Genomic DNA, 63,340 nt, shown 5'->3' with positions numbered 1-63,340 from the left:
CACTTTGCCAGTTTTTGCTAGTGACTGAAGTGGCTCAATGACTGCATCAATCTTTGATATTCTATAAGGAATTATTCTCTTTCAGAAACTATTTACAGTAAGTAAATAACCTCACCCTTGTGCTTTATACTTACATCTTTAGCCCATAACAGGACATGTATAGCCTATAGTAGGATATAATTGTTCCAGTTATACCTATCAAATGTATTTACAGAAGGTAAATATCCTTGTGCTTTATACTTCCATACAGTACCAGTCAAAAGTTTGGACACACCTACTCATGCCAGGGTTTTTTTCGTTATTTTTACTATTTTCTACATTGTAGAATAATAGTGAAGACAGTAACCAAAAAACTGTTAAACAAATCAATCTATTTCATATGTGAGATTCTTCAAAGGTGCCACTTTACCTTGACAGCTTTGCACACTCTTGGCATTCTCTCAACCAGCTTCACGAGATAGTCACCTGGAATGCATTTCAATTAACAGGTGTGTCGCCCTAAGTTAATTTGTGGAATTTCTTTCCTTAATGCATTTGAGCCAATCGGTTGTGTTGTGACAAGGTGGGGGGGGGGGGTAAAACAGAAGATAGCCCTATTTGTTAAAAGTCCATATTATGGCAAGTGGAGCTCAAATAAGCAAAGAGAAACGACAGTCCATCATTACTTGAAGGTCATCATTACATGAAGGTCAGTCAATTCAGAAAATGTCAAGAACTTTGAAAGTTTCTTCAAGTGCAGTCGCAAAAACCATCGAGCGCTATGTTGAAACTGGCTCTCGTAAGGACCGCGACAGGAATGGAAGACCCAGAGTCTGCTGGGTCTCTGCTGCAGAGGATAAGTTCATTAGAGTTACCAGCCTCAGAAATTGCAGCCCAAATAAATGCTTCACAGAGTTAAAGTAACCGACACATCTCAACTGTTCAGAAGAGACTCTGTGAATCAGGCCTTTGTGGTTAAATTGCTGAAAAGAAACCACTACTATAGGGCACCAATAAGAAGAGACTTGCTTGGGCCAAGAAACATGAGCAATGGACATTAGACCAGTGGAAATTTGTCCTTTGGTCTGAGGTCCAAATTAGAGATTTTTGGTTCCAACCGCTGTGTCTTTGTGAGACGCGGTGTGGGTGAACGGATGATATCCGCATGTGTATTTCCCACCGTGAAGCATGGAGGAGGAGATGTTATGGTGTGTGCGTGCTTTGCTGGTGACACTGTGATTTATTTAAAATTCAATGCACACTTAACCAGCATGGCTACCACAGGATGGCATATCGCTGCAGAATGCTATCTGTTTTGAGCTTAGTGGGACTATCATTTGTTTTTCAACAGGACAATGACCCAACACACCTCCAGGCTGTGTAAGGGCTATTTTACCAAGAAAGAGAGTGATGGAGTGCTGCACCAGAAGACCTCGCCATCACAATCACCCGAACTCAACCCAATTGATATGGTTTGGGATGAGTCGGACCTCAGAGTGAAGGAAAAGCAGCCATCAAATGCTCAGGAAAATAATTCCAGGTGAAGCTGGTTGAGAGAATGCCAAGAGTGTGCAAAGCTGTCATCAAGGCAAATGGTGGCTATTTGAAGAATATCACTTTTTTGGTTCCTGAATGATTCCATATGTGTTATTTCATGGTCTTGATGTCTTCACTATTATTCAGCAATGTAAAAAATTGTAAAAATACATTAAAACCCTAGAATGAGTAGGTGTTTCTAAAATGTTTGACCTGTAGTTTAGGTCTTTGTCGTATCTGAGCCTAAACCACAGCCCAAGCAGCCCTGGACTTGCCCACTGGATTTCCTTTTCCAGTGGCTGTGGTTGTATCCTTCCTTCACTGGCTATCTGTGGCGCAGCATTTGGTCACTTCTTGCTGAAATTGAAATGCTATGTGTTGAAGTACTTGCAATTGAGTTGAGCACCTGCAGCATCCATCACAATATATCAGATGGCATATCCACCTTTAAAGACTTTCAGGGCAATTACTTTAGACTGAGATGTGAAGTTCCAAGCAGAAATGTTGATTGACAAGAATAAAATGCTCCCTCCAGTGACGACTCTAGTAGGCTTATACACATGGACTACTGTATATTCTTAAAATTGACAACATTACCGTCAATTATGCATGTGGTTATAAGAATGAAGATAAACAATAATAATGATTTTGAATAATTGGATAACTTGACATACTCAACTCTGTCACAGTCTCACAACCCTGTTATGATCAAACAAGTACCAAGGTTGAGTGGAAAACTCAAAATGGCCAAAGCTCCTCATTTGGTGAAGAACGGGAGACCACATGGCATGCATGAAATTAAGAAATTAGAATACTATTACTTATCTTTATTTCATGTAACAGAGTTGAGTTGTTGAGCTCGACGACCCCAATCTAACAATAAATATTGATGAAATATAGATATCAAATAATTTGATCACTTTCCTGTCTTTGCACCAACAACACCTCTGCCACGCTGATCCTCAACATGTGGGCCCCACAAGGGTGGGTGATCAGCTCCCTCCTGTACTACCTGTTCACCCATGATTGCGTGGCCATGCACGTCTCCAACTCAATTATCAAGTTTGCAGACGACACAACAGTGGTAGACCTGATTACCAACAACGACGAGACAGCCTACAGGGAGGAGGTGAGGGCCCTGGCGGAGTGGTGCCAGGAAAATAACCTCAACGTCAACAAAACAAAGGAGCTGATTTTGGACTTCAGGAGACAGCAGAGAGAGCATGACAGGGCCACAGTGGTAAGGGTGAAAAGCTTCAAATTCCTCGCAGTGCACACCACTGACAACCTGAAATGGTCCTTTCACACAGACAGTGTGGTGAAGAAGGCACTAACAACGCTCAGGACGCTGAAGAAATTTGGCTTGCCCACTAAGACCCTCAAGAACTTCTACAGATGCAACATTCAGTGCATCCTGTCAGGCTGTATCATCGCCTGGTATGGCAATTGCACCGTCCGCAACTGTAAAGCTCTCCAAATGATGGTGCGTTCAGCCCAGCGCATCTCTGGGGCCACACTGCCTGCCCCCCAGGACATCTAGAGCACCTGGTGTCACAGGAAGGCCAAGAAGATCATCAAGGACCTCTCACCTGAGCCATGGCCTGTTCACCCCGCTACCATCTAGAAGGCTGAGACAGTATAGGTGTATCAAAGCTGGGACCAAGAGACTGAAAAACAGCTTCCACCTCCATTACACACTCAGATTGTTAAATAGTCACCACTAGCCGGCCTCCGCCCAGTACCCTGCCCTGATCCTTAGTCACTGTTACTAGCCGGCTATCACCTGCTACTCTACCCTACTTCTTAGAGACTGTTGCCCTAGGTACATAGTCATTGAACACTGGTCACTTTAATAATGTTTACATACTGTTTTACACACTTCATATGTGTATTCTAGTCAAGGCTCATCCTATATAACTACTGCTGTACACACCTTATCTATCCATATACTGTCAATACACACCATTATATAAATACAGTATATAAACTCAGCAAAAAAACAACAAAACAACTTTTTCAAAGATAATTGGTAAAAATACAAATAACTTAACAGATGTTCATTGTAAAGGGTTTAAACACTGTTTCCAATGCTTGTTCAATGAACCATAAACAATTAATGAACATGCACTTGTGGAACGGTCGTTGAGACACTAACAGCTTACAGACGGTAGGCAATTAAGGTCACAGTTATGAAAACTTAGGATACTAAAGAGGCCTTTCTACTGACTCTGAAAAACACCAAAAGAAAGATGTCCAGGGTCCCTGCTCATCTGTTTGAACGTGCCTTAGGCATAATGCAAGGAGACATGAGGACTGCAGATGTGGCCAGGGCAATAAATTGCCATGTCTGTACTGTGAGACGCCTAAGGGAGACAGGACGAACAGCTGATTGTTGTCACAGTGGCAGACCATGTGTAACAACACCTGCACAGGATCGGTACATCCGAACCTGACATCTGCGGGACAGATACAGGATGGCAACAACAACTGCCCGAGTTACACTAGGAACTCACAATCCCTCCATCAGTGCTCAGCCTGTCCGCAATAAGCTGAGAGAGGCTGGACTGAGGGCTTGTAGGCCTCTAGTGGTGTGGGGGCTGTGCTTTGGCAAAGTGGGTGGGGTTATATCCTTCCTGTTTGGCCCTGTCCGGGGGTGTCTTCGGATGGGGCCACAGTGTCTCCTGACCCCTCCTGTCTCAGCCTCCAGTATTTATGCTGCAGTAGTTTATGTGTCGGGGGGCTAGGGTCAGTTTGTTATATCTGGAGTACTTCTCCTGTCCTATTCGGTGTCCTGTGTGAATCTAAGTGTGCGTTCTCTAATTCTCTCCTTCTCTCTTTCTTTCTCTCTCTCGGAGGACCTGAGCCCTAGGACCATGCCCCAGGACTACCTGACATGATGACTCCTTGCTGTCCCCAGTCCACCTGACTGTGCTGCTGCTCCAGTTTCAACTGTTCTGCCTTATTATTATTCGACTATGCTGGTCATTTATGAACATTTGAACATCTTGGCCATGTTCTGTTATAATCTCCACCCGGCACAGCCAGAAGAGGACTGGCCACCCCACAAGGCCTGGTTCCTCTCTAGGTTTCTTCCTAGGTTTTGGCCTTTCTAGGGAGTTTTTCCTAGCCACCGTGCTTCTACACCTGCATTGCTTGCTGTTTGGGGTTTTAGGCTGGGTTTCTGTACAGCACTTTGAGATATCAGCTGATGTACGAAGGGCTATATAAATACATTTGATTTGATTTGATTTGTAAGGCAGGTCCTCACCAGATATCACCGGCAACCACATTGTCTGTGGGCACAAACCCATGGTCGCTGGACCAGACAGGCATGGCAAAAAGTGCTCTTCACTGACGATTTGCGGTTTTGTCTCACCAGGGGTGATGGTCGGATTCACGTTTATCGTCAAAGGAATGAGTGTTACACCGAGGCCTGTACTCTGGAGCGGGATCGATTTGGAGGTGGAGGGTCCGCCACAGTCTGGGGCAGTGTGTCACAGCATCATCGGACTGAGCTTGTTGTCATTGCAGGCAATCAATGCTGTGCGTTACAGGGAAGACATCCTCCTTCCTCATGTGGTACCCTTCCTGCAGGCTCATCCTGACATGACCCTCCAGCATAACAATGCCACCAGCCATACTGCTTGTTCTGTGCGTGATTTCCTTCAAGACAGGAATGTCAGTGTTCTGCCATGGCCAGCGAAGAGCTCAATCCCATTGAGCATGTCTGGGACCTGTTGGATTGGAGGGTGAGGGCTAGGGCCATTCCCCCCCAGAAATGTCTGAGAACTTGCAGGTGCCTTGGTGGAAGAGTGGGGTAACATCTCACAGCAAGAACTGGCAAATCTGGTGCAATCCATTGTAACGGATGTCGTCTGGAGATAGAGAGGAGGACCAAGGTGCAGCGTGGTAAGTGTTCATGTCTTTCTAATAAATAAACTGAACACTGGAACAAAACAATTACATGATGTGAACAAAGCGAAACAGTACCGTGTGGCCCAAACACTCACACTGAAACAAACACCCACAAACCAAAAGTGAAACCCAGGCTACCTAAGTATGATTCTCAATCAGGGACAACAATTGACAGCTTCCTCTGATTGAGAACCATACTAGGCCGAACTCAAAAACCAACATAGAAAAACAAACATAGACTGCCCACCCCAACTCACGCCCTGACCATACTAAGACAAATACCAAAAACAAAGGAACTAAGGTCAGAACGTGACATCTATGAGGTGGAGATGTACATAATAATTTCGCTGCACCCACAATAACATCTGCAAAATATGCGTACACAACAATACTATTTTATTGTATTCTTGTTCTTCCAACACAGCACACACTCAGTGGTGTAAATGTGGCCATCGCTTCCACACACAGTATCAAACTCTCTGGAGCACTTGCTGCCTTCGTACACCTCGTACTGGGGCTATTTTAGGGAGGGGAAGAGCAGTCATCACTTTAATAGTGCTTTTTACACACACACCCTCATATATATATTGTAAAGACATTGTTTCCATAGAGTAACTATTTCCTAATGTATCTCACCCAGGCTGTGGGGGTCTCACTTAGTGGTGAAAACTGTACAATTGAAGAAGAAAGAAAAGGGTTTTCACTTTTTCCCTTCAGTATGGATAAAAGGTTGGCTGATTGTTCAGATGAATGTTGCTGAACAACTGTGAACAGATGCGTTTTTGTTATTGATCTTTTAAACAAGAGATCACATTCTACTTCTTTAAAGACCTTATAGTTTTCCAGATGTGCTCGTGACAAGAGAGAATATCACCTGAAAAATCACTTCTTATTGTTCCTGGTTGAACCTCCTCAATGTTTTATCTTGTACCTCAATGATGATACAGACAGTGAAGTACATGCCTGTAATCGCAATGTCAAGGTATCTATCTTGGCAATCATTTTTTCTTGGGGTTACTGGCATGGGGTCTCAGACTATGTTATCCCTATTATCACCAGTGTCCTGTGACATATATCCCTACACAATGAACTCTCCCACAGTCAGCTTAATAAAAGCCTTAGGAAGTCTAGACAGAAATGCATGGGTAGACAAAATAATATCACCTCGTATTCTTTTGTTGTTGCTCTGACTTGTCATTTGTGTGGGCTCTTAAACTGGGTATCCTATTCTAAATGTAGGTATCCTTAACATAATTGATCTGTGATCACTTGCTTATAGACTACAGTTCATTATTACATTCAGATTGTCACATGCTTCATAAACAACAGTAATGCAGAGAGAAAGAAAATAGAGATATAAAAGAAAAGAAATAACACGCAATAATAAATACACAATGAGTCACGATATCTTGGCCATGTACACCGGTACCTGTACCGAGTCAATTTGCAGGGGTACGAGGTAATTGAGGTAGATACACTACAGAAAGTATGTGGACACCTGCTCGTCGAACTTCATTCCAAAATCATGGGCATTAATATGGAGTTGGTCCCCACTTTGCGGCTATAACAGCCTCTATTCTTCTGGGAAGGCTTTCCACTAGATGTTGGAACAAGAGCATTAGTAAGGTCAGGCAATGACGTTAGACGATTAGGCCTGGATGGCAGTCGGCATTCCAATTAATCCCAAAAGTGTTCAATGGGGTTGAGGTCAGGGTTCTGTGCAGGACAGTCAAGTTCTTCCACACCGATCTCAACAAACCATTTCTGTATGGACCTTGTATTGTGCACATGGGCATTGTTATGCTGAAACAGGGAGGGGCCTTCCCCAAACTGTTGCAACAAAGTCGGAAGTACAGAATCGTCTACAATATCACTCACTGTATGCTGTAACGTTACCATTTCCCTTCACTAGACCTAAAGGGCCTAGCCCAAACCATGAAAAACAGCCCCAGATTATTATTCCTCCTCCACCAAACTTTGCAGTTGGCAGTGTGCATTCAGGCAGGTAGTGTTTTCCTCGCATCTGCCAAATCCAGATCTGTCTGTCAGACTGCCAGATGGTGAAGGGTGATTCATCACTCCAGAGAACACGTTTACACTACTCCAGAGTCCAATGGTGGCAAGCTTTACACCACTCCAGCCAACGCTTGGCATTGCACATGATGATCTTAGGCTTCTGTTTAGCTGCTCGGCCATGGAAACCCATTTCTTGAAGCTTCCGACTAACAGTTATTGTGCTGACGCTGCTTCCATGGGCAGTTTGGAACTCGGTAGTGACTGTTCCGAACGAGGACAGCTGATTTTTACATGCTACGCACACCAGCACTTGGAAGTCTCGTTCCGTGAGCTTGTGTGGCCTACCACTTTGCGACTGAGCCATTTTTGCACCCAGAGGTTTCCACTTCACAATAACAGCACTTACATATCACCGGGGAAACTCTAGCAGGGCAGAAATGTTATGAACTGACTTGTTGGAAAGGTGACATCCTATGATGGTGCCATCTTGAAAGTCACTGCCAAAGTCTATTGCCAATGCTTGTCTGTGGAGATTGCATGGCTGTGTGCTCAATTTTATACACCTATGAGCAACGGGTGTGGCTGAAATAGCCAAATCCTCTAATTTGAAGGGATGTCCATATACTTTTGTATATATAGTATATGTACATAAAACTAGGAATAAAGTGACTAGGCAACAGGATAGATGATAAACAGTAGCAGCAGTGAATGTGATGGGTCAAAAAAACGTGCAAAAACTATCAATACAGATAGTTTGGGAAGCTATTAGGTTAAGTATTTAAATAACTAGTTAGCAGTCTTATGGCTTGGAGGTAAAAGCTGTTCAGGGTCCTGTTGGTTCCAGACTTGCATCGGTCCTGCTTGCTGTGCGTTAGCAGAGAGAACAGTCTATGACGGATGGCTGACAACGCCTGGTATAGAGGTCCTGGATGGCAGGCAGCTCGACCCCAGCAATGTACTGGGCCATACGCACAACCCTCTGTAGCGCTTTGCGGTCAGATGTCAAGGAGTTGCCATACCAAGCAGTGATGCAGCCAGTCAAGATGCTCTCAATCGTGCAGCTGTAGGAACTTTGAGGATCTGAGGGCCCATGCCAAATCTTTCCAGACTCCTCAAGGGGAAGAGGTGTTGTCGTGCCCTCCTCACGACTGTGTTGGTGTGTGTGGACCATGATAGATCCTTAGTGATGTGGACACCAAAGAACTTGAAGCTCTCGACCTGCTCTGCTACACCCCTGTCGATGTGAATGGGGGCGTGCTCGGCCCTCCGTTTCCTGTAGTCAATGATCAACTCCTTTGTCTTGCTGACGTTGAGGGAGAGGTTGTTGTCCTGGCACCCCCTTGCAGGTCTCGCACCTCCTCCCTGGAGGCTGTCTCATTGTCGTCTGTGATCCAGCCTACCACAGTCCTAGGGTCCTTAGCTTAGAGGTGAGCTTGGAGTGCACTATGGTGTTGAACGCTGAGATGTAGTCAGTGAACAGCATTCTCACGTAGGTCCTTCTCTTATCCAGGTTGGAGAGGGCCATGTGGAGTGCAATAGAGATTAATCTGAGGACCTATCGGGGCGCTATGTGAATTGGTGTGGGTCCAGGGTGTCTGGGATGATGGTGGTTGATGTAAGCCATGACCAGCCTTTCAAAGCATTTCATGGAAACAGATGTGAGTTTTACGGGGTGATAGTCATTATTACAGGTTACCATGGCGTTCTTGGGCACAGAAGTATGGTGATCTGCTTGAAACATGTAAGTACTGTATTACAGACTGGTTCAGGGAAAAGTTGAACATTTCAGCGAAGACGCGTACCAGCCGGTCAGCGCATGCTCTGAGTATGCATCCTGGTAATCCGTCTGGCCCTGCTGCCTTGTGAACGTTAACCTTTTTATAGATCTTACTCACATCAGCTATGGAGACTGTGATCACACAGTCTTCCGGCACAGCTGGTGCTCTCATGCATGGCATAGAAGGCATTTTGCTCATCCTCCAGGCTCGTGTCACTGGGCAGCTCATGGCTGAGTTTCCCCCACAATCGCCCAAGAGCTTGTAACCAATTGAACTAGCACAACGCTATTAACATTTGAAGAGTTGCCTGATAATCCCCAAAACCTCATTGATCTAAGTACAGAATAAGTGAAATATTCAATGTAAAAAACATGTTACAACAGCTTGTAAGTGCTGTTGCTAGTTGGTTATGATAATGGCACTCACCAGAGAGAGAGAGAAGCATGGTAGAGCAGAGCAGTATTGTCAGCTTCATGGTCTCTGTGAAGATATGGCTTGGAGCTTGTGAGTCTGCAGATTTGTGTTTCCCTTGTCATCTAGTCTTGAGGCTGTCTTTTTTAATTGGGGCTTTTGGGACCTGTCGGTCAAATACCACTTCTCCCACCTCTCCATCTCTCCATCTCTCCTCCCAACTGGTTTGTTTATAATTGCCACAGAGTTTTGCCGCAGAGCAGTGAGTTGGCCAGTAGAGGCCAATGTTGATGTTTTCCAATCTATTCGGTTGCTTCCTCACTAAAAAGTACTGCAGTTTGTGTTCTTGTGTATGTGTTCTGTTTTCATTTGCTCAATGCTTATTTAATCTCTGCTACAAAACTAACATGGAATATACATCTTCCCTTTTTCAATTCACGTTGTCAAAATAGGATATACATATTTCTGAATAATAAGTATTTTTCTATTGTGTCTGTATATGCAAACCCCAGTTTCACTACAAACTACCAAAGTGAACGACAGTTCAGCAGTAGATAATGAGAGACTTGAATGACTGGAAAAAGTTGGACTTGCTTCCTGAAGAGGTAATTTGTGCTTTGAGAGAGTAACAATGCAGCATGTCAGTTATCCTTTGTCAATGTCATTTGTAGTCCCTAAATTAAAATTTGCATCCACAAATGACTCCATTAGATAGAAAACCAAGTCTCAGAAGACTTTGTACATTTTCAATTGAATAAGATGGTAGTGTATATTTTAGAATGAACAGACGAATCCGAGTAGGCTTAGTATGTACTGTAGATTATTCATTTCTAAGGCATCTTTACAACAGGTCACATGCAGCAGGCTTTCTTCCTCTGATTTGTTTTATTATCAGACGACTTTGGGGGCAGGCTTGTTCAATGAATGTTGGTATGTTATCAAAGAGTTAAGAGGGAGGATTTCTTGGGTCAAATTTGCATTTATTTTTCTTTCACAAAACATATTTATAGGCTGCGACTCAGTGAGGTAATAGATGGCACCAGTGAACCACTGTAACATCAGTGACACTTATTACAACTACGTCGTTAGCCTATGTCAAAACAACTGTTATCAAAATTGCAACACGGATATGATGATATACTCTCCGATTTGATATGGGGGCCTAGATTAAAAGGTAGATAGAGAGTGCTGCTTTTGATCTGAAAACATCAGTGGAAACTACTTGCTAGCTTGCACACTAGTTACAATACATACATTGAACTTGAATATTTTCCCTATTTCATGCAACGATAGTTATAATACGGTAAATGTTTTTTTATTGACTCATGTCCACTTGCTGGGCAAACCTCGATTTCACAAGTGCAAATTCACTGTGCCAGTTTGTTTTGCATGCCCGATTGCATGGCCCGAGGACCAATGGAATGGTCTAAAATGTGTAAACTACGGCCACTTGGGGCACCGGCCATGCAACACTTACTTGCCCATTGAGAAGGCAGAGACCAATTTATTTATTTATTTTATTTTATTTCACCTTTATTCAACCAGGTAGGCAAGTTGAGAACAAGTTCTCATTTACAATTGCGACCTGGCCAAGATAAAGCAAAGCAGTTCGACAGATACAACGACACAGAGTTACACATGGAGTAAAACAAACATACAAATAATACAGTATAAACAAGTCTATATACGATGTGAGCAAATGAGGTGAGAAGGGAGGTAAAGGCAAAAAAAGGCCATGGTGGCAAAGTAAATACAATATAGCAAATAAAACACTGGAATGGTAGATTTGCAATGGAAGAATGTGCAAAGTAGAAATAAAAATAATGGGGTGCAAAGGAGCAAAATAAATTAATAAATTAATTAAATACAGTAGGGAAAGAGGTAGTTGTTTAGGCTAAATTATAGGTGGGCTATGTACAGGTGCAGTAATCTGTGAGCTGCTCTGACAGTTGGTGCTTAAAGCTAGTGAGGGAGATAAGTGTTTCCAGTTTCAGAGATTTTTGTAGTTCGTTCCAGTCATTGGCAGCAGAGAACTGGAAGGAGAGGCGGCCAAAGAAATAATTGGTTTTGGGGGTGACTGGAGAGATATACCTGCTGGAGCGTGTGCTACAGGTGGGAGATGCTATGGTGACCAGCGAGCTGAGATAAGGGGGGACTTTACCTAGCAGGGTCTTGTAGATGACATGGAGCCAGTGGGTTTGGCGACGAGTATGAAGCGAGGGCCAGCCAACGAGAGCGTACAGGTCGCAATGGTGGGTAGTATATGGGGCTTTGGTGACAAAACGAATTGCACTGTGATAGACTGCATCCAATTTGTTGAGTAGGGTATTGGAGGCTATTTTGTAAATGACATCGCCAAAGTCGAGGATTGGTAGGATGGTCAGTTTTACAAGGGTATGTTTGGCAGCATGAGTGAAGGATGCTTTGTTGCGTAATAGGAAGCCAATTCTAGATTTATCTTTGGATTGGAGATGTTTGATATGGGTCTGGAAGGAGAGTTTACAGTCTAACCAGACACCTAAGTATTTGTAGTTGTCCACGTATTCTAAGTCAGAGCCGCCCAGAGTAGTGATGTTGGACAGGCGGGTAGGTGCAGGTAGAGATCGGTTGAAGAGCATGCATTTAGTTTTACTTGTATTTAAGAGCAATTGGAGGCCACGGAAGGAGAGTTGTATGGCATTGAAGCTTGCCTGGAGGGTTGTTAACACAGTGTCCAAAGAAGGGCCAGAAGTATATAGAATGGTGTCGTCTGCGTAGAGGTGGATCAGAGACTCACCAGCAGCAAGAGCGACCTCATTGATGTATACAGAGAAGAGAGTCGAACCAAGAATTGAACCCTGTGGCACCCCCATAGAGACTGCCAGAGGTCCGGACAGCAGACCCTCCGATTTGACACACTGAACTCTATCAGAGAAGTAGTTGGTGAACCAGGCGAGGCAATCATTTGAGAAACCAAGGCTGTCGAGTCTGCCGATGAGGATGTGGTGATTGACAGAGTCGAAAGCCTTGGCCAGATCAATGAATACGGCTGCACAGTAATGTTTCTTATCGATGGCAGTTAAGATATCGTTTAGGACCTTGAGCGTGGCTGAGGTGCACCCATGACCAGCTCTGAAACCAGATTGCATAGCAGAGAAGGTATGGTGAGATTCGAAATGGTCGATGGACCAAAAGAAATAATAATAATAATAATATATGCTTCAGTAAGGTAGGTTTCTTACACAGGAGGTTGGTGGCACTTTAATTGGGGAGAACGGGCTTGTACTAATGGCTGGAGCGGAATGGTATCAAATACACCATGTGTTTGATGCTATTTAATTTGCTCCGTTCCAGACATTATTATGAGCCGTCCTCCCCTCAGCAGCCTCCACTGGTTTCTTAGCATGGTTGTCAACTGTACAGCAGACACGGGACGTAAGTTATAGAAAATAGTGTGAGAAGTACTTGGGACTGTGAGGTTTTACTGCAGAAGAGCTGCAGGGGGTGTTGAGTGGTAGTGTTCTGTCCTCCCAGACCGGTTGGCCTGGAGTAACATTTTTATTTTTATTTTACCAGGCAAGTCAGTTAAGAACAAATTCTTATTTTCAATGACGGCCTAGGAACAGTGCCTGTTCAGGGGCAGAACGACTGATTTGTGCCTTGTCAGCTCGGGGGTTTGAACTCGCAACCTTCCGGTTACTAGTCCAACGCTCTAACCACTAGGCTACCCTGCCGCCCCGAATGGGATGTTCAGTGGAATGGGGTGGTGTTTTGTTTTTTACTGAGGGCTAATAGTTGGCAGGGTACTTTTCTTTTTTCCCAGTTTTGTTTTTACCGGAATGTTATGTACATAGGTAAGGTGAGCCGTGACTGGCCTCACAGTCCAGTACAGTACAGTAGGTGGCGGTGTAAGCACCTAAAGCTGAATGCGATCCGCCAATCCAATCCCCCAAATGAAGAAGAACTAACCGTTTACGTCAACGTTCGTCTCTGCTTCTGCGCTCGCTCCCAGAAGCTAGCTAGCTAATCACCTCGAGACGGACGGTGGAATCAAAAGTAGTGACAAGAAGATGGCGGAGTGATTGGGTTGCGCTTTGAAGGAAAGCAGCGACCCTTGATTGTCCTGAAATATTATACGAAGAAAGGAGAATCACATCCAAATTGTAGGTAGCTTCGGAAATTTGACAAACAAGAAGAATATTGCCCCTCTTGCGGAGGTGGTTCAAACAGATCGAACGGAATTTCGCAGTTCCACTGGTGTCCGATAGCTTAGTGGGCTAACGTTAGCTAGCTTTCCCGAGGCACTGGGCGACGGACATACTAGGCACGTTAGGGGTGTTTTCAGAAGAATCGTGTTCCCTTTTTCGTGATGTGTTGGTTTTATTTTTTCCAATATTTTTTACTAGCTAGCTAGCGAATAACGCCTGAAAAGAAACACTGTTCTAGCTAGCTGGCTAACGTTACATTGTTTCAAGTACATCGCCCACGAGCAGCCAGGACTTCTGTGTATGTTCTGATAACGAGCTGGCCGAGAAGGGAAACCGACGGCGCAGTCCCAGAAAATCCTATTTTAAACTGATCAGGAGTTGCTCGTGATTTTGAGGATATGGCAAGCAGCAGCGGCTCTAAAGCCGAATTTATTGTCGGTGGGAAATACAAGCTTGTCAGAAAAATTGGATCTGGGTCATTTGGTGACATATACCTGGCGATCAACATCACAAATGGAGAGGTAAAAAAACATTCAAATATAAATTTGACCAAGTGGGTAACTGTTAATGTTAACTAGCTAACCGTTTAGCTCTGTCAATCAACAGCCTAGCTGACTAACCGAGATTTAACAGGGGTATATTCGTACGGGAAAGGTTTACCGTTTAAGAACCAACCGAAACGGGGAGTAATTAATGTGTATTTGTCCATTAGAAAATCTAGTTTTCGTTGCAAAAGTTTTCCGTTTGGGATAAACGGATTCTGTTGCTAAACGTTTTGCAACAGAATTGGCCGCATGAATACACCCCATTAGATTGTTTAGCTAGCTTCAACTTGCCTTGTTGAAATGTTGTTCAACGATGCTGAATGATAGCTACGTTAGCCTAGCTAGCCAACTGTCATCTAAGATAGTAGATATTGGTTACAGCAAACCGTGTAAATAACGTTATTTTAGCATAGTAAATTAGGATGGCATTAATACATCTTTATTTAGTTAGCCAATTAGGCTACTGCAAAGTAACTTGGATAGATTGTACTAAGCTACATAACTGATAATTTTGTATTGCAGGAGGTAGCTGTAAAATTGGAATCTCAGAAAGCCAGACACCCACAGTTGTTATATGAAAGCAAACTGTACAAAATCTTACAAGGAGGAGTTGGAATCCCACACATAAGGTAATATACACGTAAATGTATTTTGAACACAGTTTAATATTTGAGATGTATGTGAAAATGAGTCATATTTGTCTAACATTTGTACAAAGTTACATCTTGCCTGCAAACACATTTCTAGTTTACTTTACCAAATGCCAGCTGGAGCTACAAGCTAGCTCGTATAACTAACGTTAGCTGGCAATGCTTTCCTTGGTCTTTGCTTATGGAAACGTTGCACATTTACTTTTTACCGTTAAGATTATTCGAACGCAACATCCGCCATGAACCATGTAGGGTTGTTCACTGTTTCAGCTTTTAAGAAATGATCATGCAATCAAAAATTCGTGGTTGGAAATGGCCGCTCCTCTTTTGTTTGTTCCAACATGTCTTCCTACCCTGTTAGAAAATGGCGGCTCAGCGCTTGCGAAAACAACTATCTGGGCCTAGTGGTTTTGTCTCCTCAAGGTGACTTCATAACGTCAAACACCTTTTAAGTATTTTATTTTAGGTTTTGTCGTTTACAAGGCCATTGAAGAGTGAGACTTTGGTAATGACTTGGTTCACAGACACTGAATTTAGAATCGAGGCTGGCTGTAAACTGGATGTGCACTTTTAAAACAGTAGAACTGAGTTGGGAACCATATTTGATAATAAATATGTTGAAAGGATTAGTAACGTTACTATAAGTGTTATGTATTTTGTTTAGATGTCATTTATTATGTGAATTTAGGGTGTTGTGACAAAATACACCACTTGTTCGCATTTGACTTGGAAAATTACATAAGGATACTATTACTAATGTGTGAATTCATTAAGTAGTCAAAGCTTCTGAACAAATAAACAATCGCGTTTTAAGTTTCGTGCCTATTTGTTTTGATATGTGAGTAATGGCAGTCAATGATATTTAATACTGAATAGCTAATGCTCTGATTTAAGCTGGACTGTCACAGTGGTGCTGGTCATTAGGCTTGGCTGCTTCAATGATTTAATGGAAGAAAGATGGGACTACTGGCCCTGCCATGATCCTTCTGGATCAATTTTCTCCCACGTGAACTCACACCATGCCATAGTGATGTAGGGGCTTCTAACTATTTATGCACTACTGAAACATGTGCGGTAGACATTTTGCCACACAATTGTATCTGCTAACCTCTCCAGTTTCCTGCCCTGGGTATTAACCTTGTAATGAGTAAGGGAACACTGCCCTAAATGAGCAAGACAGCTTTGGTGATTAAGCAATAAGGTAAAGAGAATTTCTGAATAGGACATGCTAACGCCCTTAGATACTAGCGCAATAAGTACGCAGGCTAGTTTCACAGCTTACTTCCTTGGTTATGTAGTTTAATCAAAGCCTTTGTGGGCAGGTTAGGTTTGCTTTGTGGTGGTGTACCCTGTGGACTGCCTGGATAAATAAGAAAGGGGGTTGTATAAGAGGGTGCTTCACGCTTCCTCTGTACAGTCATAGCCGGTTGTTTGTTTTCAGGTACATCATCAGCATGTGGCTGGTGCACCTGTCTAGTTCTGCGCTTGGGGCCATTCCTGTTATGGAACTCGCCTGAGGGTTCTGCAAACATTCTGGAGAACTGGCACCACTTAATTGACCTCAGGTTTTATGTGGTGGTGAGCCAAGTTATTGACATGAAAACAATTCCATTCTATTACTGCCTAGTGAGTTTGTGCAAACAACTTTCACTTTAGTAAAAAAATAAAAGACCAACAGATAAAGTCCACTGGAAATGTATCCAAATGCCATCTGTGTGTTAGTATACTGTAACGTCTCTTCTAACAACTGACTGTCCTGACCGAACAGTTGGCTCTGCAAACTGTCACCAATTTCGAAAGGGGAGACTCCAACCAGCTCCGGGGGGGGGGGGGGGGGGGACACCTACTCATTCCAGGGTCTTTATTTTTGACTATTTTCTACATTGTAGAAATGATAGTGAAGACATCAAAACTATGAAATAATACAAGGATACATGTAACCAAAAAAGTGTTCAACAAATAAAAATATATTTGAGATTCTTGAGTAGCCACCCTTTGTCTTGATGACAGCTTTGCACACTCATTGCATTCTCTCAACCAGCTTCATGAGGAATGCTTTTCCAACGGTGTTGGAGTTCCCACATATGCGGAGAACTTGTTAGCTGCTTTTCCTTCACTCTGCAGTCCAACTCATCCCAAACCATCTCAAATGGGTTGTGGTTGGGTGACTGGAGTCCAGGTCATCTGATGCAGCACTCCTTCACTCTCCTTCTTGGTCAAATAGCCATTACACAGCCTGGAGGGAGGTGTGTTGGGTCATTGTCCTGTTGAAAAACAAATTATAGTCCCACTAAGCGCAAACCAGATAGGATGGTGTATTGCTGCAGAATGCTGTGGTAGCCATGCTGGTTAAGTGTGGACCTTGGCATGGTGGCTTACTGGTAACCTGGACTCTAGAGCTGCACTCTGTGAGTTAGCTACATACCTTATAGACCCGTTTTGTTTGGTAACTCCAGTCATGGAGCCCTTGACTGTTGGCAGGTAAGGAGGGGGATTTTGAATTTGCATGAATGAAAGCAGTGGTGATCAGCTGGTCCCTCTAGCAGAGACTGGGAGTTACACAGGCATTTAAAGAATACTTGTTACATTTTATTAATCTTGCATTAATGTGCAGGGCAGTATAGAATTTGCGGCCAAGTGAGTATTGTCACATGCTGTAAAGTGCGATTTTGAATTGAGCTGTGTTAGAATTTTTGAAACGGTTGTTACTGTAGGACCAAGCAGGGAGATTACAAGAGCTCAACTTTTTCAAAGCCAGAAGAACCTGCTGAACAAGCCCCACCTACCCCACACTGCCTGTTGCAATTGTATGGCTGTGTTATAATCAACAGAAAGGGAAGTCTTGTGCTTGTGCATTCTCTCTTGGGTCCATTGAGATTGAAACCTTGCTCTTTTATTAATTCCACCTTCAAAAAATACAGGGCCCATCTATTCGTTAAGGACATGTCTCTTGTTTCTTTCCTTAATTGAGTCCCTTTTTGTAGTTACATGTTGGATTGGGTCTCTTAAGCTTTGGTATCTACTGATATTATGCCCGTATTTCTCCTGTTTTTGTTTTTGAGCAGCATGCTGTTGGCCTCCCTAAAAGAGGAAATTGGTCTGAGGCCTGTAGTTTCCTGTAATGTGTTTGCCTGAGCAGTTTTTATGAACAGTATTCAACTAGAGGATTGCTTATTGTGCCTGGACTCTAATTGACTGTAGTTTAATGTGTAGCCTAGATGGCATACACATTGTCTGTACTATTTTATATGGTTTGAGTAAAGAGTTGTCTGCCAGGGTTCTTTGTATAGTCTATTTTTTTCTCTGACTTTCTCCATGTTGCTCAAATGTAGCAGCACACCATCAACATGTCAAGGTACATGGTTTATCAGAATATTGAGTTTTTCCTGTTTTGTGTTCTGAAGATTGGCATGTTTTAAATTGTTCTGTATTTGAATTGGCTATGACCTGGAATATTCCAACATGGAATTGTTGATCTACCCACCTCTAGAGCTTTACATAGGCCTACCACATTTTATCACCATACTTTTTGGCAGCCACATGTTGGCTGTTACTCATGTGCTTGGGAGGCTGTGTCCAGGGGGGTGTATAAGGGTTTTGAAGTGCAGAGTTTGGAACTGTTTGCTTTATTCAAGGTACATTTGCTCTGCTGCCATCATGGTGGTCTTTTGAAATCGTGCTGTTGACCAACACACTTACAACACTCTCACACTTGCTCGACATTAACGCTTGTCCTCTTGGCTGGAACAAGTGAAAGAAACAAGAAATATAGATTTGGATTGTCCAAATGAAGTACAAAAAAATTACATCAACCTATTATTACTCTAAGAATTGTATCAGAGAGGCCAATATTAGATTAATATTTAAATACATTTTTCATGTACATAAATAATGCCTACATGTCAAAGTGTAGATATGCATATTGGCTACAGCCTCATGTCCAAACCAATGCTGGCATAGGGGAGGCACAAGAAAATGTGGCCAAAATTCAGACCAAATATAGGCTATAAACGCCAATCGTGTTTGACAACCAATAATGAAGGATGATTAACATGAACGTCTAAATGCTTGATTCTGTCGACATACTCGAGGCACGGGTTGTTCAGATGGTCACAAGACCGGCGAGTGAAGGACTGTCGGTGCCTGTTGCGCATAGCACATCACCCACTTTGAATCTGAGCGGAGGCGGTCACCATTTTGAAACTATTTAACCATTAACTTAATTGTTTAAAACTTGGACCATTTGTCATTTTATGAAGACTGTATTACTTTGTTTCTAAGTAGCCAAGGTAAGACCATAGATATGTTGAGGGAATTATTATTTAAACATTTAGGCCTTAGGTTTTGGAACATTCCCGCATAGCCTACAGCCATATGCACATTGAGCTTATAATGTGAAAATATATATATTTTAGCAACATTTTAAGCTAAACAGTCTGTTACATCAACTTCAATGGTAATTAAAAAATATATATAATAATTATGTGCAGTGGTTGTATGAATTTTGCATCTGTTGTCCCAGAACTGTCCAATGATCTGTTTTTGAACTATTTTATGAAGACATAAAATGGATTTCGATGTTGCAATATTCAATAGGCTACCAAGGGTGGCCAACTATCCTCCAGGAGAGCCTTAAAGGGCATTGTTGTATTTAAAGACATGCTTGTGTATATATATATATATATATATATAAGCCAATAAATAGGCAGAGTTTAGCCTACGTTTTTGTCTGATGCTCTATGGTAAAGATAGTAGGCCTAATGCATTTTATTTTCTAAAGTGGTGTCTGGAAATCCTACAATGTCAAAGTTGTTAGTCCATTTTTAATTGTTGGACAAGTGAAAAATCAACCCTACTTGTCCTAAGGACAAGTGGCTAAAAAGATTATTGTCAAGCCCTGCCTCAGCTAATTCCAAAAGATCTGTCAGAGCAGAAAAATGGCAGTGTGGACTCTTGCAGGGCCCTAATCGGTTTTATTTTTTAGCTTGACTGTTAGTTATTCCTTAAATTCCGCTTGCTTAGGTTTCCGTGTACCCCGTTCAGGTTTTCGCTCTCAATCTAAGTTTATTTTTATAGCATCTAAGTTGTTTTTCTAAGTCTGCAAAAATGCTTAAACCACACCAGGAGACAACTTGAGGACTGGGAAGAACGTGATTTTGATTTTTGGGTGTAGTTACCCTTTTTAATTCCAGTGCTCACCAGTAAGAGGTTGTTTAGCTGTGTTTTTGTAGTGCACGTGATGGTAGTTTGCTGAACAATGTACCCACTGATTGATGTAATGAAGATTTTTTTTCTTCCAGATAATAGGGATGTAACGATTCACTGATTGGCATCAGTTCCCGGTTCAAATTTGTAAGATGGATGTAGCACGCATCGGTCCGAAAATAGTTCAAAAATTTACGAATCACCGATTCACTTCCCCCCCCTTCAGGTTTTTACTTTCTACCTTCCCAAATTTAATTTTCCTTGTGTTTTGTGACAACTGATGCGTCCTCTCCTTAAGTGTCGAACTAGGCATGTAACTGTGAGTCATTGATCAAGTAATTTTGCATGCTGAACAACCCAGGCAATATCAGTAGCCTAGTAAAACAGTGAGCGGCTTCGTGCGCTGTTCAAACGAGTGGTAGGCCGCATGTCACCTTCAGCATTCAAATGTTTAATGGCTTAAGCAATATTATTATTGGAATCGCAACTGTCATTTGCTTGGTCATTGTAATCAAATGCGCTGTTAACTTTTAGGCTACATTAGATTTTATTTTAAATGTTCTGTTTCACCATCAGCAATAGTTTTGTTAGTTTTGCTTTAAACAATCAGTGTATAAGGTCAATTTTTGAAATACTGGGTAAAGTTGATAATTTCGGGCACAGCAATTGCTTTTTCTACCTGCACTGCACGGGTCAAAGCAGGAGGAAAATAACTTCCAAACAGTCTAAACCATTCGAGAATGAGATGGGTGAAATCTAAAGTTGTTATATATATATACTCATTCATTCATTCATTCATTCATTCATTCATTCATTCATTCATTCATTCATTGGCTATGTAATTGCGAATTTAAGATAAATATTCATACATTACTAGCTCAAACACTTTGTAGGATTTGTCCTTGAAATTGTGGCTGACCAAGATTTTCAGCCCCTGCTGCTCATCCTGGATTGGAGCCATGTTGCAACCCGATCGGCAGGATTGAACAGAGCAAGTGAGTTTGCAAATATGCAAACATAACATTGTCTCATATGGCAATGCAGTGTCAAATAAATTCTTACCTTTTCTAGAGGCTCCTTGAAATGCCTCATCAGGTCTGCGACACGATTGCCAAAGGTAAGAAGGCTGGCCTGGTCTTCTGGCCATGTGTCAGGGTTTAACACTCTGAAAGACTCAACTGGGGTCTGGACACCCTCGTCCTTAAGCAAACCACCAAACCTGGCTTTGAGATCATCCACGCTGATGTTGATGGCCGCCTCTGTGCTGCTTCAGCTGGGGATTGGTGAGGTCTGTGAAGCCTTTTAGATTCCCCTTCAGTGTTATTCCCTTTAACAGAAATAACACACACAGAGACACGTACACATACCAACACCATGAAATGTATGTCTCTCTCCCATATATATTTTTGAAGACCCCTCCACTGCATTTCCCTCCTTAACCTCAACTCTGTTTATTTGGGCAACAAATACATTGATTCTCACATTGAGAATCTCTCAATCATCAATTTTAATAATTGATTTCTCTTACAACCTAACAAGCTCTCATCCTAACACACCTGGAATCTCCTCTCATCACCCTGCTGCTGAGCAAGCGTGATCTGGATCTTCTCCAGCATGCCTCCTGCCTTTGCCCTAAGCTTTAGTGCTTCCAGTCTGGTCACTGTCTTCCTCAACTCAGATGTGGCTTGGGGGAGGTTCAGGTCATTCCCTTACAGGGTGAGGATTGCTCCTCAAACAAGACAAGGTCCTTGTCTTGTCCATGCCACAGGAACACTTTGTGGGCATGGGGGATCCAGGGAGTTCCCTTGTTGCTAGACAGTGTGTAAATATCCACACTGAGCTCTTGCCCGAGAACATAGAGTTCCCTGTTTGGAATTACAGCTGAATCTGATAGAAGACTTATCACTTCAGAAGATTGTACACGACAGAAACCATTGGCTCTTTCTTCTGAATGGTCAGTATTGCCAGCTCTAGCCTGTGAAAGTCAGAACAATCTTCCAAACAATTCACCGTCTTCCCCCCCTGTCTCTTGTGTCAACAGAAAACAATAATTCTGTGGTATTTACCTTTCCAACACTTAGCGCGCGCACACACAGTATTTAGCATTCTCTGCTAGCAAATAAAACAAAATCATAGTTACAAACCTAATACATTCTGTTGCATACAGTGGATTGGGATTATATGCTCTCTGCAAGTGGGAAATCACTCCCCCACAGTGGCCCATGCTCATGGAGGCACCATCTGCCCTGAAGGAGATGCACTTCTTTATCCATGACCCTCCATCCTCTGGGAAAACAGCACCAAATGTGGCCTTGAATCATCAAAACACCTTGAATGACAACACACACACACAAATATTATACAAAAGTAATTCTGACAAACTAAATTCTATCTCATTATGATTAATGATTAAACTTTATACAAGATTAAAGGCTATAAAAGAAACAACTTAGGAATTGCAAGGGAGTGCTCAAGGGTCTGTTGTCCGACTAGGAGTTTGACTGGCGTGCCATCCTCCAACAAGTGCACGTAGACAATCTCGCATTTGGTGTTGGATATATCAGTGTCTCCATTTATTAGAACGGCAAGATACTTTGTGGCTTTCAGCTTCGCTGACAGGCTCTCTTATTATGTCAGCAATTTGACTGATCATCTCCGCACATCATTGGCGTATGTGGGATTAATGTCAACTCCATTTTTGTGGTGTAGTCTGATTAGCAGCCCAAATTTGACGAAAGGTCCTTCTTTCGCAAATGAAGTATGCAATGTTTCTTTATTTTTCAGCTGCCTCTTCTCCTCAGACAGCAGCACTTGACTCCAAGGCTGTTGACGTGACAGCGGGGGTCACGGCAGCGTCGCTAACGTTGTGAAGAAGTTTCATTAGTTGAACCTTGTGAATCCCCCTCGCAGCATTCCTCTTTCTCCTTGTCTCTTTTTCGCTTAAGTAAAATTGAATGGGCCTCATTTTTAGTGATGTCTGCACGTTAACTTATAGACTTTCTCTCACTTTGACTGGACTGCGTCATCACAGAACAATACTGTGATTGGCGCATGCCGCTTAGAAATGTGAGACTTGTAGTTTTTAAACAATTAGCAGCGGGGTAGAAATGGATTACGGTAGGTAATCTTTACTTGTAATTTTTTTTCCAGATTCACACATCTATTTTTATGGGCAAATGCGAATGAAATACTTGCGCTGTAGAATCCTGCTGATGGCGCAAAAGCCATGACAGGGAGACCTAGTTCAGTGGTAATGTGCGTGCAAGCAGTTGCTCCCGACGCCACTTGGGTACACTGTAGCATCCACCGAGAGGCTCTTGCTTCCAAGGGAATGCCTGACAGCTTTAACTTCTTGGATATAGGGGGCGCTATTTTAATTTTGGGATGAAAAACCTTCCCGTTTTAAACAAGATATTTTGTCACGAAAAGATGCTCGACTATGCATATAATTGACAGCTTTGGAAAGAAAACACTCTGACGTTTCCAAAACTGTCTGTGAGTGCCACAGAACTGATGTTACAGAAAAAAAACAGAAAAATCCAATCAGGAAGTGCTGCATTTTTTGAAACCGCCTCATGCCAATGACTCCTTATATGGCTGTGAATGGGCCACGAATGAGCTTAGGCTTTCTGTCGCTTCCCCAAGGTGTCGACAGCATTGTGACGTATTTGTAGGCATATCGTTGGAAGATTAACCATAAGAGACTACATCTACCAGGTGGTCGCTTGGTGTCCTCTGTTGCAATTATTGCGTAATCTCCAGCTGCAGTATTTTTCCGTTTGCTTCTGATGAGAAGCCAACTGCCACCACTGATAGATTATCGAATAGATATGTGAAAAACACCTTGAGGATTGATTCTAAACAACGTTTGCCATGTTTCTGTCGATATTATGGAGCTAATTTGGAAAAAGTTTGGCGTTGTAAGTGACTGCATTTTCCGGTCTTTTTCTTAGCCAAACGTGATGAACAAAACGGAGCTATTTCGTCTACACAAATAATATTTTTGGAAAAAATGAACATTTGCTATCTAACTAAGATTCTCGTCATTGAAAACATCCGAAGTTCTTCAAAGGTAAATTATTTTATTTGAATGCTTTTCTTGTTTTTGTGAAAATGTTGCCTGCTGAATGCTAGGCTTAATGCTATGCTAGGCTATCAATACTCTTACACAAATGCTTGTGTAGCTTTGGTTGAAAAGCATATTTTGAAAATCTGAGATGACAGTGTTGTTAACAAAAGGCTAAGCTTGTGTTTGAATATATTAATTTCATTTCATTTGCGATTTTCATGAATAGGAAACGTTGCGTTATGGTAATGAGCTTGAGGCTATGATTACGCTCCCGGATACGGGATTGCTCGTCGCTAGAGGTTAAAGACGTTTTGGGCACTCAGTGAAAATTGGTAACTTTGTTAAAGCAGGGCCCCTGACCTCTTGTGTATTTTTGCACTATGCAATGATGTGGGCGGTGACCTTGTAACGCTTTTACAACCTACAGAAGTGCGCTGATTAAGGGGCAAAGTATTGACACGTTTAAAAAAATAAAAAAATTAATTGAGACGAGCTTAAAGTTTTCTTTACTCACCATTTTCACCTGTCTGACCGCTTTCATGGTGACAAGTTTCTCACACGACTGGCCTATCTGGGTGATGTTTTTTCTCACCTGAATGATCTGAATCTAAGATTACAGGGACTTTCCCACTATATTCAATGTGCGGGACAAAATTGAGGTTATGATTAAGAAGTTGGAGCTCTTTTCTGTCTGCATTAACAAGGACAACACACAGGTCTTTCCATTGTATGATAATAATAAAAAAAAATCATTTTTGCAAATGAACTCAAGCTTACTGACGATGTCAAATGTGATATAGCGAAGCACCGGAGTGAGTTGTGCGCAATTACGCATTTACTTTCCCGGAACGGATGATCATGCCCTCCCTCCAGTCCACTTACCGATATCTGAACAAGAGAGCCTCATCGAAATTGCAACAAGCGGTTCTGTGAAAATTGAATTTAATCAGAAGCCACTGCCAGATTTCTGGATTGGGCTACGCTCAGAGTATCCTGCCTTGGCAAATCACGCTGTTAACCTCTGGGATATGTGGGACGCTAGCGTCCCACTTGGCCAAAAGCCAGAGAAAATGCAGAGCGCCAAATTCAAATAAGTTCCTATAAAAATCTAACTTTCATGAAATCACACATGTAAGATAGATACCAAATGAAAGCTACACGCGTTGTGAATCCAGCCAACATGTCAGATTTCGAAAAGGCTTTTCGGCGAAAGAAAACAATGCTATTATCTGAGCATAGTAAACAAAAGAGAACATTTCAACCCTGCAGGCGCGACACAAAACGCAGAAAAATATATATAAATCATGCCTTTGACTAGCTTTTGTTGGCACTCAAATATGTCCCATAAACCTCACAAATGGTCCTTTTTGTTTGATTAATTCCGTCCATATATATCCAAAATGTTCATTTATTTGGCACGTTTGATCCAGAAAAACACTGGTTCCAACTTGACCAACGTCACTACAAAATATCAAGTTACCTGTAAACTTTGCCAAAACATTTCAAACTACTTTTGTAATACAACTTTAGGCATTTTTTAAACGCAAATAATCTATAAAATTGAAGACTGGATGATCTGTGTTCAATACAGGAAGACAAACTCAAGCATGCTTTCTGGTCTTGCGCCTCTATCAAACAGTACACATTACACTTTTTCAAGATTGCCGTACTTCATTACACAATGGAATAACCTCAACCAATTTCTAAAGACTGGTGGCATCCAGTGGAAGCGGTAGGAACTGCAAGCAAGTCCCTTAGACATCTGGATTCCCAATGAAAACTCAATGAAAACAGGGTGACCTAAAAAATTAAAACTTAAAAAAATCTGGTTTCGCCTGCTACATAAGTTCTGTTATACATAGACATGATTCAAACAGTTTTAGAAACTCCAGTGTTTTCTATCCAAATCTTCTAATAATATGCATATCTTCTGGGGATGAGTAGCAGGCAGTTGAATTTGGGCATGCTTTTCATCCAAAATTCCAAATGCTGCCCCCTATCCTAGAGAAGTTAAGACACTGATGCCCTTTGCAACCGCGTACCTATGTGAGAGTGGATTCTCAGCCCTCACTATCATGAAAACGAAATACAGGCACAGACTGTGTGGAAAATTATTTAAGACTGAGACTCTCTCCAATACAACCCAACATTTCAGTTATATGCATCCTTTCAATCACACCCTTCTCATTAACCTGTGGTGAGTTATTCACAATTTTCAATGAACAAATACGGTTTTATATGTTAGATGGTTGAATAAAGAGCAAAAGTATTGATTTATTATTTGTGCTCTGGTCCTATAAGAGCTCTTTGTCACTTCCCTCGAGCTGTTTTGTGACACTTACTCTTATGTTTAACTGTGTAGTGTGTGTGTTGCAGGCTTACGATCGCAACAAAAAAGCAAACATTTGAGTGCACTGACCCTGGTGCTAGAGGGGGTACGCAGCTGAAGGTTGAATGTTTGAAGAGAAAAAAACAAGTTTGGGAACCACTGGTTAGAATGTCAATGTAGGCTGTACCGTAAAGATTTCCCTTCACTGGAACTAAGGGGCCTAGCTCGAACCATGAAAAACAGCCACAGACCATTATTCCTCCAACACCAAACTTTGTGCTTTGCACTATGCAGGAAGTGTTCTCCTGGCATCCGCCAAACCCAGATTTGTCTATTGGGCTGCCAGATGGTGACGCGTGATTCATCACTCCAGAGAACACGTTTCCACTGCTTCACAGTCCAATGGCGGCAAGTTTTATGCCACTCCAGCCGATGTTTGGCATTGTGTATGGTGATCTTAGGCTTGTGTGCGGCTGCTCTGCCATGGCAACTCATTTCGTGAAACTTCCAACCAACTTCTAGTGCTGGCGTTGCTTTCAGAGGCAGTTTGGAACGCTGTAGTGAGTGTTGCTACCAAGGACAGACGATTTCTACGTGCTTTACGTGGTCCTGTTCTGTGACCTTGTGTGGCTTAACACTGTTCGGCTGAGCCGTTGTTGCTCCTAGACGTTTCCACTTCACAATAACAGCACTTACAGTTGAGCAGGGCAGAAATTTGACAAACTGACTAGTTGGAAAGGTGGCATCCTATGATGGTGCCATGTTGAAAGACACTGAGCTCTTCAGTAAGGCCATTGGAATGCCAAATTTGTCTTTTGAGATTGCATGACTGTGCTTGATATTTATACACCTGTGTGCAACTGGTGTAGCTGAAATAACCCAATCCACTAATTTGAAGAGGTGTCCACATACTTTTGTGCATATAGTCGTTCCCCTACAATACCTCTGTTTGGATTCTTGGACAAGATGGTTGCCTGGCGGCTGCTGGTCTGGCAGTGTACTGGAGAGGTGTTGGGAATCCCCCTGACCTCTAATGGCAGAGCTGTGAGGATTACATTTGATTACTCTTTAACTTCTTGACGCACCCATACCTTTAGCGGGATCATTTTCATCAACACCCGCTGAACTGCAGCGTGCCAAATTCAAATTAAATTACTAAAAATATTTAATTTTCATGAAATCACAAGTGCAATATAGCAAAACACAGCTTAGCTTGTTGTTAATCCACCTGGTGTCAGATTTCAATACAGCTTTTCGGTGAAAGCATAACAAGCGTTTATGTAAGAACATCTCTCTTAGTAGACAAAATATTACAAACACTAGCAGCCAAGTAGATTGGTCACGAAAGTCAAAAGCAATAGATTCAATCGCTTACCTTTGATCTTCGGATGTTTGCACACACGAGACTCCCAGTTACACAAATGTTCCTTTTGTTCCATAAAGATTATTTTTATATCCAAAATACCTCCATTTGTTTGGCGCGTTATGTTCAGAAATCCACAGGCTCGAGCGGTCACGACATCACAGACAAATTCCAAATAGTTATCCGTAATGTCCACAAACATGTCAAGTGTTTTTTCTAATGAATCCTCAAGTTGTTTTTAAAATATATAATCGATAGTATATCAACCGGGACTGTCGCTTTTTCAATAGGAGAGGGAGAGACAATGGCTGCCCCCACTCTGTTGCGCTAGCAAAACTCTGCGAACACCCAGCTATCCACTGACGCGAAGTTCTTTCTCGCTCATTTTTCAAAATAAAAGCCTGAAACTATGTCTGAAGACTAACACCTTGAGGAAGCCATAGGAAAATGAATCTGGTTGATATCCCTTTAAATGGAGGCAAGGCATCCAATGGAACAGAGAGCTCTCAGTAAAAACGCCACTTCCTGGTTTGATTTTCCTCAGGTTTTCGCCTGCAATATCAGTTCTGTTATACTCACAATGTTTTGACAGTTTTGGAAACTAGAGTGTTTTCTATCCTAATCTGACAATTATATGCATATTCTAGTTTTTGGGCCTGAGAAATAGGCAGTTTCAAATGGGTATTTTTTTTTTTTTTTTTTTGCCAAAAACGAAAATCCTGCCCCCTACATTCAAGAAGTTAACTAGCACCAGGCCCTGCATGAGAAATGAAACCACCCTGTTAATGATAAATTAAGCCTCCCTCTGTAATTCACAAGAGTTTAAAATCAAATCAAATTTATTTGTCACATACACATGGTTAGCAGATGTTAATGCGAGTGTAGCGAAATGCTTGTTCAGGGGTTGTGATGGGGTTATGATGAACCCTATGCTCTTTAACCAGAAAATGCTGGTCATCTGTGAATAAAGCCATGCTTTTGGTTAGGCCTAATTGCTAAACTCCACTCTCCACAAAATGTTTGGCTATGGTATTGACCTATGACCACACACATTGCATTACCTTTTATGTTGCGTAGGCCTATTAAACTACTATGTACAGTTTACGTAACTGGGGCGGCAGGGTATCCTAGTGGTTAGAGCGTTGGACTAGTAACCGGAAGGTGGCAAGTTCAAATCCCCGAGCTGACAAGGTACAAATCTGTCGTTCTGCCCCTGAACAGGCAATTAACCCACTGTTCCTAGGCCGTCATTGAAAATAAGAATTTGTTCTTTAACTGACTTGCCTAGTTAAATAAAGGTAAAACATTTTTTTTTAAACTTTTGTTATGGGTTAGCATGAATATTGACATGTGGCTGGTGCTGTCTTGCAGGTGGTATGGCCAAGAAAAGGACTACAATGTCCTAGTGATGGACCTGCTGGGACCCAGTCTGGAAGACCTCTTCAACTTCTGCTCGCGCCGGTTCACCATGAAAACTGTACTAATGCTCGCAGACCAAGTAAGGCTTGGTTTCATCATTGCTCCTTATCTTTCACTGTGGCCCCTTTGTCTGTTTGCTTTTTACATTTTTTTAATAAGATTAACCCAAAACACATTTTTTGGCTGCAAAAGGGAGAATGACTAAAAATCTTATGTAAACCCAAAGTTTCAAGACAACATTTGAGAGGTTGCTGTTTTTTGCTCCACAGATGATCAGCAGAATCGAGTATGTGCACACAAAGAACTTCATTCACAGAGATATCAAGCCAGACAACTTTTTAATGGGTATTGGCCGTCACTGTAACAAGGTAAGCTTACAGCAGTTTCCCCGTCCTGAGATGCATTATGTTGACAATCTCTGACCTAGTTAGTGCCTTTGTTTTATACAACTGTGTGAAGTGATACAAGTAGCCCAAATGATCTTGTTTTTGTACGCTTTGGTGGTGCCAAGTATTCTTTTGTAGAAAATATAATCCTCAGTGAGGCAAATCATGTGATTTATTTTCTTTGAATAGGCTACGTGTCCTTGGTAATGGACATTTTAAGGCTAATTGTTTGTGGTTGGTTTAGTCCAGATGTTAAGGATGGAATGGTTTTGGTAGACACATTAAGGTGCTTTTACGACCAGGTAATACAAGCCCTCAGGTTTCTTATAGTTGTGGATCTCTTTCAGATCATAGACGGGTGTTAGTAAGACAAAAAAAAGGCATGATGTGTAATCTCAATTATTCTTTTCCCCCTTGCAGAAAATAATTAAGGCGTTTTTGTGATTCTTTTTTCATATACCAACTGTATTCAAGTTGCCTGATTTGTATTTTGTTTTTAAATAACTTACTATTTTGAGCCCTTGCAGACAGGCAACATTTGGCAAAGTTAAAGCAGGAATGCGTGTGTTTCACCACATACCTGTCCACGTGAACTGTGGAGGTTGTTAGTGTTATGTGATATAAACTTATCAGTCAGCGACAGGCTAGTCTAATCAAAACGAAGCAGTACCTTTTGGGTACTCGAGCGTTGAAGCCTGTATTACCATTTCTGGCAGTGCTGTCTGGAATAAGTGTTTACCATTGTGTGTCTGTGTGAATGCCAGCCTCAAGCTTCTTTTTTTTATTTTTTTTTATTTTTTTTACATACACATGAAATTGTCACTTTATTTTTATTTTTAAAATTTTTTTTTTTACTAAACTCCACCAACATTTATATAGGTGCACATACAATCCTTTTGGACTGCAAGCTCTGACACCCAAGCCCGAGAAGTCTTGCGTAGGATGTGCACTGAACTCAATGGATGGGAAGACATGGCAGAGCAGTAGCTTTTGCGAACCCCACTCTATCCTCTTGATGTTTAAATCAACTGCCTTTCTCTTCACCTGAACTCACTCTGCATTCTGCTTCCAACCTGCTCTTCTACAATGGTGCTTATTGTACCCAAAAGCCTTTAATTCAGTTAGTGTGTTTATGAAGTAGTCTTCATTTGGACATAGCGCCATTGATCTAAATCTAACATTTGACTAACAGTAGAGTGAAGAGCAATAGTTTATCTTTAACCCCACCCCCCCTCCCACACACTCTTTAATAGATTGCAAGTGTACACCTCACCAACAATAGTTTTTTCCCTATGGTTTGGAGAGTGATACTCAGCTTGGCATCATTGTAAACTAATTGCTTGTTTTGTTGCTTTGTCTTAGGCTGCTCTATTGGAATCTAAGAGCCACTATCACAAAGGCTGTCCTGTCATGCGTCTCTCGCAGCTATGCTAAATCTACCCCATGCAGATGAATTCATGCTCCTTTCTGACTGCACGCCTTTCCTCTGTTTTGCGCTGTAGAGCTGCTCATTGCCAGATTGGGCTTTTCCAAAGTATTCTACCCTCTTCCTTACTGAAGGTTTCCACCGTTTCCAAGCCATCAGAATAAACTTTTTAAACAATTATTTGAGTCATTGCTTCCTGTGAGATCTCAAGGAGGTAGTGGGGTTGGGTGGCTGCGTTTTTTTTCTTTTTTTCTCAAAGCTTTTTCACACATTGTTAAATGAGTGCCCATTTTAGGGAATGGCCTTAATTATTTCCCTCCTCTTTTAACCCTAGTTGTGCCAGTAAGTCAACTGCATATTGTGTTCTGTACCCAGACAGACTGTTACTCCAAATTTGTTTAATGATTATTGTAAAAAGCACTGGTGTGGCACTGCTAGCGTTAAATGCTGCAATATCAAAAAGCCACTGCAAAGTCAAAATCGTGAAACAGGTTTGGAAATAAGTGTTTGCTTTTTTTAGCAAGATAAAATAACTTAGGGATTTGGCAGTTATATTGTCTTCAGTTCTGCCTCTGAATGAAATTGGTGTGGCAGTGTGGACTGTATATTCTGCAGGAACCCCCCCCCCATCCCCCCCCATCTGCTTAGCCTAAATACTGGCTTGCAACTAAGCCCAGGCTGACTCCTCTAGGAAGTCCTCCCATAGTCTGACTCCTCTCTGATTTTAGCTCATATGCTTGCTGGTGGACAAAGGATGGCCTTGGGCTTTCTCTCCCCCTCCCATTTTCCTACCTCTCCTCCCGTTCTTTTTCTGAGCCTTGGTGTTGCCTGTCTGCGCTGGCCTTGTGGGGTTGTCAGCTATCCTGTTTGATGCACTGCACCCTCTATTGTTTGTTCAGTGTTTAGAATCTCCAGTGGGGAAGAGGAAAAGAAGCTTGGCTGTTAGTTCTTCTCAGGACCCATCTTTCTCAGGATTAAACCAGGTCTGAAACCACAACCGCCTCTTAATACTCCCCCAAATTCTGACTTTTTTTTTTTTTTTTTTACTTTTTAAACTTTACCTTTTTTTTTTACACCATTTAGAAGCAGTACTACTACTTTTTATTTATTTGATTTGGTCAATATTTTATGACCACTGTATTGGCATTAAACCAGACACACATGCTAAACAGATCTAGAGATTAATTATGGCTGCATCCCTTGTTCTCAAGGGATGCAATTTCCGCCTGAAGACATACCCTAATCTAACTGCCTGTAGCTCAGCCCCAGAGGCAAGAATATGCATATTCTTGGTATTATTTGAATGGAAACATTCTGAAGTTTGTGGAAATGTTAATTGAATGTAGGAGAATATAACGCAGTAGATCTGGTGGAAGAAAAGAGAAAGAAAGAGCATATGTTTTCTGTTTTTTATTGTTGTAGCATCATCTTTCACATGTACTAGAATAGGATACTGGAGATAATTTTGATGGATAACACAAGAGGGAAACTAGGTGTGCAAAGTTTCAGACGGATAACTTCAGGAATGGGTGAGCTACATGACATTTAGCATGAAGTCACCCAGGTGTCCCACACAAGTTGCCTAAATGTAACCAAGTGGCCGAATTGGTGAAATGACCTATAACTATATACAGCAGTGCAAATAACTATATACAACATATCAAAAGGCAATTCTAACACACAAAAAAATATATAAAATTCTTAGAAAAAATAAATAAATAAAAACAGTAGACCCTTTGGAAGTCCTCTACACAATATTTTGCTGCCTGTGCCATGTCCCACAGCAGTCTCTTTCTGATGTAAAGCAGAGGCAAACTGAACAAGTGGTGCAGGTCATGCGACACAGAACACAACGACGCCTCCATGCTGTGCCCTTTTGGCCCTGAGGCACAGTCATGCCTGCAGTAATGAACTGTGGCATATGAACTGAACTGTGGCACCACTGGAGGCAGGAGTAGAGGGGGCAGAGGTAGAGCGGGCAGCTTGGCACCGGGGGCTCCCAGTCGGAGTCGCTATCACTGTGAAAGAAAACATAAAAGGCTCATACAAATATATTTTTTTATCATCACATAAAATAAACAGATATGTATTGTATAGAGCAGAGGGAACAGTCACTAAGGTGAAGTGCTGTTCCATTCAACTGCCCTCCCCCGAAAAGCACCCAATGGCTATTTCATATGGAAAGGGTGAGGAGTAGCAGACACAGTGGCCATGTGTGTGTGTTTGCTGTTCTACTCCATTCCATTTGAATAAAAAAAATTGAAAATATATACATCTGACATGGAATATACACTGCTCAAAAAAATAAAGGGAACACTAAAATAACACATCCTAGATCTGAATGAATAAAATATTCTTATTAAATACTTTTTTCTTTACATAGTTGAAGGTGCTGACAACAAAATCACAAAAACTATCAATGGAAATCAAATTTATCAACCCAAGGAGGTCTGGATTTGGAGTCACACTCAAAATTAAAGTGGAAAACCACACTACAGGCTGATCCAACTTTGATGTAATATCCTTAAAACAAGTCAAAATGAGGCTCAGTAGTGTGTGTGGCCTCCACTTGCCTGTATGACCTCCCTACAACGCCTGGGCATGCTCCTGATGAGGTGGCGGATGGTCTCCTGAGGGATCTCCTCCCAGACCTGGACTAAAGCATCCGCCAACTCATGGACAGTCTGTGGTGCAACGTGGCGTTGTTGGATGGAGCGAGGCATGATGTCCCAGATGTGCTCAATTGGATTCAGGTCTGGGGAACGGTCGGGCCAGTCCATAGCATCAATGCCTTCCTCTTGCAGGAACTGCTGACACACTCCAGTACATGAGGTCTAGCATTGTCTTGCATTAGGAGGAACCCAGGGCCAACCGCACCAGCATATGGTCTCACAAGGGGTCTGAGGATCTCATCTCGGTACCTAATGGCAGTCAGGCGGCCTCTGGTGAGCACATGGAGGACTGTGCGGCCCCCCAAAGAAATGCCACCCCACACCATGACTGACCCACCGCCAAACCGGTCATGCTGGAGGATGTTGCAGGCAGCAGAATGTTCTCCACGGCGTCTCCAGACTCTGTCACGTCTGTCACGTGCTCAGTGTGAACCTGCTTTCATCTGTGAAGAGCACAGGGCGCTAGTTGCGAATTTGCCAATCTTGGTGTTCTCTGGCAAATGCCAAACGTACTGCACGGTGTTGGTCTGTAAAGCACAACCCCCACCTGTGGATGTCGGGCCTTCATACCACCCTCATAATTTGCAAATAAATTCATTAAAAATCCTACAATATGATTTTCTGATTTTTTTTTTTTCTTATTTTGTCTGTCATAGTTGAAGTGTACCTATGATGAAAATTACAGGCCTCCCTCGCTCATCTTTTTAAGATGGAGAACTTGCACAATTAGTGGCTGACTAAATACTTTTTTTGCCCCACTGTATATATACATACACACACACACACACCCAAACAAACACACATTTCATTGCAAATTGCAAATGATTTTTTTTGGCAAAAAAAATATAAATATATATTTATTTCATGAAACGGCATTAGCACTTACCCGTCCAGAAGTACGTCCTGTCCTTGATGAAACAGCTCCTCAGCTCCTGTTTGAATCATAACACTCAAAGATTCCTCAAACAAAAAATCTTATCTGTTTCCGGATCAATCTCTTCTATAATCTGGTGCAAATCTGTAGACTTGGACTTCGCTTTTCCTGATTTATTCGCCATGATGTCTTCAATGAAATCGTTGAAAATACTACTTTCCAAAATACTGCTGTGCGTAACAACTGCAACTCCTCTGATAGTCAAGGCGAGAATGGAGTTCGTTACGCGTGCCTTTACAAACAAGGAATGGTGGTCCAACCCATAACATACTGGTGTTTACCTCAGCTCATTGGCTATCTACCCAGCTAGATTTCAAGAAGATCAGTGGTCATTGGGCAGAAATACAGTCAATCAACGAAGCTTCGCTAAAATAATTGGTGCGCAATGAAGTCATTGCTCGTTGTCTTCAAATCAGTTCACTTCGGTCAATACTCCCCGCAAACATACTCCCCGCTGTGTTGCAAACATCCAGAGGAATGCACTGAAATCAACCATGACTAGATAAACAATTGTCTACTGTGTGTAATTACGTCGAATGCGCCGTAAAAAATTGATAGAGATGGAATTCACGGCACAAACGGTTTACAAAATGTTTTGATTTAGGCTATGGATTTTATCAAAGAAAACGGCACTTCATTTGATCACTGGGACCCTCAGGAAGAGAAATAAGAGCAACATATCAGAATGTAAATCATAATTTTACCTTCAGATGTGACTGTGTTAACTGTCATGGCGGAAAATATTTTTGTTGATCGCTCTTCTCAAACAAAAGCATGGTATTTGTTCTCTGTAACAGCTATTTTAAATCGGAAAATGTAGTTTGATTACCAAGATTCTAATCTTTTGAAGGATGTAAGACACTTGCATTTTCAAGAATGTTTAATGTTACGACGTCATATTTTTAGTTGTCACTCTGAAATTTCCCCTGATGTTGATCCCTGTACGGGGATCTCAGCCATAAGAGGTTTTAACACCAAATCCAGATTGTAGGGATCTGAGAGTAGGTGGATAAAGGACATGGTGACTAGTAGCGGAGATGCTGTTGAATTTTCTAGATTTTCTATATTTTTTGGGGGGAAGGGACACGCTCTCTCATTTGAAGTGGTCATGGCGCTAATTAATATTTTGGATGCTTTTCCATTTCCTTGGAGCTGTTTCACTGAGTTTTTAGTGCCTGCTATACACACGATTATTTTATCTTTTTCGTTTCCCAAATTATCATCACCTTCTGGGTTTTAGAATACTCAACCAAGGAAAATATCAGTCACTAACCCTTATGACTAGTGTGTCCATTTCAAGTGACCGTGCTGGCCAAAACCAGCTAAAATTGAGGTGAGATCACGGCAATTTTTCAAGTTCCTAAAGATTTTCTGTCTGCTCAGTACAACTGTAGCTACTTGGTTTATATGACTTGCACCTTGGCATTACAGAGAAGGGATAACTGGGCCATGTGGCTGTGAAAATTGTGCTGTGGTGATTGCCAGTTGCTCTGGAACAGAGGGCTATGTGGCAGCATTCGAGCTGGTCTGAACCAGCTGCCTGTTAAGAGACTGCTGCTGACTTCACAGGCTGCCTAGCCTGGCCAACTGTTGGCCAGAAGCCAGAGGCACAATGAGCAGAAAAAAAGGAGTGTTTGGAAATACAGGCCCTGAAAAGCCTGAATGAGGACCTGCGCGGCAGATGGGTGGGGTTAGGTTGTGTGCTCGCAGACCTACAGTTCAATATCAAGTTGGAAGAGAACTAGACTGTGCTTGAAGGCTAATTACTAGTATGGCTTTGCATAACCAGAACCCTCAGTCAGAAAATGATGATGCATACTTTGACTTAGCTTTAAAAGTATCTAGATTTGTGCTACTTTGTTTCACAGTTTGGTTTGTTAGGATGGGCCTGTTGAGTCAATATGGCTGTGCTTAAGATTCATGTTTCAGTATGTTGACAACAATTGGACCAGTAGGAACCAAAATCCAAGGAAGCGCAATGACTCGGCATGTTAGAGCTGATACCAACATGTATGTATTTTGAAGGTCATTGGCCTGTGAGATGAGCTCCTAAGTATTTTTTTGCAAGGTAACTGTTTAAACGATGTAGGTTTAATGGAAGCTCCCATGCTTTTGTTCTATGAAAGCTGGAATATGCCACTCGCCTTGCTACATTGTGTATTTATCGACTCTCAAATGTTCCATTCTGCCTGCAATAAACTTCCTATTGAACAAAAGGTACCTCAGCACGGAAGAAAAAGGCTCACGTTAATGAATAACGTGGTAAAGTGATTGTTAGTTTGCAGCAAGTGGACTCTTGTGTGTGGAGCTGCCTTTTCTCCCGACCAGACTTCAGATGGAAGCGTCCAAATAACATTTTACGGTTGGCGTAGCTATTTGTCTTGACAACAGGAAATGTTTGAATCCCTGGCTGAGCCAAGCAAGCAGAGGCATGGCTGAGTGGATCCGTTTCAATACGACTGCAGCCGTCAGTCAGTGCTGCCTCAGTGAAACACTTCTGTTGGGCGAGGCATTTTCTCAGGGACTGCAACCTGCAGTTGTGCGTGGGCAGTAGAGTGGAGTAGTATGGCAGGCAGTCCACAAATTTAGATGTCATTCCGATCCAAGACAGACTTTGAAGGCCGACACTTTCAACAACCCTGTTAGTAGGCAGGGAGAAACGTTCTTGAGTTTCCTGCAGAAATTCCATTTGCCTCAGACTTTGACCCCTGGGTGTTTTCCTGATCCTGCCGTCATATGGCCAGCATTGTTTTCATAGATAACAATGAGGGGCCTTGAGAATGGCTGCTTTTCTAGTCAAATGGTACACCAGGCAAAGCAGGAAATTGGAAGAATAGACCCATGGTCTCTCACAGCTCCAGCCTCCAATTTTGTCAACTGCTCCTCTGAATCAGGATAACTTTAAAATGTGTTGTATTTTTTATTTTTCTCTTCCCCCCCCCCTTTTTACAGTTGTTCCTCATTGACTTTGGTCTGGCCAAAAAATACCGGGACAACCGGACACGACAGCACATACCCTACAGAGAAGACAAAAACCTCACAGGCACAGCTCGCTATGCCAGCATCAACGCACATCTGGGAATCGAGCAGAGGTAAGAACAGTTCAGCACACAGTAATATATTTCAGCCTTCGCTGGATATTCTCTAATCTTCCTCGTTTGTACACTTATAGGCCACAGTGGCTAGGTTCCTAGGACTTATTATGTTGGTTAATGGGTCTCTTTCCCCACTTATATCGGTATCCACCCATTGTTTTTTTTTTTGTGGTGTGAAGGCGCTTTTGTTTGTTCCTGCTGAGACTGCAGAGTGGCTCTCGAAGGACTTGTTCTCATGATGGTCAACCTAGTCCCATTGGTCACTAGAATCTAGCTGCCACCAACAGCTGCACTTCCCAGTTTTGACCAATGGGGCCATGTAATTTAGCCAGATCAATCTTGTTCCCCTTATCCACATTGCTCTGGATTGAGCTGTAATGTAAGCAATTAAGTCAACTGGAGATGTTTTCCCCCTACTTTATCTTTTGACATACCATTATGGCATTGCCGCAACCTAAGCTTGCAGTAATTTTCATAAAATCTTGATTCATTGCGAACATTGCCTTTTGTGATAATAGAATTTAACATGGTTAGAAATCCTATAGTTCCCTTGTTTAAACAAGCTTTTTATGTTTTCATGTTGTCATTTTAAGCATTCACTTGGGATATGAAAAAACACAAAGCATGTGGCTGCTTCACTGAGCCGTGCCCCTAAAACAAAATTTGTGTTAAAGCACTTTAACAGGATAGACACCCCACCCTCTTGGCATCTCGTAATTCAACTTGACCAGTAAAATGGTGTCAGTGGTCTGGAAGTTGGTACAGATCAGCTGTTACAAAAGGCATTGAGATGAATGTGAAATGTGTTGCGCTTAAACCAACCGAGATGTATTAGCTCTGTACATGTACTGAATGCCAAATGTCTTTCTTTCCAGTCGCCGAGATGACATGGAGTCGCTAGGATACGTCCTGATGTATTTCAACAGAACCAGCCTGCCCTGGCAGGGACTAAAGGTAGGCCAGGCAGGTACTCTAGGGCCCCCTGTCCACTAAATAGGTGGTTAATATTTAATTCACTCGCCACAGCTTTTCCTCCTCCTGCTACTAGGCTTTTTTCTTTTGCATTTTTTCCCCCACCTGTCTCATAACATCAATTTCAGCCGCTTTACCATTTTCATGACTTCACATTGGATTCATTTTTTACTCAAGCTGAATGGTTTAAGTAGTTTTGTCCTCTGACAACTTCAGGGAATCAATTTAACATTGTGTGATGTGCCTCGTGCATTGCAGGGTAGCTTGTTAGTGAGTCTTACTAGTAGATTATCCCTAACTTCCCATTCAAGTTGTAGTGTTCCTTGAGGTCAGCTACTTCCCAGAGCTACCTTATTTTTAAATGCATATATCCTGCAGAGAAATGGGGTGCCTCGAATGTACAGTTTTATGCTCTTTACCTAGACTTGCGTTTACAACCTAATGCACCTTTGCCCTTTCTGACATGGCAAAAATCAGTGTGAGTGAGGCTCTTAATTTACAACGAGCAGGGTTAAATGGGGTACAAAAGGCCTGTCCTTTGTCTAATTTACATGTAACAGCAGCCTGCAGTACTAGTGCTTGAAACTCAAGTCCTCGGCAAGGTGTTAGGTCCAGTGCCTTCAGAAAGTATTCATACCGCTTGACTTTTTACACATTTTGGTACAGCTTTATTTTTTATTTAACATTTATTAAATTAGGCAAGTCAGTTAAGAACAGTATTCTTTACAATGACGGCCTACCTGGGCCAAACCCGGACGATGCTGGGCCAATTGTGTGCCACCTTATGGGACTCCCAATCACGGCTGACTCCCAATCATGTGACGCAGCCTGGATTCGAACCAGGGACTGCAGTGACGCCTTTTGCGCTGAGATGCAGTGCCTTAGACCGCTGCGCCATTCGGGAGCCTCAATCTAAAATTAAAATGCTTTTTTTTGTCACTGGCCTACATACAATACCCCATGTTTTTAGAAATTTGAACAAATTACACTGAACAAAAATATAAACGCAATATGTAAGGTGTTGGTCCATGTTTCATGGGCTGAAATTAAAAGATCCCAAATGTTCTGTATGCACAAAAATATTATTTTCTGCACAAATGTGTTTGTTTCCCTGTTAGTGAGCAGTTCTCTTTTGCCAAGATATGCCACACTTGTCAGGTGGATGGATTATCAAGAAGCTGATAAACAGCATGATCATTACACATGTGCACCTTGTGCTGGGGACAATTAAAGGCCACTCTGAAGTGTGCAGTTTTGATACACAACACAGTGCCACAGATGTCTGAAGTTGAGGGAGCATGAAATTGGCATGCTAACTGCAGGAATGTCCACCAGAGTTGTTGCCAGAGAATTTGATCTACATTTCTCTACCATAAGCCACCTCCATTGCTTAGGGAATTTGTCAGTACTTCCAAACAGCCTCACAATCACAGACCATGTGTAACCATGCCAGCCCAGGACCTCCATCTTACTTCTTCACCTGCGGGAGCATCTTAGACCAGCCACTCGGACAGCTGAGTAAACTGAGGAGTATTTCTGTCAGCAATAAAGCCAATTTTGGGGGGGGGGGGGTACCCAAGTGGGTGCCCCTGCCCAGTCATGTCCATAGATTAGGGCCCAATTTATTTCAATTGACTGATTTCCTTATGAACCCCAGCTCAGTAAAATTGTTGTTTTGTATTTTTGTTCAGTATAACGAAAAGCTGAAATGTCTTGGGTCAATAAGTACCCCTTTTGTTATGGTTAGCCTAAATAAGTTAAGGAGGCAAAATGTGTTTCACAAGTTACATGGAATCTGTGTGCAATAAGTGTTTAGCATGATTTGTGAATGACTACCTAATCTCTGTACCCCACACATACAATCATCTGTAAGGTCTCTCTGTCAAGCAGTGAATTTCAAACACAGATTCAACCACCAAGACCAGGGATGTTTTCCAATGCCTCGGAAGAAGGGCACCTATTGGTAGATGAAAACAAAGTGTTATGTTTTGGGTAAATCCAATACAACACATTGAGTGACACACTCCATATTTCCAAGTATAGTGGTGTTGCATCATGTTTTGGGTATGCTTGTAATAAGGACTGTGGATAAGAAAAGGAATGGAGCGATGCACAGGCAAAATCCTAGAGGAGTACCTGGATTAGTTTGCTTTCCATCACAGAGAGATAAATGTTTTTCTGCAGGACAAAACCTAAAGCACAAGGTCAAATCTACACTGGAGTTGCTTAAAAAGAAGGCAGTGAATGTTCTGGATTGGCCAAGTTAGTTTGCATTTAAATCTACTTGAAAATCTATGGTAAGACCTGAAATGGTTGTCCATCAATGATCAACAACTAATTTGACAGAGCTTAAGAATAATGTGCAAATGTACAATCCAGGGGTGGAAAGCTTTTAGGGATCTATCCAGAAAGACTCCGCTGTAATTGCTGCCAAAGGTGTAAAAACACCTTTGCAAAGTATTGACTCCGAGGTTTGAATACTTATGTAAATGAGATTTCTGTATTTCATTTGTAATAAATTAGCAGAGAAACTTGTTCACCTTGTCATTATGGGGTATTGTGTGTAGATGGGTGAGATATATATTTTGAGTTCAGGCTGTAACACAACTTACCTGGTAGAATGAGGGTTAATAAAAACAAAATGTGGAATAAGTTAAGGGGTATGAATGCTTTCTGAATTACCTTCAGCACCAAGCCTTTCTTTACATGCATACAGCCCCAATTGCCCGGCCTAGCGAGATGGATTAGGTCGTGAAACACCACTTGTGTACACACACTTGACCCATGAGTAGTCTATTACAGAGTAACGCAACTTTCTCTAATGGCCCAATATTTCCCTCAGGTGGCTCTTTCAGTGCTACAAATCACATCAGGCCAAACAAATTCCTTATTCTGTTATGTTATGGGCCACTGATCTCGCCGGGGGTGAAGGAAAACTGCAAAGGGTAGTGTTAAACTGTGGTGCACAACATTTTCATTTCTCGCCCACATGTTCCACAGGCTGCCACAAAGAAACAGAAGTACGAGAAGATTAGCGAGAAGAAGATGTCGACTCCAGTCGAGGTGTTGTGTAAGGTGAGCGTGTGAAACCATAGAACAGTGTTTCCCAAACTCGATCCTCAGGACCCCAAGGGGTGCATGTTTTTGCCCTAGCACTATACCGCTGATTTCAAATGATCAACTAATCATCAAGCTTTTGATAATTTCAATCAGCTGTGTAAAGGGATTCCACTGTGTTAAATTGATGAACTCTGCGACACGCCATGCCGCTATTTTTAGTCAGGGTCACAGGGACAGAACGGTAGATACTATGGAAGTCTAGAGATTACTGGAGTCCACGAGTGGCCACATCAGCAAGTGAAGTATGTGCCTTGTAACGGGTGAAGGCTTTCTCTCTGTGTACAAGAGCAGAGATATGGTGGCTGGAGGTGCTAATCTAATCCAGTCTTTAAATAGTGGCTGTTATGCATAGCCTTGGAACTGAAAGCATAGTGGCCATTGGTCATTAAAATACTTAAGTAGCTGGCTGTGAGTGCATGCTCAAGCCTTGCATTAGGCTGTGGAGTGACTTGTGTAACCTCACAATAATTTTTTTTCTGTCAGTAATTGCCCTCATTTTACCAAAACACATCGTAAAGAAATTGATTAGGCGCTGACTGTCATTGTAATGTATAATAACCGAAACAGTTGAAAAAATGGATAAGTAGATAACATTCAATCTCCTACTCTTGTTTTCAGGGTTTCCCCGCAGAGTTTGCCATGTACCTGAACTACTGCCGTGGGCTGCGGTTTGAGGAGGCGCCTGACTACATGTACCTGCGTCAGCTGTTCCGCATTCTCTTCAGGTGCTCATCATTTCTCAACCTCTTACCTCTGTCCCCAAGGGAGCTGAAATACACACACCAAGTCATGTTTTTTCTTCTTCTCAGTGTTGACACACAATGCAGAACAACGTTGTGTTAATAACAGATTGTACTAATGTTAATAGTGAAGTGTTCTTTAAAAAATAAAAATAAATGCCTACAGCAGTTCGTCCTATGTTTTGCATGTCGTCTGTCTGCTTTCATGTATGTTAAGGCTGAAAACAAATTCAGCCTTAACAGTAAAGAGGTATTTTTAATAAAGCAGAGCTGTGTGACAATGTCTGAACGTGTTTGTGTGCTTGTCCAGGACCCTGAACCACCAGTACGACTACACGTTTGACTGGACAATGCTGAAGCAGAAAGCAGCACAGCAGGCCGCGTCCTCAGGGGGACAGGGGCAACAGGCACAAACTCCTACAGGCAAGCAAACTGACAAACCCAAGAGTAACATGAAAGGTTAGTAGCAAAAAGCCAAGCGACGTTTGGAGTGCAAAAATGGAGACACCAATTGCTTTCATTTTCGTTCCCCCTTCAAAGTGGTAAAAAAAACCTAAAAAACAAGTGGATTTGGAACATTCTCTCCCACCAGATTAATGAGAGAAAAAAAGTGTTAGTTCGAGGAGGCCCCCAAAAGATAAAGAGAAATTCAATTGGTCTGTCTTGCAGATGCAAAGACGTCCTTGGGAAATTTGACTACTAACTTTGTACCCAAATGTCTTTATTCTTCTCTGGGACAAAGGGGTGGCTTTATCATCTTCTTTGGATGTTAAAATCATAGTGATTTCGCTCTTTTGAATGAACCCCTTCTCTTAATGGGGTGTATGATTCACTCTTTCTCGCAATCATTGTTCCTGGATCTAACACTTGTTAATCTTTATTGGAATGCTCTAAAATACTTGGTTGAGCAGGAGTGAGATTCTAACCACATACCAATAAAGGTTTCATACATGTTGGTGCAATGGTTAATAAATTGCTGTCTGTTTTCATGTGTAATTTTAGTGCTCATGTGATGTGACTCTTGAATGACCTCTTTTAATTCCAGTCGCCCCCCTCCCTCTCGTAGAGGGTATCCCGGGTGCCCAGGGTTGATGGTGGAGGAGTCAAACCAATTTTTCAAAAAACCTGAAGCTGTTTTCATCAGGTGACGACTAGGATTTCCACAGGGATTAGGCTGTAGCCCATTTAGATTTGTAATCTCTGGCATGAAATTGCAGGGCGGCCTTGTTGGATACCAACTACCTGACCTGTATTAGATTTAGTAGTAAAAGGCACGTTTACTTCAAATCAATGCCAACCCCCTATTACTTAAAACCACCACTAATAATATCTGTTGCATTGGCTTCATCAGACCTCACTGCTCCGCACACACCATGCGTTTATCCACACACTGCATGGAGGACTCTAATGAAGCCCTCCCTCCGTTCCATGTGTATTAGTCCATGTGTGCCAGCTTGGTTCAGACGGCTTAGGCAGGGCTGAATTAAGTCCTCAATACACAATGGTTATCATCTGAGCTATGTGGATTAAGTATTTATTATTAGACCAAAAAATGTTTTTGGGGGTTGAGTGCAGGTTAATTGGAGAGGGGGGGGGGGAGGCCTGATGTATGTTGGTGACATGACACGGATGGCGCCCCCGAGAGGGCTCAGTGTATCAGTCCTGCTCTTCCCCAGCACGCCAGCCCCTCTGACTTAGCAGAGAGGCTACCATTTTGTGTGACGTATTGTTGGTCAAATCCTGTCCCAAACAAGGCAGGATTTGGTTTAGGTGGCGTAGGTTTACTGATGGTTATAGTTTTTCTTGTATGAGATGCTTTCTCCATGATGTCAGGCAAATCATCTTCTGCCCCTCTCCGGGCACGACTAATGACGGTGTTTGGTCTCCGCTCTGCCGAGAAGAGCTTTGAAAGCCATTAAATATGAATATGAAATCAAAGCAGGAGGACACTCTGTCTGCCCTCCTTTCTCTTCCCCTCTCTTTCAAGGCACATCACACAATGATGGCAGTGAACAAGTGCTGTGAAGAGGCTAGTTTATAAATAGGATTTTCTGATGACGTGGTATTGGTCTAATCCTTTGTGCACTATGTCTGTTTTAGTATGTGTACTCCATGCGCACAGTTGAGCGCTGCTTATGTGCCTTCCCTGCAGGGGTGGAGAGATCAAAGTTTTCCCTACGTAACAGATTTTTTATTTTTTTTAAATAAAAAATAAAAAGGACCTTTTGTTAAAGGGACCCCCTGCTCACAAGCAAAGCTATAAAATATATAAAAGGACATCTCTTTCTAAGGTCTGGTGACGGTTATTTGTTCTCTGCTACTCTCTGTCCCTTTAAGATAACACTGCAAGTGAAGGGTGCTGAGTAGCCACAGCCAGGAATTTAAATAGTCAAGCTCCGGCGTATTGGAGCTTGAAAGAACTTGCTGGGTTTCTTGGATACCAATTTGACTTGGCCACTGTTAGCCTTGTAACAATGGAAACCTTGTTAATGCAAGTTTGCGTTTCAGCCCTCTATTGCGCCATTGCCTCGTATTATATGATAGTTGTTTAGAGCATGCCACGTTGATATAATCAGGCAAACGCAAGTAGCTAACGCTCATAGCATACTCCATTGACCCAGGCCTTTACTCTTTGAAGCATATCGATCATCACATGGTCATTTTAGTGTCTGTGTAGGGCCTAAATGTCATCGTCATGTTGCTGTGAAATCTCCTAAAGGATATTTGCTGTATTAGAAGAGGCGTGTTCTATTAATAGCTCGCATATGGAGAATTGAGCTGCCCTTTCACCCCTGTGAGTGTGACTGGTCTGTTACATCAGCTGGCCCCTCCACTCCCAACAAAATGAAATATGGACACTTGAAACGGCAGGGATCTCCTCCTTCATATCCGTGTGTTATATTTTGTCATTGAACCAACGACTCACATTGACGTCCATTAAATAAGCGAAAGGTCCAGAGATTTTCATGTGTAATTCAGAACCATTACTTTTGCTTATTTCTCCGACGGATAGATCCTCTGATGGCTCTCTGAACACACTCCCATGTAAAATGCCTGCAGCGAAACTGCACCTTTCCTTTGAATCCTACCACATCGGAGAGAATTGCTGTAGCAGGAGGTGACTCAGGAGCGTTCATGTCAAATTCTTCTCATATCACTCAGATCTGACGAGATCATGTCCAGACTTGAGCTGCAGTTATCTAAACCCACTCGGTGAGTCTCGGAACGCATCATCAAGGTGTGAAGGCTTGCTTGAGGAAGACAAAAGATTGTCAAAGCCCATGAGAAAGAGTGAGGAATCCTCACACATTTTAGTGTTACCTAATCCTGTTCTGCCCATGTTCCTATCCTTTGGATTGGCGCCTCTAAAGGCCAGCTGCTGAGCTGCATGGGTGTGGCTATGGAGAGGGAATACATGTCATTGGGTAATGGCTGTCTGTAAAGATTACTTGAAGCATGATGGGAGGTTGACTCACACAGGCAGATCACATCCCCGTTTGTCTTTTTAGAAGTGTTTTTGTTATCTCGGTTGAACTACGCCCTTTAAAAGTAGATTTTTTTCACAAGACTCATTGTTTCCTTATTCGCTTTCCACTTGTCTTTCTGTCTATACCCACTCCCGGTACACTACACAGCTGCTGTTGTCTCCTGCACTAGTTGTGAACCTTTTTAAGGTGGTGGTGAATGTCTTCATTACAGGAGTCTCAGAGTAAATGTTTGATTCCCCGTCTCAGGCACTCTGCAGCAGTGGGGCCGAGCTTGCTGCAGAGCGGGACTGATGACTGGGCACTTTTTTATTACAGGGCTGGAAAACTGCCGTCATTTACTTGGCCTTGTTGATAGTCGCTCAACCCTTTTTTTGATGAAGATAACCCGTTCGACTTGATGTGTAACCTATGGCCTCTTGTCTCTGTCTCTCTCTCTCTCTCTTCTCGTTTCTCTTGCAGGTTTCTGAGCAGTAAGAAAAAGAAATGAAGACGAGTGGCCGTAGCAGGATTTGCCTTCCAATCACACCCCGGATTCCAGGATCAAATTCACCAGAGCCTGCCAGGCATTGTGGACAACCCTTTTTTCCTGTTAAAGAACTTTCGTTCCATATACTATATATGTAATTGCTCTATATAGATAACATGCTCTGCATATATCTATATATTGGTATGTATATACTATATCCACACAGAAAGCCGGCTTGGTATGGAATTTTACGAAGCTGTAGCCGTCTCTATTGTCCTGTCCCTGAAGATTTTTTTTTTTTTTGGTGTGTGTTTCTTCAAAACTGAAAATAAGACATGGTTGGCTCACTGTGGATGTTATTGTGCACATTGCAATACTTTCCCCTTGATACTTTCTCCCTCTGAGCTGCTGCTCGGGTGCCTGCCTCACCTCATGGCCCCCTGTCAGAGCAGCTTTGTCCCCATTCCCTCAGTCACTGAGCGTGGCACGACCCAGACACACGTCAGTCAGATTGAACATTTTGAAACAACAATTTTCTCTTCAACTTTTTTTCCCTCATTTTCAAGCAAAATGAAAGATGTAAACGGAAACTGTTCTTTGTTATGAATGAATCCTGGGTATTTACTAAGCAAACATTGGATTTATTTAGTTTCTTTTCATAAAAAGGGTAATTAAGATTCTGCCTGCTGATATGTGCTAGAAGAGCTTCAAATGTGAAGATGAAAACAATTCTAGTGACTACTAGGTTCCTCTTTAGAACGCTGCATTAACTATATTGTACTTGGTATTCTGAAGTCTCAAACAATGAATAAAAAAGATCAACTCCACAAAAGCATATTCATTATAAATTAGGCACCACTTGACTAAACCTGTTTGGAAATTGCTTATTTTTAAAAAAATGACGCAAATTATTTTTATTTTTGAAGATGTTAATGTCAATCGACAAATGTCGTGTTTTTATTATTTTTTATTCATTGAGTTGCTTTGGATGGCATCAATGTTCCGTTTTTGAGAGGACCTCACACCACCCACCCTTCGGTTATCATTTTTATATACATACATATATATACACTTTTTTTTAAAGAATCAGAACCTACTTTTTTCCCCTTCAGTTTTATAGAGTTGTCTTTCCCTGTATTGAATTGATAATTTTTAGGGGAAGGGTGTTTTTGTTTCTTCTTCCTGCGAGGAAGCAGATCCTCTTGTAAAATATTATTTCTCTCCAACTAAATTTCGCTGCTGCTTAGAGTAGTGACCTTTTTTCCCTAATTTTCATTATTTGTTATTGCGAAGAAAGTTTTGGAGGGTTTAATTTCTGTATACTTTTGAGTCTTGAGGGAAGAATAATTTGGATTTCTCTCAGCCTTTAGTCAAGACAGATGCACACTAGTAACTGTTTCTCCCCCTCCCTAATAATCCCCCTGACCCAGCTTTAGCTATTTTACAGCTGGACATTCTATAAAAAATGTAATTTATTCCCTTTAGCATGTCAGAATAAATTTAAATGACTTGTCAGAATCACTGTCCAAGTCTCTGTAATTTGAAGAAAACACAGACTTCTTCCTTAGGCCCGGATGACAATTGGTCTTTCCATTTTCTTGTCTTTACACATTTACGTGTTTGACTACCACACAACCCTCGTATTGTGAGAATTTTTCAAATTTGACATCCGCAGGATTGGGGATAGATAAAAAGGAAAGATGCAAAGGATTTGTCTAAAGGTATGATCACTTGATGCAAAGGGACACATTTGTGGAAAGGTATTGCTGTAATCTAGAAAAAGCAGTTCCTGTGAAATATTGTTGGGGTGGTGGGTAGTTGTAGGTGCCTGTGGTGGTGTTTTGAAGAAAAGATCTTCCCGGATTTATATCTGTAAATATTAAAATGGATTAAAATAGCTGTTGTGGAAAATTGTTTTTCTACAACTCATAAAACTGGCTAAAACAAAGAATTGTGGCTGGCAGCAAGTCTTCACTATGGGACTCACTCTTCCTCATTCTATACAATAGTAAAACGTGTCAAAGGGGTTAGTCGAACAACCGAGAAGAGCATGGAGAACTACACAATGGGTTTAGGGCCAAAGTGCAATGCAACAAGGTGTAGGCTAACCCCACCCCCTTACATAATGGAAATGGGTGATTCCAAGTAAAAATAGATGTCTGTGTGAGACTACCCCTTCCTCTGCGCAACAACATTATTGGAGTGTTTGCATTGTTCTGTAGGGTCTGTCAGTGTAGTAATTTCGATGGCACTCCTGCTGGGCCACTTTGTCAACAGGAAAATAACTTGCAAAGCTGGCAACAAAAAGTAGCAAAAGAAAGGTTCTCTATATATTAAATTCCCCAGTGTATCTTTGGGTAAGTGACTTGTATTTATTTTAGTTTGAATGGTACCTAACTGCCCTGGGTTATCCTGAGAGTCCTAGAAGGGGCCTTGTGTGGTCAGGGATTTGTTAACCATGACACACTAGACACCAGGCTGCTGAGAGCCAAGTCATTCTCCAGGCAAGGAGGACAGGACAGCACAAGGGTAGCAGCAGGGTGAAAAAGTCCTGGTTGTCCTTTCATCCGTTGTGAGGTCGACACAAGTGGAAAGCAGCTGTTTGCAGAGAGAGGGAGGCCCCAGACATCCCTCTGGGAGAACAAAAGGGACCAAAGGGACAATCATGCTTGGAGTGAAGAAATGCCTGTCACAAATGTAAGCGAGGTCAATCGAAATGGTAGGTCAAACTCAATCTCACAGTTTGTATCTGAAGCCATTGGTGACCTTTTAGAAGGCGAAAGAACACGCACCCCTATTTCAAAATGTTCCATTGAACCATTATTCACCCACAGCAGCACTCCCTAGTGTCTTGTAAAGGGGAGTATTCAGAAGAAACAGCCCGATTAAGAAATCCCATTCATGATCATCTTCTCAAGACTCATTCACCATCTCAGTAATAGAAGATCTCTAACTGCCTAGGTGCCTCATCCTCATGAGCAGATGAGTGGCTTCAACATAGGCAGATCTAGTGAGGTGTGGTGAGGTGTCACATGCTGATCGGGCTCCGTTCCTCCCTCTCTTCCTGCCATCTACCAGGGCTGCTACTGCAGTGTAATGTAACCCCATTGCCAGACTAAACCCTACCTCTCTTTGGCCTTGTCCTACCTTATCCATTTGCTCCCACTACAGACCAAGCAGGCACTAAATGCTCACAACCCAAGGCATGCAGATGCATGTGGGCACTAGAAAGGAATTAGAGAACCCTTGTATAATGCTGGGAGGTGCCTATAGAGGGCAAGGTACAGTGTGAGGTGGTGAAAGCCTGCTCCCTTGACAGATTATAATTGAGTAGCAGCACTACCACACATGTCATTTCATAGTCATGTTAATTGAGGAAAACTTTAATTTTCTTATCCTAGTAATGTAATGTAATGTTTGCCCACATCTTGTACACCATCAGCCTCTATGAATACATGATTGAAGAGGGAAGACATAATATGGAGCAGATCCCCAAGGATTATATTCAGAACATGATTTCTGACCCCGTTTCAGCGTTCCAAATGGGAGGGGGATCTTTAGGACCAAAGTGTAACCTTCTAAACAAGGACACGTTGTATCTCAGGTGCTGATTGGCCATTCGATATTCACCCGTTGTTACAGGTTGTAAAAATAAATGTGAGGAATGAATTTATCATAAATGACTGTGATGCTCTTGACAACGTCTAAACGCGGCTACATTTACAGGAGCGTATTCAGCTGGGCGCATCGATGGATCGTTGCATATATAATTGTTTATGGATTCAATTGTGAAACTGCGTGTGTTCTGTGAAACAGAAACGTTATTATATGCGTTGTGAACCTTGTACTATACGACAGAGACCGCGCCCCAATGTGGCGTCCTTGTGAAACTGCCCGAGAGCTCGAACAAAAGTATCACATTTCTATCTGTCGTGTCCCTACGTCAACCTACAGGCAGAACATTCAAAACAATGCGTTACATTTTGACTTCACAAGGCTACCGAAAAGTATATTAGTAAACACAGATACATATCCCCCCTCATAAACCCACCCCATCCATCATGTGCAGATGTTTTTGCGGAGTCTGCCAGTCAACCCAATGATCAATAGAATTTAAAATATATATTTTCTATAGTTTCTCAATTATGTTGTTTGCTGTTGATGATATAGTAGGCTACTGTTCAGTTCCTGTGCATAGAGGAACCCGAAAATCCTTGCCTCACCTCATTTTCCAGTGTATAGCCTACCATTAGATATTTATTTCAGGCTGTGTAGCTTACCTTCTAAATGAATGTGAATTAAAATAACCCCCATATATAGTAACAACAATGTTCTATTCTCAATGGCCCACTTAATAGGTAATCTTTTCCTGCTACAAAACCAATCATGGCTTTATTTTTTAACACAGCTCATTTGCTTGCTGTTCTGAAGCAGCAAAACACCTCATATTGTATTTTTCACCAAGCTGTGTAGTATAAGACGCGCTTGTGTGGCCTGTATTGTATTTTTTCACTGATTTTCTTTGTAGGCTTCCTTTGTGGGTGTCCTTGTCGGACCTAGGTACTGTATAATCTTACATTAAGCATAAAGTGGGTCGTATACAGCAGGCAGCCTAGTGGTTAGAGCATTGGGCCAGTAACCAAAAGGTTAAGATTCCAACTCAATCTGACTGGTGCTGTCTTGTGTAAATGTATGCACTGTACTATATGGTGCAGTATGTACTGTTTCTGAACATGTGGTCATACAACAAGACAACATGATCAGAAAAGCACCAGATTCCCAGACTAAGTAAACATACAAGATCTGCTCGAAAGTGCCCATGGAACAAGTTGGACCTGAAGTGTAAATGTTCAGTCTAGGCGTTTATTTTGTGAGCCAGAATGACACAAAAGTCCCATCCATGGTTTCAGGTGGCTGCGGCGAGTCACTTCCTATGCTGGTTCTTTCCCGCTCTACGGTAGGTATCATTCACTCCTTATGCCGTGGCCCAAACAGCCATTCATTCCCCTTCCTCCCTGAACGCTGTGCTGTAATCTGTCACACAATACCGGGAGCAACTGATACCCATGATCCCTCACCTGGCCCAACACATGTCTGACTGCATGAGGAAGCACCGGGGTTCTCACTTTCACACCTAGCGGGGAAGGGAAGAGGCCTGTCGGTCTGGCAAAGTGCTGGTCAAACACTATGGTTTTACTTGTGACTCAGATAAGGGGTTGAGCTGGGCCGCACCCAACTCAAGGTGTGTTGCTGTCGGCTTAATCAGCAGGTAAGGGAAGTGTGTGTGTGCATGCGTGCGCGTTTCCGTGTGTGTGAACTCAGGTGCCTCTGCACGGCATTTACGGCTAAGTGTGCCGCTCCCTTCCCGTGAGTCATCATCACATGAAGTTTCAGCGGCAGATTCCCTCCAAGCCTGTGGAATTTGCATCTAACATGTCGTCGCCCATACCACCCACTACTCCAGACATTAAGAAGGTATGAGGAGGAGCAGATAAACCAGGCCACCTTGATCAGATAGCATTTAAAGGTATCACCCTTAAAATGCCCAGGCCATATCTTAAAAGGTCTGTGTCTATTGTATTTGAATTCTCATTCATTGGAGGACACATGCTAAACTATCTTTCATAGGTTACTTTATAATTGTTTTGTGTACCATGGATAACCCTCGCAGCCTAGTGAGTTAGTTGAGCTTTGACATACAGAATGGTTGACATGCAATCTGGGAAATGCCAATTCCCCAGTCCAAAGAGAGGCAAGAAAATGCCAGACGGAGTAAAGTCTTAACTACTTCCTTATGTGTCTGTTAAGGGTTTAAGTATTTAGTCATTTGATGCTGGTCAATTCATAGTGCTAAAGTTGTCAACATCTATCTTGAATACAGCATTTCATCTCCACAGCCAGTATAACCCTGTCTCAGATTCATCCACCCACCCACAGACATTCCTACAGAAAAGCCATTGAAGTCAAAAGTCAACCGATTTGAAGTATGCACGTGTTTATTTACTGCTGTGTAGTACACTACAAATAGCCTTCTCTTTGTCGCCTCTGAGTCACAGGGGGTTGGTGGCACCTTCATTGGGGAGAACGGGCTAGTGGTAGTGGCTGGAGCGTAATAAGTGGAATGGTATCAAATACATCAAACACATGGGTTTCCATTTGCTCCGTTCCAGCCATCATTATGCGCTGTCCTCAACTCAGCAGCCTCCACTGCTCTGAGTGGATTCCAGTGGGCAAGTAGAGCCAAACGTGACCAAGCAATTACAGCCTAGACAGCCCAGTAGTGTCTTGTGTGTGAGTGAGTGTGTGTGGGGGCCCTGAGGAGTTTCCAGATAACCTTGCGGGGAGTGAGTGTTAAAGGGGCAGCCTCTCTCACTCTAACTCTCTCTCACTGCAGGCCTTCCTACTCCTATGCTGTGCCTTTTACTTTCCTTCGCTCTCTGCCATGAAGACCCTCTTACACGTGACTGCAGGGAGGCTTGAGTGGAGCAAGGGAACATTTACCATGGCGGTGCTCCTGTCTTTCTTATGCCAGACAGTAGAAAGCTTCTCAGATCTATGCAGCCCAGACTGTGTTCTATGTCTAGTAGACTCTCATTGGAGGGATAGATTTGATTGTGTAGCGAAGCTCTTATGAATGTGAGTATCTATCCATCTTCCGACCTACATTGATATGAGTCACTGTACATGTGCTTCCTGCATGCCTGAAGGGGGGAGTTTGTATAGAGTTTGTATAGCAGCAGTTTCTGGAGCTTAAAAGAAAAAATACATTTGAAAATAAATCTCTGTTATAAGTGAGTTCCTGTCTAAAGCAGTGCCTTCGTTTTACATATCCTATTAACATTGTACAGTCCCCTGTCTGTAGTCATATGAACTTTGTCCAAGTTACCTGTTTGAATACATTGATATATACAAAAGTGAGTTTGGCTTTTCCCCCAAAGGAGATCTATTTGTCTAAAACTACCACATTCTTTCAACTACCCGTCTTGTAATGTACACAGAACACCCAGTTTGTGGTACACATTGCCTGTTTTGTTGAAGATGGCTATAGAAAGGTGCACACAAACACTCATATACATTTCCTCTGTATGTGTAAATGCTACTCCTACCATATGTGAACTGAAATATGTTAAGTCCCTGAAATATTCATCTGCCATGGTAGGCTAATCTGATGTAGCACATGGATGGGTGATGATAGGATGATGGCCTATTCTACTTTGATACCGAAGTTACTTTTTCGTAGTAGGTTAGGAGAACTTAAGCAGCAGATTGGGAGAACTAACGTAGGTTATTAAGGCAAAAATTCTCTCCTAACCTGCTACGAAAATCACTTTGTATCAAAGTGGTGTGAGAAGAGGGTTTCTACCAGCAGCATATGAAAGGAAGTGGCTCAACTCTGACCCCTTGTGGTGAAGATTTTGACAAGCAAGTTGTGGTGTTGATATATCTACATACACTGTAGAGGGCACTGTTTTCATATTTGGCCGTGTGTCCACAATGAGATTTGGGTCATTCTAGCAAGTTTCGATGATACTAAACATTGTAGTGTAACAAGAAAGTGGAATGACTGAGACAGACATGTTGGAAATGTTGACATTTATTGACAGTTTAAAAAAAATTATTATATTAGTTATATTATGGCTAATATGAAATTGTATGAGTTTATAAAGATTCTCTGACATAGTGAAATTCATATCAAAAGGTAAAGACACATAAGAGTATTTATCCAGGCCTTGCATCAAGATATAAAATAGTGTAGCATTCGTTCTATCTTACTTCATTGTCCTTCCCCGTTCATAGAATTTTCCATTACATCGCACATGTCTGTGGAACATATCACGAGCAGATTGTATTACTATCCCAGATCCATGTAGTCAAGCCCCACCCCCAAGAACAGTATTTCCAGGAATCCCCCTTGTGATTGCCCAAGGGATTCCTGGGAAAACTGGACCCCGGGAGCGAGGAAAAGGCCAAGGTAATGCAGCAAATGCACTCAGGAGGAGGTGGTGAATTAAAGCATGGAAAACACACCAGTAACTATAGTCTTTACTGGACCACACGGCTGTATGAAGCAGAGGTAAACATCATGGGTGGAGCGATGATATGGCATCTCAGATATGTGGCCAGACCTGGGAGAGAGAGAGAGAGAGAGAGGCTGGGAGGGGCAGCACCAGTCACGGGGGCCCTCCATCCCTAATATCCTGAACATAGGTCTCCATTAGAAGACCGTCTAAAATAAGGCAGAGAGGTATAGACATGGGGCCACCACTCAGACTGCTCACCCCGTTGTAGCTGCGCCCCCCTTCCCGAGCTACAGTGCTTCATCTCAGACTCCCAATTGACCAGAGATGCAGCACTGCACCTGGGGCCTGAGGACCAAGCAATAGACCTCCACAGTAAAACATCAACGCCAGTGTTCTGGCAGGCCCCCCCCCAGATTTACCTTACCTGTCTTCTCTTCACATCGCTATAGGATAGTTCTGACTAAGAAAGTTGGAGTTAGGTAAGAAACCAAAGAATTCCTAAGACCCCAGTGCAGACTGACCTGTGGGTAAGAAGAGCAATGGAGGATTCTTTAGAGCGCTCAACGAAACAGCATGAACCACACATAAGTACATTGTGACAGTTGTCTGTGCAGTCCCATTCCAGTATCAAACTGTAAGAGGGAGGTACCATAAAGACTGAGGCTTGCTGTATATTGGGGGAATGTGCGGGCTGTAAACGTTATGTTGGAGAACAGGAAATGACTTTGACCCCTGCCTGCCTGCATATTTAAATGTTGCTCCTTCCTGTCCCTGTGCCCTCAACTCGTCACTCCCACTGACATTCCTCCCTGTTCCCACAACCCTAATCCCTGCAATCCCACTGACATTCCCAAATTCCCACACCCCTAATCCCTACATGGGGATTGGAGTACTTGGGGTGTTTTGGAATGCGTTTGGCACTGATTTTTGAGGAGCTTCAGCCATGTTGGATTGTGGCCACAGAGTTTTAATCAGCAGCACGCTGTTGAGAGAGATGCTGCCATCATGACAGCAGGGGTGTGGGCCGTTCTCCTGTTCCAGCACGTTCTTCTCACAGCGACCACAGAGGGGGTAGGGTGCCAGGAGCATCGCCCAAACTAAACCCCTAACTGCAGGACACCCAGCCGCAGAGCAAACAAACAATTAAGTCCCAAATGGTACCCTATTCCCCATAGAGTGCACTACTTTTGGTCAAAAGTAGTGCACTATATAGGGAACAGGGTGCCAATTGGTACACATCCCAGGAGCTCCCTCTCTCCCTCTGCTCTCAGTATACTTCCTCTACTCTTCACATTACACCCAGGATTCCTCCATCAGCCTTGCCTCTCATCCCTGTGGCTATGAAATCTCTCCCTAGATCACTGCTACTGTACTGGAGCTTCCATTTTAAAAAATGATCTAACTCATTCCACATACCGTTAGCCTTGCTCTCACTCATTTCTCACATAAAATTTGTGGGCACCATTTCCCAGTTGATTCTTAATGCTATTACTTGATAATTAAACTGGTGTACTCATATACATTAGATTAAATAATCAGTTAACTTGATAGAACATTATAACGTTCTAATAACTTTTGAACTGATACCCTAATCATATGAGAGAGGATCCCTCACTGGAGAGGTGTGATATGTCTATGCTAGGTGCTGGTGAATGGACTAGATGTATGTAGGTGTCAGGGTGACCAGGTCCCTGGGTTCACAGGGGACACATCTGTTGCTGGGCCTCTGGGTGTCACTGAGGTCACAACACCACAGACTTCAGGCAGGAAGGCAGGGGCACAGTGCCCTGCCTGCTTCCTGAGCGTGTAACTAGCCTGGCCCACAAAGACAGGATTACTGGAGCCTCCTGCCTACCCACATCAGGCCTCAGGCACCACAAGGAGGCTTGAGGAGGAGGTGAAGGAGGGAGGATGAGAAGGAGGAGGAAGAGGAAGGAGATGGAAGAGAAGGAGGAGGAAACTCCCATGGAGCGCTGACACTTCATCTGGTTTATATACAGTAATTATTTAATGTTTGTGCTTGGCTGGTAAAAAATAGCTAAACACACAATTGAATCAGAGTAAAGAAGACACCATCAGCTTGTTCTGTCAGGAGGAAGTGATGTTGTTGTGGGTCACTGGTGACAGTAAGGTTTCAGACAAGTTTTCTTGGATCTGACATCTGATATCATCTGATACACAGCGTTCCCCTCTGTGTCTGACTTTCGGCCAATTTAGAATGGCGGGCTAACTGTGCCCTTGAACAGTGTCTCTATCTGGCACGTTTCAGTGTGTGGACATGGACACCGCAGAACATTACTCAGCAACCAGACACTATGCTGAGCTCATATAAACACCTGTGACTGAGTGCTCAGTTTTGACCCTCATCCCAGGAAGAGGGATGGTGTAATCACACAATTGTTGCACAGGTCTGGGGGATTGCATAGGGGCCACTCACAGGGATACACCAGACTGTAGCCTACATGAAAAAAATAAAGTCTTCTCTTTCATTTCTGAGAAGTTACATCAGTTGTCAATCACAGCCATAATGTCTGACCCCTGAGGAGGTTTAGGCCGATAATTGGGCTGAGATAACGGAGCTGACATCATGTGATACTCACCTATTGGTTACAGTGTATGCGCTGTCCTTTGGTTCTGTCTGAAACAGGGAAAGACAGAGAGAAGAAAACAGTTAAACACCAGTCCCAGAAGACAGACAGCAGATCCACAAGGCTTCACACAGACACACAGGAACAGGACACTCAATAGCATGGGCTCATGGATAGTTGTGTCTAACTCTGTTTGGCTAAGGTATGGCCTGCAGAGATAGCTTAGTGATGATGCCATAGACAGAGCCATACTCGGAGTTGTTCTCACAGTCCAAACTAAAGTGTCCGAAAGCTGTAATAAATATTTAGGAGTACAATAAATCTCCTGTAATCTAATTTAAGGAGTTTCCCATTTATTCCAAAGAGAGAAAGCAACAACAAAAAAAGAATCATCAAATAAAAATAAGAAATAACATGAGAAATCCGTAGCAGTTTTGAACTATCTCCAAGGAGCTTTAGGTTGTCTCAAACCTCTCTCCTGGAGCCTCCCCGCGGCCCTTATAAGGAATTCTGAGCCAATTTTATTTTGGGATCATGGAAAATGTAGCTGTACTTTGGTAAACATTCACTCTTTCGGGGTCTTTCAGGCTCTTGCAGGCAGGCGGTGATCATGGAAGCAGATAGTTTGTCACTGCTCTCAGCATGCCTGCCCCCCCTCTTCCTCGCTCTCTCGCTCTCGCCGGCTGGCTGCACACATTCCCTTTTCTAGTCACAGTCTGCTGCTGGCTGACTTAAAAGGGAAAAGTGAGCGTGAAGGTGGAGAAGCCAGTAAAACCCGAGCACAGTCACAAAGAAGGACTGCCATTTTGTCAAAATAATGTGTTGGGAACTGACCAGAGACTATTCCATATCTATAAAGGGTGCTGCATACGTGCCTCATCCAGCACCCCGGATGTCTCACCCCCCCAGATGTCTACAGGCCGAGAAAATATAAACAAACACAACACTCCTCTGCCATGCTTTGTGTGTCTAATGATACGGATACCACAGACACTGTTAATAACCAACACATAACAATAAACATTGCATCCTGGATCCATTTCCTGTTTCCCATGCTCTTGTGTTAATAAAGTTTTATTATCACGTTAATATCAACTCGTTTATTTCTTATGACAGCAATAGTGCACATTCTTTGAGTATTACATGGTCTGTACTACTATGTAAAGACTGGGGTGTAATATATCCTAATCTACAGTTTGCTATACATGGCACATCCTATGCTAGATGTTATGAATGTTCTGGGTTTAAATGCATGGCCATTTTACCATATAACCGAAGACCTTTCCAGCCTAAACATTTGTCAAAATGATTTGTAAACCTTGTCCCTTTTTTTCTCCAAAGTCAGAAAACTATCACTTGAAAGTGACAAGGTGAAAAATACATTGCCAAGACTTGTTTACATTGGTGTGTATGTGTGTGAGTTGTGTGCAAGCTCCTCTGTGTGTGTGTGTGTGTGTGTGTGTGCGTGCGTGTGTGCGTGCGTGCCTGAAGTGCCTCAGCCTGTGCCAAAGTGCTCACCTCCACAGACGTACAGACAGACGTGCAGGCAGACGTTGTGTTTACACAGACACAGGCCCAGGGTATGATAATGGAGAGAGCGAACGCTCCTGCACGCCCAAACATTGCCTTTTAAGGTCCCCTCTCATTTCTCCCCATCTCCTTAAATCATCTAGACAGGAAGCGTGAGGAGGGTGGGGGAGGCCTCCCTCTCTCTCTCATTCCTTCTTTTTTCTCTCTCTCTCTCTCTCTCTCTCTCTCTCTCTCTCTCTCTCTCTCTCTCTACTGCATGCTCTCTCTGTATACCACGGTAGATGAATCAGATGTGTAGTTGATGAAGCCCAGGCCTTTCTAGTACCGCTGAGCTACAACACTGACTCAGCCTCTCTCTCTCTCTCTCTCACTGATGTGGCGAGGCTGAAATTTCAGAAGCAAAGACCAGAGGAGACAAAGTAAGAAATTAATGTCATAGCAGAGGTTAATGAGTCGTCGTGGCAAACCTTCACGTGGGTCTTACTTTGTTAAACATACAGTGAGACATTATGGTCAGAGTAGTATTTGACAGCTCTGCGGAGGAGCAGAAATTTATGGGAGAAACTTTGCAACTTGCATCCCTGAATAACTCTAAGAGGCCATCCTTTCGTGCCAAAACCATCCAGAGGCGTATTAATGTATTACTGTGTAAGGAATGCACTAATGACTAAGCTACAGTCAAATAAGCTGTGAAATCAAAGGCTGTCAGTCTGTCGCTTACGTAATTGAACTTTCTACTAAAAGCTCATTTCTACCTTTGGGGCCTGGACTTGTTTGGACAGTACATGCCCCATCTTCACCAGGGTACGCCTAGATCAAAGCGTCTGTGTGCTGTGGCTCTAATCCTATCACAGATCCGGGACAGCAGAGGTCCTTGGAACCCCCTCAGGGCACCCCACGCCTGATCCCACAACGCTCCCTCCGAGATGCCTTCCATAAACATAGGATTCCCAGCACTTTTGGAATTTGGGCTGGACGTATTTCTCAAGATCAAGAGAGCGTTTCTGAGAAAGAATGCGTCTCTTATCCCAACGGGCCAAGGACGGTTGTGTGAGTTTGAGTGTGTGTGTGTGTGTGTGTGTGTGTGTGTGTGTGTGTGTGTGTGTTGGCATGTGTGTAGGCTAGATAGTGAACTGTACATTCTTTTTGGAATAGCCAGAAAATAAAACTAAGAGGGCCAAGAACTATAATGAATGAACCCTTAAAAAACACTTCTAACAAATAATACATTTACTGATGTCACTGAGGGTGAATTTGCTGCTGATAATCTTTAGTCATATCATCGATGAACAAATTCAGCAATAATTGAGCAATTTCTTCTACCAGGTGTCAAAGGTTTGGATAAAAGACACACAAGGAAATAACAGAACGAAGTAACGAACAGTGAGCATGAAATTGTCAGTCTTTTTCTAAAATGTATGTTGCAGTCACAACGGACAAGATGGATCAGAGATTTCTAAAAGACACAAATTAACATCTCTTTTTATGAGTCATATGAGACCAGCTGGAGCTTTTTCTTTACAACCCGGAGAGGAAGTGACAAAACGGCTGAAGCATTCCCAGAACGCTGAGAGAGAGAGAGAGATGGAATCTGGAATGTGAGGCTGTAGCTACGGAAACTTAGCTTGCACCACTATAGCAGCCAAAGGATCATGAGACAAAGTGTGGGGATAAATTCACCCATCTATAAGGACGTATAATAGATTAGAGAGCCAAACAACCTCTATGTGGTATTGTGTGTGTATATGAGAGAGAGAGAGAGAGAGAGAGAGAGAGAGAGAGAGAGAGAGAGAGAGAGAGAGAGAGAGAGAGAGAGAGAGAGAGAGAGAGAGAGAGAGAGAGAGAGAGAGAGAGAGAGAGAGAGAGAGAGAGAGAGAGAGAGAGAGAGAGAGAGAGAGAGAGAGAGAGAGAGAGAGAGAGAGAGAGAGAGAGAGAGAGAGAGAGAGAGAGAGAGAGAGAGAGAGAGAGAGAGAGAGAGAGAGAGAGAGAGAGAGAGAGAGAGAGAGAGAGAGAGAGAGAGAGAGTATATGTAAGTATGTATCTATGATCAGGACCCTCAGCGGGCTGTCTGTCCTCCTTCGGCCATGTGAACAGAGGACTCTGTCAGTCTCTGAGGAGTTAACTCCCTCCCTGGCGTTCATGTGGAAGTGACCCTGGGAACGGGGGTCCCTTGGGCCCTGGGGAGGAGGAGAGTGACGCAAAGGACAGGCCAGAGAGCCAGGGCCACCAAAGGGTCATGTGAAAAGGCTTCGCGGTTTGATGGCTTCCAAACCTTTTACTCCTTTCAAAATAAATCCAGCATTTCCTCTCCCTACATCTCTGTCTCCATCCCCATAACTCTCCCTTCCATCCCTCCTCATTTAAACTATCCATACCATCCATCCAATCATCCATCCATCCACTGATATGATGTACTGCATTATTAATCCACTCGAAGGACACTGACAAGACATGGGTTTAGACATGGTCCAAAATAGCAAGAGAAACATACAAGAAATGATTAACCACACACCTACAACTAAAAAGAGTGGATGCCCAAATCTGAATGTGAAATGAAATTGTATCTTCAAGTTAAGATGTGAAGGAAGGTCTTGACAGCTGATGCCCTGATGATTCATGATGTATGATGACGTACATTTGTCAACTCATATGGACTGCAGGCCTTGCTGGTTTCCTCTGAATGGACACTGCCCTTGTACTAGGTACATTTATGATCTCCGGACTCATAGCTGATCATTTCCAATCAACTCTCATAAGAAAAGCACCATTTTGCAAGAGAGAGAGATTTTTCATATTAAAGGTTGGTGTGTGTGCGTGGTTGGGCACGTGCATTCCCGTGCATGAGGTAGCCAACACTGACCCTGAGGCACCCAGCAGCTGGCTACATCTGCTGCCTCTTTGTTTGTTAGAAGGCTCTGCTGTTAGTGTCAGGAAGAGGAGAGGAGAAGAAGAGGCAGGGAAGGAACACGAGACAAAGACGGAAAGTGGGTGGGGGGGATGGGTGTGTGTTCACATTTCCCATGTCATACCCTGATGAAATATAACTTGAAGCAGCTAGAGCATTGTATTTATTTGTGCAAACATTGTGCAGAATGTCACAATGTTAATGGCTATCATCCTTGTTTATTGAACTGCTTGGCTGCTTATGACACCTAAGTGCTGTGTGAATCTGTCGTTCTGCTGTCTATTTGCGTAATGTCCGAAGACCTAAACAACATGTTCAAATGCTACGTTTAATCAGGATCTTTCACACAATGTATCAAAGTAGAAGGAGCAACAGAGGAAAACAACAGATACATATTGAACTACATTTGGAATTTCTAAGCAAGCTGAGGTAATATGAAGCAGAAAACACATTATTTCTCGTTTCCATGGTGAGTTAGATTTAGGCTGTATAGCGAGCCACTTTGATGTAAAGCAATTGAGTTAAGCAACTGTCACAGCAGCAGAGAGGGACTGCCATTTGCTCACTCTCAGGTGATGGTACTTTATGACATCAGCCCTCAACCTTGACCTCTCTCTCTCTCTCAAGCTGACACATATTGAAATAGCAGAGGTGAAAAGTGATTACATGTTTCCATGACCCAAGCGAAAGGAAAACCGATTCGGTAAATAATGCTTGTTAAGCCTGAAACGATTACAACAAAGAATTGCGGGACAAATCTGATCAACCACCAAAATAGCGCTGTCGCAGTAATCAGATGCAATCTCTACGTATGTACACTGGCAGAATTGACACAAGATCAACCAAGAACAATATGTACAGAATATATAAATGTCATGAATCATTGTTAGCAGTGCTTGTCTGTCTCCATTACATTCAGATGAGTTGCTGTGTCACTATGTGCAAATGTGGGTGGGATGAGCTTAGAAAAGGTGGTCAATGAAGAAGCCTAACGCAATCCTGCCCTACACTAACTCAACAAACCATTGTCTTGCTGGCAGTGGCAGCAGCACCAAGGTTCAAACCACTACTAGGAGTAACACTGGAGTGACACTGCTCGGTGTCCCAGTGAGAGCCGTCATCTCACCTCCAGCCCGCCCATCAGCTCAGTGTCACCCTGGCCCGCTGTCTGTCTCTCTACCGTCAATGACACACTGACACACCAGACATATCTCCGCCGCCCCAGACGTGCTTGTCAGACAAAGACACCCTGACCCCAGGTCAGCCAGACCTCAACCTCTAGCACAGACAGGAGAAGATGACGGATGACAATGCATTCTTTATTCTTTATTTTCTTTTTTTACCATCATCCTTGTACTCTGTCGACCGACTGCCTGCCCACCACAACAAGTCTACCTACGAGCAAATATTAGGGTTTAAAGTGACCATACTGTATGTTACATTACAGTTCACAGATGCCTGGTATAATTTCCACTTTGGGTGAGTGAACCCTGTCAATTGACGAGTGTGAAATCTCTAGCGATGTATGTAAGGGTGTGTAGCTGAGGCATACATACCTGTGTGCTGCTATCTCTGTGGCCTTGGTCCTCGGTGGC

General features: G+C 42.7%; 1 protein-coding gene and 1 long non-coding RNA gene across 15 annotated transcripts in view; one reads left to right on the top strand and one right to left on the bottom strand.

Annotated features, from left to right (window-relative positions):
- Window positions 1-13,585: 13,585 nt before the first annotated feature.
- csnk1a1 (casein kinase 1, alpha 1) lies at window positions 13,586-48,598 on the top strand. 14 transcript variants are annotated; one of them, XM_036942690.1, is made up of 12 exons: window positions 13,586-14,343; window positions 14,890-14,996; window positions 29,355-29,481; window positions 29,672-29,770; window positions 32,114-32,197; window positions 37,773-37,912; window positions 38,791-38,869; window positions 41,879-41,962; window positions 42,626-42,732; window positions 43,058-43,170; window positions 43,793-43,891; window positions 46,695-48,598. In XM_036942690.1, the coding sequence occupies exons 1-11, from the start codon at window positions 14,221-14,223 to the stop codon at window positions 43,837-43,839; spliced, it is 1,110 nt and encodes a 369-aa protein (XP_036798585.1). In that variant the 5' UTR covers window positions 13,586-14,220; the 3' UTR covers window positions 43,840-43,891; window positions 46,695-48,598. The 14 variants fall into 14 exon arrangements, with proteins under 14 accessions (XP_036798585.1, XP_036798582.1, XP_036798583.1 ...); XM_036942687.1 differs by having other exon boundaries at window positions 13,587-14,343; window positions 43,058-43,206; XM_036942688.1 differs by having other exon boundaries at window positions 13,587-14,343; window positions 38,791-38,878; window positions 41,888-41,962; window positions 43,058-43,206.
- A 5,679-nt stretch (window positions 48,599-54,277) lies between these two features.
- LOC110488564 overlaps window positions 54,278-63,340 on the bottom strand; it is a 9,247-nt gene continuing 184 nt past the window's right edge. Inside the window, exons 1-2 of the long non-coding RNA XR_002468445.2 lie at window positions 63,302-63,340; window positions 54,278-57,360 (exon numbers count right to left, since the gene is read on the bottom strand). The exon at window positions 63,302-63,340 is cut by the window's right edge and continues 184 nt beyond it. This is a non-coding gene — a long non-coding RNA (uncharacterized LOC110488564). The remainder of the gene's footprint in view (window positions 57,361-63,301) is intronic.

Source organism: Oncorhynchus mykiss, chromosome 14 (genome assembly GCF_013265735.2).
Source record: "Oncorhynchus mykiss isolate Arlee chromosome 14, USDA_OmykA_1.1, whole genome shotgun sequence".
NCBI lineage: Eukaryota > Metazoa > Chordata > Actinopteri > Salmoniformes > Salmonidae > Oncorhynchus > Oncorhynchus mykiss.
This window is presented reverse-complemented; position numbering and strand designations above follow the sequence as displayed.

What these genes read in the sequence shown, in the direction of transcription:
- csnk1a1 (XM_036942687.1), top strand. Translation starts at nt 14,221, where the DNA reads ATGGCAAGCAGCAGCGGCTCTAAAGCCGAATTTATTGTCGGTGGGAAA. An exon ending in CTTTCTCAGGATTAAACCAG is followed by an intron (nt 32,198 to 37,772) that starts GTCTGAAACCAC and finishes CCCTTTTTACAG; the next exon opens with TTGTTCCTCATTGACTTTGG. An exon ending in CTGTTCCGCATTCTCTTCAG is followed by an intron (nt 42,733 to 43,057) that starts GTGCTCATCATT and finishes GTGCTTGTCCAG; the next exon opens with GACCCTGAACCACCAGTACG.